Source organism: Triplophysa dalaica, chromosome 16, assembly GCF_015846415.1.
Source record: "Triplophysa dalaica isolate WHDGS20190420 chromosome 16, ASM1584641v1, whole genome shotgun sequence".
NCBI classification, from domain to species: Eukaryota; Metazoa; Chordata; class Actinopteri; order Cypriniformes; family Nemacheilidae; genus Triplophysa; species Triplophysa dalaica.
In genome coordinates this window covers 1,621,573-1,693,100 of record NC_079557.1, presented here as the reverse complement: position 1 = coordinate 1,693,100, position 71,528 = coordinate 1,621,573, and the positions used below count along the sequence as shown (strand labels likewise).

The 71,528-nt window shown below is 39.2% G+C and overlaps 6 protein-coding genes across 8 annotated transcripts in view; 3 read left to right on the top strand and 3 right to left on the bottom strand.

Annotated features, from left to right (window-relative positions):
* LOC130437999 (Kv channel-interacting protein 1-like) overlaps positions 1-2,776 on the bottom strand; it is a 13,044-nt gene extending 10,268 nt beyond the window's left edge. Inside the window, exon 1 of the mRNA XM_056769731.1 lies at positions 2,534-2,776. Within this exon, the coding sequence (XP_056625709.1) occupies positions 2,534-2,591 (58 nt within the window). The 5' untranslated portion in view covers positions 2,592-2,776. The remainder of the gene's footprint in view (positions 1-2,533) is intronic.
* A 23,503-nt stretch (positions 2,777-26,279) lies between these two features.
* pmt (phosphoethanolamine methyltransferase) lies at positions 26,280-33,418 on the top strand. 2 transcript variants are annotated; one of them, XM_056769404.1, is made up of 12 exons: positions 26,280-26,439; positions 27,295-27,472; positions 27,744-27,899; positions 28,241-28,377; positions 28,583-28,740; positions 28,847-29,041; positions 29,747-29,836; positions 29,965-30,054; positions 31,093-31,215; positions 31,725-31,856; positions 32,024-32,140; positions 32,935-33,418. In XM_056769404.1, exons 2-12 carry the CDS (start codon positions 27,312-27,314, stop codon positions 33,043-33,045), a joined length of 1,470 nt encoding a protein of 489 aa, XP_056625382.1. In that variant the 5' UTR covers positions 26,280-26,439; positions 27,295-27,311; the 3' UTR covers positions 33,046-33,418. The 2 variants fall into 2 exon arrangements, with proteins under 2 accessions (XP_056625382.1, XP_056625381.1); XM_056769403.1 differs by lacking the exon at positions 26,280-26,439 and adding an exon at positions 26,448-26,699.
* A 572-nt stretch (positions 33,419-33,990) lies between these two features.
* On the top strand, positions 33,991-48,298 carry zgc:152774 (uncharacterized protein LOC553526 homolog). The gene is made up of 17 exons (XM_056769401.1): positions 33,991-34,129; positions 34,223-34,295; positions 35,592-35,724; positions 36,182-36,403; positions 36,621-36,767; positions 37,245-37,404; positions 38,121-38,249; positions 38,334-38,453; positions 39,816-39,919; positions 40,823-41,020; positions 42,193-42,312; positions 43,422-43,493; positions 43,615-43,654; positions 44,045-44,199; positions 45,003-45,774; positions 46,808-47,037; positions 47,142-48,298. The coding sequence occupies exons 1-17, from the start codon at positions 34,088-34,090 to the stop codon at positions 47,293-47,295; spliced, it is 2,871 nt and encodes a 956-aa protein (XP_056625379.1). The 5' UTR covers positions 33,991-34,087; the 3' UTR covers positions 47,296-48,298.
* Positions 48,299-48,592: 294 nt separating this feature from the next.
* On the bottom strand, positions 48,593-63,698 carry LOC130437799 (TBC1 domain family member 9B). 2 transcript variants are annotated; one of them, XM_056769399.1, is made up of 23 exons: positions 63,458-63,698; positions 61,971-62,081; positions 61,155-61,273; positions 60,474-60,702; positions 60,083-60,341; positions 59,782-59,989; positions 59,533-59,712; positions 59,171-59,335; positions 58,605-58,755; positions 58,083-58,297; positions 57,482-57,599; positions 56,863-57,065; positions 56,694-56,776; positions 56,410-56,539; positions 56,231-56,329; positions 56,090-56,158; positions 55,480-55,720; positions 53,764-53,829; positions 53,439-53,510; positions 52,484-52,534; positions 51,694-51,750; positions 51,280-51,377; positions 48,593-50,915 (listed from the first exon to the last, which is right to left on the bottom strand). In XM_056769399.1, the coding sequence occupies exons 1-23, from the start codon at positions 63,573-63,575 to the stop codon at positions 50,304-50,306; spliced, it is 3,654 nt and encodes a 1,217-aa protein (XP_056625377.1). In that variant the 5' UTR covers positions 63,576-63,698; the 3' UTR covers positions 48,593-50,303. The 2 variants fall into 2 exon arrangements, with proteins under 2 accessions (XP_056625377.1, XP_056625378.1); XM_056769400.1 differs by lacking the exon at positions 52,484-52,534.
* A 621-nt stretch (positions 63,699-64,319) lies between these two features.
* Positions 64,320-67,379, bottom strand: bbs12 (Bardet-Biedl syndrome 12). Its single transcript, XM_056769402.1, has 2 exons — positions 67,321-67,379; positions 64,320-66,230 (listed from the first exon to the last, which is right to left on the bottom strand). Exon 2 carries the CDS (start codon positions 66,228-66,230, stop codon positions 64,512-64,514), a length of 1,719 nt encoding a protein of 572 aa, XP_056625380.1. The 5' UTR covers positions 67,321-67,379; the 3' UTR covers positions 64,320-64,511.
* A 130-nt stretch (positions 67,380-67,509) lies between these two features.
* On the top strand, positions 67,510-69,605 carry cetn4 (centrin 4). The gene is made up of 5 exons (XM_056769405.1): positions 67,510-67,657; positions 68,251-68,406; positions 68,767-68,895; positions 68,983-69,120; positions 69,339-69,605. The coding sequence occupies exons 1-5, from the start codon at positions 67,655-67,657 to the stop codon at positions 69,426-69,428; spliced, it is 516 nt and encodes a 171-aa protein (XP_056625383.1). The 5' UTR covers positions 67,510-67,654; the 3' UTR covers positions 69,429-69,605.
* The last annotated feature ends 1,923 nt before the right edge of the window (positions 69,606-71,528 follow it).

Here is a 71,528-nt window from a genome sequence, read left to right as displayed (position 1 = left end):
GTTGGATGTTAAATCGTAGTGGAATAATGCCAAAACATACTACACAATGAATCTTGTTATGGTTTTAATGGAGAAGCTAATGTTTCATAATGATATTTTGATGGAAACCGTTATAATTCCTGTAATGATTTCTGTTGGGTTTCTATTTCTAATCATATTGCTATAGTGCCAAAAACACACTACAAACTGAAATTTTGTGAAGTTTTATTAGACAAATCTAATTTAAAATGGTATTTTAATAGAAACTGTTATAATTTCTATAATAGTTTTTTTCAGCAGGGATGTTCACACATAATGCAAATGATTACATACTGAATTCTAGAAGAAAGTATTTGGAAACCTTCAAGATTTCAGCTAAGTAAACCTACACAAACACACACACGAAACTCCTTCACAAGACCAGCAGACGGGGGAGAGAGAGAGAGAGAGAGACTGGAGGATTAAGCAATAGCTGCAGTGTGTGTATATGAGCCAAGACATTTTAAATATTCACTACAAACCACATCAAACACACACAAACACACAGAAAGCAAATCTGCGAGATACACAACCTGTGCAAACACACATTGAATAATCTATGATGTTTCTCAGCATCAGCTTTAATGATCCAAACTCAACTCAAACTACATTTCACTGAAACACACCGATAAAAGCTCATTTCTGTTCATGCAGAATTCAGATACGCACACATTCAAGTCCTTAAGAAGAAAATCTGTGACGGTGTTAATCTGGAGAGCTACAGCGAGTACACAACAGCCCAGCAGCACAGCACCGAAGAGCTTTTCATTGTGAATCGCTCCGTAAACATCAGACCTGTGATGCCCTTTATATCACCTGCCTGCCAGACTGAAAGATAAAAAACACTAAAGATACAAATATTAATATGAGCGCTGTCACGATTATGACATTTGGCTGACGATTAATTGTCAAGTAAATCATTGCGATATGACGATTGATTGTCTGTTTTGGGGCTTTGATGATTATTTTTTCTGTTCTAGAGCTTTGACATTAAATTCTCATATATTTTTGATTCGGCTTTGAAACGAGGATATTGTTCTGATTATAGGACTATGTTTTTTCTTTTCTTGGAAATACATTCGAAAATATTGGTTCATCATATGTTTAAGGTTTATTTAAGGTTTAGGCGTTTACCTGTCAATAATACAACCGCCAAATACCTGTTAATTAAGTCAATTAAACAGGAGTGAAGCCACCATTAAAATACTATCAGTCATTGAAATGCTTCTAGTCTGTTTTTTTTCTCACTAACAAGACTACAATAAAATTTTACTTCAATTATTAATGACATTTTGATAGACTGGTATATTATTTAGTTTTTATTGTGTTGATGGTTGTACATTTTACAAGTATTACAATGCTTTAGTTACAGTACATACACTAAAATATGTAAGAGCCACTGCAGCTCCCCCTAGTGTCTTCTATAGAGATGTGCAACAATATGCGATGATCTGGAACCATCTCGATGAGACGACTGTTTAATAATCCTGACAGCCCTTATTATAATAAAAACATATCGAAGCTCATAAGACATAAGAGTGTCCTGTTTATCAACAATGTGATGCAGATTTTTTGAATCATTAGAGAAAATAAAAAAGGGGGTGAAATCCATAGAAATGACCTCAAGAGTTAGATGATTCGACTGCTTTTATGTCTAAACCAATCACAGCACACATCGATCAAGTTCATGACATGTGTAAATATTATCATATTAAAATAACCTCACCATTGATTTTTAAAAACACCCATTGATGAGGTTTCATCACAACACTAAAAACATACAGCAGTGCGTTTTTTCTCATCTCAAATCAATGACTTTTTGACTTCAAAAGTCAACCCTCTGACTCAAGAACGAAGGAAAAACGTTTTAATTTATTTCTGAACACACTGAAGGTTTCATGCATATTTAGAACCGAGAACAAGACGACAATCAACAGGTGCTGTAACTCTCTCTCTCTCTCTCTCTCTCATCCGTCTTCCAACCCTTGAGCGATGGGTCGGGACCCTTCAGACGTCCAAACACTCCGCACCGTCGTCCCCGTGTTACCATGACAACAGTGCTTCCAGGGTAACAGGCAGTTTGTGAGTGAAGTAATAAATGACGTGTGTGTGGCGACAACAACATGTGCAGTCAACACACATACACACATGTATATAAGATTTACTGTACGTAAAATAAATATTTACAAAAATCAGCACACGCACGTGACGCACGTACTGTTAGCCGTCACCTCACTCTGCCGACAAAAAAGCATGTGCGTGTGTGTTTGTCATCAGTCGGTGTGCACTTGTTGCTCAGTGCAGTGAGGATGTGTGTGACTCATCTAATTACAGAACACACGCACGCAAGTCAAGGCTGCGCACACAAACGCATCCACGCATGATCGAGGCTAGACACATGCGCAGATACAAACTCGCGTTTTACATGTACACACACACACTCACGCGCGCGCACGCAGGTCTGTCTGTTAAATGTGAAGTTCTCCGTGTGTGTGACGGACAGACAGAAACTAACCTCTTGATGGTCGACGCTGTCTCGACTGCATAGCCAATGTGCCAACAACCGCCCCCATGTTGTCACCGTGGAAACAAGCGTGTGAGTGTTTTCCCCGTCACGTGTGTTTAATTCACTCGCTGTCTCTCGTTCTCTGTGTAATCCTCATCGTCTCGTCTCCGACTATAACGCGTTTGCCTCCAACTGCTGCCTGGTGCTCATTTTACCCCTCCCTTCACTTCCATTCTCTCTCTCTCTCTCTCTCTCTCTCTCTCTCTCTCTCTCTTTCTCTCTTTCTCTCCCTCTACTCTCTCTCCCTCTACCCTCTCTCTCTCCCTCTACCCTCTCTCTCTCCCTCTACCCTCTCTCTCTCTCTCTCTCTCTCTCTCTACCCCCTCTACCCTCTCTCTCTCTCTACCCTCTCTCTCTCTACCCCCTCTCTCTCTCTCTACCCTCTCTCTCTCTCTACCCCCTCTACCCTCTCTCTCTCTCTACCCTCTCTCTCTCTCTCTCTCTCTCTCTCTCTCTCTCTACCCTCTCTCTCTCTCTACCTTCTCTCTCTCTCTCTCCCCCTCTCTCTCTACCTCTCTCTCTCCCTCTCTCACAAACTCACATGTTCATCTTAATTCCGTCTGTTCACTTGTTTTTTTTTCTTCTCCATCCTTCTGTCTGATGATAAATGGAAATGAACAAAGTGATGGAAACGACGGAAGTTCACATGACCTCCTCCAAACAACCAAGATGTTCTTCCAAAATTCACCTGCTGTGTCAGAGAATATCAAGTCATACCAATTTGGAACAACACGAGGGAGGTTGAAAGATTATACAACGATCATTTTAAGAATACAGCTATTCCTTGTGCGCTATTTTCTAAAGCTCATTTTGAGATGTAAGTGACAACATTATTTACGTTCTCATTAAGCCGTTTTCCTCACAAGGTCCATTGCGATTCTATGACATCGGCCACTGCAAGTTTCATGACCCTAGCGGGGACATTCGGTGCTTGACAGCCGAACCTGACATCTCTGACAACTCAATCTTCAAGCCAGCCGCACAAATCACTGGAACATTCAGCCGCACAAATTGTCTTCCTTCACCGTGAGGAAAGGTGAGACGGGAGCAGATCCAGATACAGACATCTGTCTGCTCAGCTAGCTGTCATTTGAGTTTTGACATTAATCATCTTGGTAAGAGAACGCCTGCTGAAAACATCAATTTAAATGTCACGAGAGACGTATCTACGGGACCTTCCTGTTGATTCATTACCATTCTAATGACACCGTAATGAATTTATTACTTGAATCTGCACGTCCAATGTCATTATTGAGATATGTAGTCTAATAAGTTTCAAGAAGGATAACTTAAATATTGAATAAAAAAATGGACATATCCGGAATTTAAAGCAACACTTTAAAACTTTTGCTCACGGCTCCCCATAAGTGCAATTGTCTGTTACCAGTGTGTCGTTAATAATGTCGCTGTATACGCTTCCCCGTGGGACGTGCAATACGCGTGAATTTATTTACTAAGCTGATGAAGGTGGAAAATCCAGAAACGCCATTTGGAAACCACGTCGCACTCTTGCGCAGGCAGGAGATAGGCGGGGCTGTGTGTACCGACCCGAACACAGAACGTACAGAGTGTGGTTGTAGCTGCTATAAGGCTGCTCAGATAGCAGCGGGTAGGGATGTAACGATTCACTCAGCTCGAGATGCGATCCGCGATGCTGATCTCACAGTACGATTCATTCACAATTTAGGAATGAACAACCGCCCTTTTATTATATCTTAAATGCTGCACGTTTCTTTGTGAAAGAAAAATGAATATGTAACGAGCAAGGCGGGACGGGAGGGAATGACGTGAGGCCGGTGACGCGAGTGATAATGAATGTTGCACCGGTCTCGCATCTCTCACGGAGGAGATCAGAAGCATAAAAGGACGAGCAACAGGAGTGTACGATGAGAGAGGACCAGGCCTAGATTTTATGTCATGTTTTATTATGTTTGTTAGGCCGAAAGTAAATAATGTTTACTAAGCGCTTTAAACAATGTTATACATAAAGGTCCACAAACTGCATAAGCAACATAATCAAAACCCATCAAAATCGAATCACGTTATACGTACCTGTCCAGAAGTTCATGGCATCATCTTTGAAAACCTTGACTCCCGGAGTTTTCCCATCGTGGAAAGCAACAACGATTATAATCATAACAGTCAACTCTACAAGATATTCCCATTTTTCACACCCATCTACTTTTGAGACCTCCAGGGATAAAATCACGAACAGAACGAGCGGGAAACCCCGGAAACCCCTGGGAACTGACCGCCAGAGACCGAATTCTGCTTTCACCTCTTTGCTTATTAGACGTTTTTAGCCGTGGCAGTTTTTAAGACGGCCATTATTTTTGTATATCCTTTTAAGTGCCACTTGCAAATTTGCACACATTTAACAAGGGGAAAGTTAGGTTCCAGCAGCAAGGCGAAGGCGAAAGAGCCCATCCAAGAGTCAACCGATGAGGAAGAACCGCTTATCATCAAGGTTATCTGCGCTGCGTCAAGATGGGCTGCATTAAATCTAAGTACATGAACGTTAATTCACAAATATAAATGGAGGCTGATATATTTTACACCCAATCCTAAACTCTTTCTCAGACTAGTTTGTTCACGTTTCCCTCATTTGCGGGTCAAGCACCACCCAGTGGATCCATGATGTGACGCTTGGAAATATATTCAGAGCGTCTTGTTTTATTAATTAACTAAAATATCGATATTTGGCGCAGTGTATCGATTCTCGTATCGCACGGAGAAGGACGATGATTCAACGCCATATCGATATAGTCACACCCCTCCTGACATGAACTGCACGTGGTGAGTGAAAGTCATACGACTGTGTTTTGTTGGCAATCGGCGTATTAGTGCATCATCTAAAAAAACAGGAAGGGAATAACACTATAACAGTGACATGAAGTACTATGGTAAAGAAGACATGATTGATTGGGTTAAATGTCGTGCGATGTCAAAACAACTTTTAAATGATTTCACAAGAACAAACCTGAATGAGTTTTTCTCACCAGAAAGGAACAGAAATCAGGCATTGCGTTAATCTGTCTGACATCCGGGACAGGAGAGTAAAGCTTGTGTCGAACACCAGATAGGCAACTATGTCTGTCTCTCTTCCTCTGACATTCACAAAACAAAAGAAATGCATTCTTCTCCAGACCGAGTCTGAACGTTTGATGTTTTACACCCAGCAGCAGTTTAATAAAGACTCCGAGATGAGCAAGAGAGTGTTTAACAGAAGAACAAGGATACAGAAATGCTAAAAATATTGTTTCAAAAATCTCTTGAACTTCTACACACCAACCAGAACGTTCAACTCAAATCCCAACAAATCTATTATTCTGACAGAATAATACATCACACAGACGTACTGTGGAAATGAACAGGACCTATGGCAGAAAAACAAGATGTTTGTCTCTTTCACACCCACACAAAGTTATACAGCATATCTGACAGCATTATGTTACGCAAGAGGCTCCAGTAATGACAGAAATACATCAAAACTTCATTTACAAAAGAAATGTACAATGCGTTTTATTAATGGCTGTGAGTGTCTTAAACTAATCACAAAGAAAGTCACCGGACAGAAGACGTCAGCGCTTTAAATTCAGGTTTTAAGTTATTTATGCTTCATCTATACATTTTAGCATCTCACTAGTCCCTCCCTAAGTATCGATAAAATAAAATAATAAAACAAAAATTCCCTTAAAATCTGATGATGAAGTAGAAAACATCACAATATTGATCCTCTAATGAAAAAGAAATGATTACGGTTATCTGTAAAATTCCTTTCACAACTGAGAGGTGTCTATTTTAGGTCCGCCCACCATTTCTAGGTCACCTTGTAGCTTTTAATACTTTTTTTGTGCAGTTGATTCTAAAAGCCCTACAGTGTGACAAAAGACTATTTAAAAGTGCAAATATCTCATGAGCTCTCCTGATTTGCTTCTCTTAGCTGGTTTAAGTCGGTCTTTCTCGTCTCCCAGGATCAAAACCCTTCTGAAACTTTCCACTGGTTTAGACTGGTAATGAAAGCATCATTTAACCACTCTTATGTTGTGCTAAAACAATTGAACTTTGTCTTCATTGGCACACAAACAAAAAGAGGATTTTTAAGCACAGCACAGGTCTCTGTCAACATGCATTTTTACAATGACAACATCAAAATCTCTCTTCTCTATCCTCTGCTTTCTCACTTCTAACAAAAGGGGTAAAAGGTCAAAAGTTTCATAAAGAAGAAAGATCTGGTTCAAAACAGTGAATTTCATAAATCACCAAGGGACAAGCTCAAAACGGAAGTGACCTAAAATTCAATTCATCGACTGGACACTAGAGACTGTCTCCAAAAGAGAGCAGAATCTCATTGAGCCCCATATTAAATCGGGCAACTTTACAGTAGAAAATAACATGTTGACAGCCTGGTACAAAAATTTATTTTGGTGTATAAAGCTAATTTTACCATTCATAACAACCGTGAAGAGGGTGATTTTTTTACAGCTCACCAGTTTAATTTATATTAAGCCTTAAAGTTCAGCAAATTAGGTGCCTCTGCTCCAACCACGACGCGCCTCATTGCCTATTTTCGATTATCCGTGACTGACGCGTATCTAAGATGATGCCGCCCGGCTCCGCCCACTTTAAGCATCAAAACTGCTCATCAGAAACCTACGGGTGACATCACAGACACTACATCCATATTTTATACAGTCTATGTAAATCACACATCTGTGAATCAGATCTGACTTAGAGCTGCACGATTCATCGTATTTTAATGGTGAAAGTAAGCACAAAACTCACAATAAGGTCACAATATCATCACAAAGCTTGTGTCGTTTAAGCTGCCACTTTGCAAGAAAAAAAAGCCCCCAAAAATTCACTCCCTTCGTACTATTTAAATACTTCTTTGCAAAACCCACAGACAAAAAGGAAGGGTGACCAATAGTGATGATTTATAAAAAAAAGAAATGACAAAAATAAAGTTGCAAGGCTTCATTCCGAAGGTAACAAAATGGTCATTTTTGCGATGGGGTGTTAAGAAGAAGTTTAATGGCAGCACATTATAACACATTCATTGGCTGTAAACACCTAAAAAACACGCTGAAGTGAAATTAAAAAAAAAGTTCTGAACTGACAAACAATCGTGTTTATTAATCGTGATTAAAAATTGCAGTGAGATAATCTTGATTATCATTCGTACAAGCCCTCTCATCTTTCCTATAGATACAGAGTCCAGACATACAAACAGATGACATTTAGTCAGCAGAAGTGATCTCTCACGGCTGAAATGAGAGCACTGGGTGCAGGCCACATCATTCTGATGCCAGCCGAGCTCAGCTTCTTTCATTCAGTTCATTACATCCAGCGGGAATAACACACAGCTCTATTCCTTAATACACTTTAAGAGCTCGAAAAGAGAACCAAGTGCCACGGAATGGTTTTTGCACACATACTGTAGTATTACCATGACATTCATGGCACCATGTAAATTCAAAATATACCACGGTATGCATGCTTAGTATTTCTGTTTTGAGCATGATCCCATTACAATGTTTTTGTTGTGGAAACGTATGACGATAGCATGTCTGGACACAGTGCATGGTTTTATTAAAGTAGTACCACGTCAATACCATGGTACATATAAGTACTGCACTATGGTACCACCGCAGTGTGTTTATCAGCGGTTTAGTTAATGAAGTTGATGTTTGTCAAACATCTCAATACGCTTCAATGTTCTTGCTGTATGAGGTGATATTTGTGCGAGACAGATATAAAAACAGTCTAGATGTGTATCTCTCTGTCCTTCATTCATTTCCTTTCGTGTTTTCTTTGTAACTTGACCTGATTTTCTCATCTCGGTCTCAGTCAGTGCTCGTCTTGTGCGTTGTGTTTTTATGTAATGAATGAATCACTGCTAATGTCTGCTGTTTCAAAGCCATTTAAACTCATATGGCTGAAGACATTCACATAAAACCACATTTTATCTGCCCACGACCTGTTTATTCATCAGCCCATAAAACATATTTGATTAAAATACCCTTTGTGTATCATGTTCACCTGTTCATTGATCCCCCTCTCTCTCTCTCTCTCTCTCTCTCTCCTCTCTCTCTCTCTCTCTCTCTCTCTCAAGCTGGGGAAAATTGTTGTTGATTTGAGACGGAATGACCGATCAATCAAACAGCAATTGGTTTGTTTTGATTCTGGCCATAATAACTACAAAAGTAACACAATAAAAGACAATAAAAAAACATGATTTTTGAAAAATTATCTAATTTTGGAACCAAACTCATCATATATTCTATTGAATACACAATAGACTGATTTCTATAGTACATAGAAATTAGGGTCTTACAAAAGACGTCAAGCACACATTTCACTCCAAATCAGGGAAAGATAAATGATGTATATATAGATACACGAACATGAAGCCAAGACCTTTAACATTTTTGAAATGATACTGCTTTCTTTGGACTTTGGGTGAAATATGATTCTGAAAGACATTATGAGCTGTTGAGCTCCAGTAATGATAATATTGACAAATTATTGACAAATAAAGGCAACATTCTTTTGCGTGTCTGTTAATGTCAATTAAAATTTTATGCAAGCGCACACACACGTACACACAGATTTATTTAATGGTTGACCGATATGTTTTTTTTTAATGGCTAATATAAACACACAGAGGCTATTGTGCACAGCATGAAGTCTCAGGTGCTTCAATTGTATAAATTAGACAGATCGAGATGCAAGAGATAACACTGCCCTGGACAAACACATTCACATCAACTAACATACAGTTTATTCAATGGCTACATTCACACAACGGCAGAACACCTTAGCAACACCCTGGCAACTACACAACTTACATAACCACCCCCAGAACACCTTAGCAACTACACAATTTACATAACCGCCCTCAGAACACCTTAGCAACACCCTGGCAACTACACTACTTACATAAGCGCTCTCAGAACACCTTAGCAAACACCCTGGCAACTACACAACTTACATAACCACCCTCAGAACACATTAGCAACACCCTGGCAACTGTTCAATGATAACAACCCTCAGAACACCTTAGCAAACACCCTGGAAACTACACAACTTGCATAAACACCCTCAGAACACCTTAGCAACACCCTGGCAACTACACTACTTACATAAGCGCTCTCAGAACACCTTAGCAACAGCCCGGCAACTACACAACTTACATATCCACCCCCAGAACACCTTAGCAACTATACAATGTACATAACCACCCTCAGAACACCTTAGCAACACCCTGGCAACTTACATAACCGCCCTCAGAACACCTTAGCAACACCCTGGCAACTGTTCAATGATAACCACCCTCAGAACACCTTAGCAAACACCCTGGAAACTACACAACTTACATAAGCACCCTCAGAACACCTTAGCAACACCCTGGGAACTATACAATGTATATTACCACCCTCAGACCACCTTAGTAAACACCCTGGCACCTATACAACTTACATAAGCAACCTCAGAACACCTTAGCAACACCCTGGCAACTACAACATTTACATAACCACCCTCAGAACACCTTAGCAACACCCTGGCAACTTACATAACCGCCCTCAGAACACCTTAGCAACACCCTGGCAACTGTTCAATGATAACCACCCTCAGAACACCTTAGCAAACACCCTGGAAACTACACAACTTACATAAGCACCCTCAGAACACCTTAGCAACACCCTGGGAACTATACAATGTATATTACCAACCTCAGAACACCTTAGCAACACCCTGGCAACTACAACATTTACATAACCACCCTCAGAACACCTTAGTAACCATGGAGAAATGACCTGGCGAACAAGCCCAAACTGATTCTCACATTTTGTACAATAAATATAAACATCTAGATACTACTGTTACCTGTCGCTATGGTTACTAAGACTGACTTCAGGTAACTGTCCTGTTCATTACATCTATGTCCTGTCCTACGGTAAAATGTAGACGATCAAATGCTAACGAAAGTTAATATAATCTTTGCACACCTATTTCTTAGTTTCAGTATTTATAAACAAACACACACACACACACACAGTACATTGGTCTGACGAGAGTTAAGGCCATTATCATTTACACACACGCTTATGCGCACGCAGACGCAAACGATATAATGCCAACAGTGAATACCATCACCTTTTATAGATCGGCAGTACATCTTGTATTTACATAACTCCTAGTCCAGGAACTATTCCTTTAAGAGACGGATGAGATTTACAATAAATAAATACCAATGACACACGCAGAAACAATGTTGTGTAATTTTCTCATTCTAAAAATACACACGCATTATCATTTTCTTTCTGTAGTCCTACACCGTGAATTTTACATCAATGACATTCAACAACGAAACATACACTCATTCTTAAACAACCCTTTACGGTTGTGCTTGAAAAAAGTAATTAATGCTTTAAGCTCAATGATGTGAACAACCGTCTAATACAGATTTTTCAATACTGTTTGTGTTGTGTAAACAAAAGATGCATTAATTCTGCAGCACACGAAGATTTAAAAGTGATTTTAATCCGAGACACAAAAAACAACGTTCTTGTAGCAACGCCATAGCAATCACATAGAAACACACTAAAAGCTCCTCGAATCAGTGAGTTTTGGATGGACATTCACATCTTGAGAACACGTGAAACACATCTTGCAGAGTTGAAAACACAAAGAGATGACAGAGACACTCTTACCTGCGCTATAATTCACCTGTTTGTTCTGCAAAGACAAAGTGCCCATAGCCAGACCCATATCTGCCGCCTGACACAAACACACACACTTGTAGAATGGGACAATGTGTGTGTGTGTGTTGTCTGTTATACTGTAGTTTTAGTCTACATCTCTCTATCTGAGACAAAGACACACTCTCTCGCTCTCATCTTATTTGTCTTTTCTTACTCTCCCCTATCAATGCATGTGAATATTACACTTTTACTGTCTGTCCAAATCTCTCTCTCCACCCACCCTGCAGACACCCTTGAAGAGGAAAGCAAGAGATTGAATGCCAGAAAGGAAAACAACCAGAAAATGAGAAAAACCTCACATGTCACTCAAACACAGGAAGAGACAGAGACATAAAGATTGAGGGACATAAAGTTAAGAGATGGATAAAGTTAAGAAAGAAAGGAAAAAAGAAAGAAAGAAAGTAGGGAGGGAGGGAGGGAGGGAGGGAAAGAAAGAAAGAAAGAAAGAAAAAGGAAGGAGGGAAGGAAAGAAAGAAGAAAAAGGAGGGAAGGAAAGAAGGAAGATAGAAGAAAGAAAGAAAGAAAGGAGGGAGGGAGGGAGGGAGGGAGGGAGGGAAAGAAAGAAAGAAAAAAAGAAAGGAGGGAGGGAGGGAGGGAGGGAAAGAAAGAAAAAGCAAGTAGGGAAGGAAAGAAAGAAGAAAGAAGAAAGAAAGAAAGAAAGAAAGAAAGGAGGGAGGGAGGGAGGGAGGGAGGGAAAGAAAGAAAGAAAAAAAGAAAGGAGGGAGGGAGGGAGGGAGGGAGGGAAAGAAAGAAAAAGCAAGTAGGGAAGGAAAGAAGAAAGAAAGAAAGAAAGGAGGGAGGGAAGGAGCGAGGGAGGGAGGGAGGGAGGGAGGGAGGGAAAGAAAGAAAGAAAGAAAGAAAGGAGGGAGGGAGGGAGGGAAAGAAAGAAAGAAAGAAAAAGAAAGGAAGGAAAGAAAGAAAGAAAGAAAGAAAGAAAGGAGGGAGGGAAGGAAGGAAGGAAGGAAGGAAGGAAAGAAAGAAAGAAAGAAAGGAGGGAGGGAGGGAGGGAGGGAGGGAGGGAGGGAAAGAAAGAATGAATGAAAAAGGAAGGAGGGAAGGAAGGAAGGAAGGAAGGAAGGAAAGAATAAAGAAAGAAAGGAGGGAGGGAGGGAGGGAAAGAAAGAAAGAATGAAAAATGAAGGAGGGAAGGAAGGAAAGAATAAAGAAAGAAAGAAAGAAAGAAAGAAAGGAGGGAGGGAGGGAAGGAGTTAGGGAGGGAGGGAGGGAGGGAGGGAGGGCGGGCGGGCGGGAGGGAGGGAGGGAGGGAGGGAGGGAAGGAAAGAAAGAAAGAAAGAAAGAAAAAGGAAGGAAAGAAAGAAAGAAAGAAAAAAAGAGAAAGAAAGAAAGAAAGAAAGAAAGGAGGGAGGGAGGGAGGGAGGGAGGGAGGGAAAGAAAGAAAGAAAGAAAGAAAGAAAGAAAGAAAGAAAGAAGAAGGAGGGAGGGAAAGAAAGAAAGAAAGAAAGAAAGAAAGAAAGAAAGAGGGAGAAGGAGGGAGTGAGGGAGGGAGGGATGGAGGGAGGGAAAGAAAGAAAGAGAGAAAGATTTTTTTATAACAACTTTGTTTGGACTTGCTTTGAAACCAGAAAATATAACTTTGTTTTTTAAGATAAAATATGTTCTTTATATTAAATGCAGCCATAAAACGAATTGTTTCTTAGAATTTTGTGATTGTACATTCTTGAAAAGATGTAATCATTGATTGTTATCATTGTGTACTGAATGCAGATGTGCAAGGAACATTCTCTCTGCTTCCATTGTTTCATACAGTGATGCAAACATGTTACTAAAGTTTATATTAAAGTCACAGTCACATTAAAAATGACAATTCTTGTTTTTTCATGAAATATTGCAGCGACTATAATAAATAGTTTATCAATGTGGGTAATTTTCTTTAATTTAATTCATGTAACCTCATAACCTTCAGTTAAAATCTGAAATGCACTTCTGCCCTGAAATTAATATCCATCTCAAATGACATAAATTAGAAGACTTGCTCTGAGCATCCGTCAACTCCTCCCCTTCAACTGTCGGTCTGTCGGTCAAAATCAATGCAACAGCTCTTTTCACACATCATATCAATTCGCAGTGAAAAACGCAAGCCACGCCCTCTAAATCCTCCTTTGAAATAGTAATGGGGGCATGTGCCCCAACTGAGCTTTAGGTCTAGTGATGCCCATGATCTGTTTCACTATGAACATCATGTGTACTGAAGCCAATCTTTTACTTTATAGCCCATAATTTATATTTATCACACAATGAAATATTTATGTCTTGGAACTGAATGTTTCAGAGGGATACAGTCCGTCCTCGGCGCAGTTGAGCTGTGTGTGTGTGTGTGTGTGTGTATAAGTGTGTAAAAAACACTTTCTCACATTCCCAAAATGTCTACAAAACACATCACAAAATGTATGAACAATACATAAACAGCATTATAGTTCAAGTAAACAATGGGGCAGTTATCATTTCGAAGCAAAGATCTTAGTAGAATAATAGAAAGGAGATATCTCTAATGTCCAAAAACATTAGATAAACGTGGGAAAATCTTGCTAATATGCAGGTTTACACAAACATGCACACGAACACACACAGGGCATCTCATTGTGAAGTGTTTTGATGGCATAGTTTCTCTATCCCTCGAGAGAAAATGCAACCCGTCTGACTGCAACTTTAATTAAACACACGATAACAAATTATCATTTCAATGTCAAACCTGAGCCCTCCTGCTGCCAGACACACAACCATGTACGACAAATCTCACTCACTGAATACAAAAAGCTTCCATTCCCATCAGAGGAACCGCCTTTAATGATGATAAAAATAAATGATGTCGATATTTAAGTGATCTCATCCGTGAAAAGCCATTGAAGGCTGTATGGCTTTCAGCATCTTACTTGAGGGGATTTTACAGGTGCTTTCTACAGGTAAGACAGGACAAAGTCGTTTTCACGATTTCCAGTTGTGATGACTTCCGTCCAGTTGCACTTACTCCTATTCTCATGAAGTGCTTTGAACAGTTAGACATACACAACATCCCTGGAGCCCTTCAAGTTTGCATATAGGTACCGATAATGCCATCGCCACTGCCCTCCACGCTGCACTCACTCATCTGGACAATAAAGACTGGTACCCCAGAATGCTGTTCATAGACTTCAGTTCAGCATTCAACACAATCATCCCTCAACAGCTCACTCACAAATTGGTCCTGCTGGGACTTAACACTTCGTTGTTTGATTTCCTGACCGGGAGACCTCAGGGAGTACGGTTCGGCAGTAACACATCCAGTACCACCGCACCGAACACGGGGGCCCCCCCAAGGATGTGTGCTTAGCCCCCTCCTCTTAACCTTGTGCAATAGTGAAAAAAGTGGCTAAATAAACTAAAGAAATGCGAAAAGCCATGTTCGGTGTTCGGCCTTCGGCCAAGTGTTTCATTTTATTCAGGCTTTGGCCAAGAATTTTCATTTCGGTGCATCTCTGCCGCAAAGCCCTGCAGCATGCAGATGATCCCAGTCACACAACATACAGCTTCTTCAGGCTGCTGCTATCAGGGATAGCTGCTGCTATCTCTCGGTCTCCAGGTCAGGACCAGCAGACTAAAGGAGAGTTTCATCCACCAGGCAGTCAGGAAGCTAAACTCCCTACCTCACCCTGCCCCCTGCTCCCACTAAACTCTGACCACATCCGCAGGTCCTTCCACTCCCAACCACACCGTTATCTATACACATGTCCTATACATGTCTTGTGACTATGTTACATATCATTAAAATATCACGTTTAACATTTAGATAAATCAAAAACAACGTTTAAAGGGAAGCAAAACATCTACATACAATTTTTCTGCTCTGTGTGCCTTGTAAGGAGCTTTGGCGCCCTCTAGTGTTTGTAGGGAACATTACAGAGCTTCACCTTTACATTTTATAAAAACGAGCAGAGTCAGCAACAAACCATTTTCAAGAGGTTTATTTTACTACACGTATATTATATGCATTTCATTATACTATGTAGACTTTATTACATCAGTTTTTCCTTATTTTTGTCAGTATTATGCAAAAAAAGCCACTTCCTCACAGACACTCACAACAGCATCTGTCTACTCACATAAAGTACATTACAAAGTAAGACAACAAACTAAACGTTATTATAAAATTCAAATTTGGAGCAATTTATACAACAATAGAAATGCTTGAATGGCACCGAATTCCAGACTATACTTTTCAGTCTCTACTTCCCAACAATGATTATAGCTCCTTACTTCTTAAGAAATAAACATGTTTAATATGTTTTAATCAGCAGTGTCTAACACTGTATCGTATTAAATATTAAAGAGTATTTCCATTAATCTCATCCACAGATGACAAGCGTACAAAACCACAGAAAACAAAAACAATACACAACATACACATAGCCATGTGTAAATACCAATAAAAACAGCTGTTTTAAAAACATAACAGCATATTTTACAACAGACACGTGAAACACATTTCTAGCACATGAGCTGCACTAACGTTAAACAAAAACAAAACCTCGCTGACAGTGCATTTAAAATCATGAAATAAAACATGAACTTAGAAACTAACTTAAAAGTTCCTTATGTGGGCGGGGCGTGGCGTCACGAAACGTTTCACTGATTGGTCAGACCCAATTGGTCTAAATAACTAAATACTTAATACTAAATAAATTTCTTCTAGCGTATTTTAATTCAGTTTCAAACGTTTCTGTGGTATCTGTAACTTTTAACTGATGCCAAAGATGGAGAAATCAAAAGGTGTAATAACATTAAATAAACGTAAATAAGTAAAATAAAATAAATAAGTTCTGTCAGTCAATTTACAAATGACAAGAATCGATTAATCTAAAATGGAAATTATTATTAAGTACTGCTGCAAATCAAAAAATCAAAAAAGCAGAAGTGAATCATTTATTTATTCATTCATTTATTTATACGTACAATTAAATAAGACTTCATCAGCAGAAGAGGGAGAAAATGCACATGGAAATGAATACATAAAACTTTAATTTAACATCAATTTTATGACTAAATCTAAGTAATGCGTGTGTAATAGCTATTTGTCTCCAATAGGTGTCAGTATAACTCGAGATTTTCTTTCAGCATCTCATTCGACTCCTGCTGGGTGTACAGGCCATACAGAGAGATGAAGTGGCTACAAGCTGGGAATGTAAATGTAAGAGGATGGAGTTAAAGTAATGTTTGATTATAGTCTTTATGAAAACTTGAACACACCTTTAGAGCCGAGCAAAGTCACTGAACCATCTCATGAAGCAGAGAACTTATTATTAGACATTAACTACTGTGGAAAATCAATTCCAAGAGATTAAAATTGAAAAGTGGAAAGATTTGAAGTGAGAGTTTCTCTGCGGTTTCCTGGCAAAGAAATGTTTCACCTTCAGCAGGTTTATGAAGTGTTTCTCCACGCCAGAGGGAAGAAACATGCTCTGTGAGAATCATTAAAACCATCAGGACAGAACGATACAAACAGCTTTTGTGTCTTTTGATCTTCACCGGAGCATGATTTAGAGATAAGATTCAGGTCAATAATTCAATATAATTTAGGATTTGGCGGGAATAAATAAGTTCTATAGTTATCATATATGAGCAGTTTTATACAAACGAAATATCACGGTTCAGTTGTGTTTATGTTTTTTTTAATACATGACACACACACAGAGTTGTCTGTCTAGTGTCGGCGGGGTCTGGATGATATCTGCTTGTGCCAGTATATCTCCTGAGGTTACTGCACTTAAAAGAACAAAGCAAATAATACTTAACACACTTTCAACACCAGGAAGCAAAATGACACGAGAGGCGTGATGTGCTTGTGTTCCCTGCGGGAATGGACTGAAAACACACACACACACACACATACACACACATACATACACACACACACTCACACACAGGACTGTGTCTGTGTTTCATCTGAAAGCTCCACAGGGAGTTCTGTGTAACATCTGAGTCTGACAAAATCACATTACTTGAGCGGAAGTGTGTGTATGTTTCAATGTTTATTTCAGAATTTACTGCATGGCTCTCAACCAAATACATTGAAATACACAATATAAAATGTGAAAGGCACACACTCTGAATTGCTTAGTGAATGTGTGTTTGTGTGTTTGTGTGCTGAGCAGTGTCGGGTATAACGAGTTACTAAGTAATTACTTGCTGTAATTTAATTAACTTTCCCTTGGAAAAGTAAAGTAAGGGATTACTTTTCTGTATTTAATAATATTTTAACTGCGGTAACTTCTGATGTAATTAAACTTAATACGGTGTGAAACATATGTGTTTGCTATAGTGGAATTGACATCAAAATTCAAAGTCTAATGTTAAAATCCATGCTTTAATGTAGAATTCTCACATTTGTAATACTCTGCTCAGTTAATAGAAGTTTTATATTATTTGTATTATTATTTATTAAAAGAGCCTTTTCTTGTCTATCCTTGAATCATAACCAAGGTTGATGCAGGATATAGATAATAGTAATTATCAAGAGAACATTTGAACAGTCATCTAATAACACTATTGAAGATGTAAATTACTTTTTCAGAGTAACTTGCTCAACGATGGCGGCGACATGAAAAGAAAATGACACACAGTATTTTTTACATTCTTAAATGCTGATCTTCTGAAGTGTATGCGAGAAGAGACATTTGCTGATTTTTTTCCTGAATGATGATGCTCACGTTTCCTCAAGACTTTTAAAAGTGATCTCAACCGTGTGTCATACCCAATGTGTTCACATCAGCCAAGAAATGACAGTAAAAGTCTGAAGTCAAGTTGTATTTCAGCAGTTGACTTGTGTCTATTTCTATTTTTGAGACATTTAAGAGGAAACTTGAGGTCTAATTTATGTGTGTGGTCCTGATAAGCCCTTTGCCGAGGGGAACAAATGTCCAAACATTTATGGGAAAAACAGGTCTTAAGTCATAACATATTATGTTTATTTGAACATGTAGAATGCAAAAAAAGTTAGGTTTGGGGGACAGAATTTACAGTTTGTAAAGTTATTACAGTATGTCGAATAGACATGTTTAATGAGCTTGAGAACACATTTTTCTTTAAACAACATTATTACCTCCAAACGACAATATGCAGCTTATAAATAATCTCGTAACACAATATATAATCACTGTATTTCGACCAAATAGCCAATTTTCTTTTCCAGAACATGAAAATTCAACCATCATTATTCACCCAGATTTCAATTATGATCCAAATCTTATCTAACAGCTTTATGTGAGAAACACATGAGATTAATTTGATAAACATTTTTCTGTCATCATAGCTTTGAAATCTCAGTTTATCTCAGTAATCATTACTTTTTGGGCTGTTTGTCGTTTTGGTACATAACTGGTTCACCTTCATTCACTTTCATATGAAGAAAAAACAACATTGTCATGTTTGTACATCTGGTGAGGAGTAGAGTTGAAGTGATATATGAAGTTAATACGTTTTCATACCTTTATTAAGGGTTCCAGTCACCAGTTTACTCACAGACAGAGCAAACTTCACTAACCCGTGTTTGCAGCGTCTGGCACAGCCCGACATCCTCAGAAGCAGCGGTCAGAGGTCACAACGAGGGTCAGATGTAGTGAAGTCCACAAAGAGTTGAGTCTTCGGCTCAGGAGCAGACAGAAGTTGAGCTGGAACTGTCCAACACGCGGACGCATTAATTCAGGTCCATCACAAAACAAAATGACTGAAATCCAGAATTTCAGAGATGACCAAAAGCTTGTTGAAAAAATGTGCAATCAGACAAACAAGAAAGACACTCTTTAATTTTCAAAGGACACAAACTCCTTTAAAGAAAAGTGAAAGGGTAGGGAAAAAAGTATGAATAAAAGAAGATGCAAAAGATCCTCTAATGAAGAGTACATAAAGAGTACAGCAGGAGAACTGACGCACGCAGCCTTTCATACGCCTTTCTTACGACTATTTGTCTCTCTCTGTGTCTCTCTCACTGTGTCTCTCTCTCTCTCTGTCTCTCTCTCTCTATCTATTTATCTCTCTCTATCTCTCTCTCTCTCTCTCTCTCTCTCTGTTTCTGTCTCTGTTTCTGTCTCTGTCTCTCTATCTCTCTCCTCCCCACTCCTCTCTCTCTCTCTCCCTCTCTCTGCTGCAGAGCATCGTTCTGCCTCCAGCACTGCTGTCTGTGGTCAGCTCCTTCTAAAGCAAGATGCTTCTGTATTTCTGCATGTACAGTAAATAAAAGCCAGTAAACAGTAACTGCAGTATGACACATGAAAAATGATTATAAACAGAACACACACACACACTTTATAAGGCAGTTCTACATGACTGATATAACATATACTGTAAGTCAAGTAAGACACTATGGATATCATGTAAGTTACTTAATTTTTTTGCATTTACATTTTTTAGTTGGTTGTGCAGTCTTTAGGACAGCAACACAACATCAAACAACACAGGATAGATTGTGTTGGTACTCGGATCAGCGCGCGTCCTAAGAGATGTTCTTCTTGTTCTAACCCAACGCTCTTCTCCTTTACACCTGCAGTGTGCTGCAAACCTGTGGCTCAGTGTTGCTTGAAGTCATAGATCATTTGCTCTCTAAACAACACCACATCACCACCCATTTCATTTCTGATGTTTAAGATAGGATTAAGGCGAGCTTCGACCCTATAATCATTCGCCTTAAAAGAGCAAAATAAATTGACATAAGGAAGGAATGAAAGTAAGGGAAAATGCTTTACACATCAGCTAACTTTTATATTGAAAAACTAAATTTACACTTTCACAAAATCACCTAAATGCATTTATTTTGCAGTATTTATTTCAAAGATTGGGTCAAACTACAAGCAATATTTCAACACAAAATGCATTTGAATCAGAATGACAGATCTTAAGCACCGTTGATTTTTGTTATTCTTTATTGATCAGTTAACACAATTCAGATGAACTATTTTCTAAAAGTATTTTTAATCTTCATACTTCGAACGCGTTTTGTATTACTGTAAGAGAGAAAAGCTTCCATTGAAACTCATCCTTTCTTTTCCTGGGTTTTCTCTGCGGCTTGGAGCATCATTAATGCATAATCAGAGAAAATGTTTAAAAGAAATCTTGAAAATGCATCTGCGGTGTGTTTTTCTCTCACCCACATATATTCTGGACTATTTACAGTATGAGCCCTCTAATAGAAAGATGAACGCTTCTGTTCCCACCAGCAAAGTGCCTCATCATAGCACAAGTATAGAGAGAAGAAGTTATTTAATGTAGATGAAAAGCAGAAAGAGAGAGAGAGAGAGAGAGAGAGAGAGAGAGAGAGAGAGAAGGACAGTGAGAGATTTAACAGAGTAAACTTGGTCATGTTTTTATGAAGAAAAGAAAGAAACAAACAAACAAACAAACAAACAAAGAAAGCATAGCAACACCCTTGCAACCACTCACACAAATAATGATGGATCCAATGATGGAACCCTAACTATAACCTGTTAATAACTATAGTTGCTAAGCCGTTTTTAACGGTTGCTAGGTAGTTTCTTACCGGCCCAAATCAATAGTATAAAGATATTCTGCTCTCTAGATATGACAGTAAAAACAAGTGAGGAAAAAACAAGTCAACAGAAAATCTGTTTTTACATAAACCTTCCTCTCTGAACCGAGCAGCGCTCACATCTGTGAAACGCAGTTTGGTCTGAAATGAGTTTGTTTATGCTGTAATGAATTACTGAAGCATACCAGCTTATCACAAACAAAGATAAAAGAAGAACACTGAAAAATAAGAGAGACTCAAAACAATATATACAGACAAGACTTTAGTCATTTAAAATGAGCTTAATGTGAAAGAGAGGAGAGGAGCACACGTGTGTGTGTGTGTGTGTGCGTGCGTGTGTGTGTGTGTGTGTGAGAGAGACTGAATCTAACTAGTCTCTACATTTACCATCAGTCCCTGAGATGAAGATAAGATAAAGTGCTTGTTGGGGGAGGAAGAGAGTGAACAAAAGAGAACAAAACCTCCTGTTTGGAAAAGAAAGAAAGATGACAGGATTGAATAGAGACAGGGAGAGTATAATAATTGAAGAAAAAACGTTTAGTTCACCGACTAACATAACTGGGCAAATCCCATGAAAAAAAACATGTCCTATTTAACCCCAGAATCACAAAAGAACAATTATATTTACATACAGAACTTCATAATTACACTTACTACACTAGTTTTCAGAGATAAGTTTACCAGATTCACCTCAACTAACATCACCACTCATGCTAACACTGTTGACAAGATGAAGAAATAAACTAATGAAATGATATGATGTAAGTCAGGCTATAAAAGCTGTTTCACACGCACACACAATCTGTCACACAGGGGTCTTGAAAACAGCTGCTACCCTTGGATGCGTCAGACCGTCTGGGACACAACATCCCAAACACACAAACACTTTTTACACAAACATACGCACACATACGCAACGCACGACACACGCACCACACACACATGTATGTTTTATTATCTCCGTGGGGACAGTCCATAGGCGTAACGAGGTGTTTACTGTAAAAAACTGTATATTTTATCCCCTAACCCACCCCTATAGCTAAAGATCATAGAAAACTGCATTGTGCATTCAGGTTTAGGTCCCCACTAACATATAACAAACAAGTCCGCATACACACACACACACAGAAATTACACACGCTCACAACCACGCACACAACCAGCAATGCACTCACATACGCACACATATATACGCACACAAACACGTACACACACTACAAACGCACACTCTCCTGAACACGTGGGCTGAGATCAGTACAGTAACAGACCTAATAAAGCAAAGATCGCAGACTTTAATTTAGTTATGTAGCATCATTAGTAAGTGTGTTCAAATATAAAATGTGTGCACATGTTCTCTGTACATTATTGTTGCATTTCATTATTTAGATGAATTTAAATTTCATTTTGGTTTACACAATATTTTACTCTAACATCTCTATCTCTCTCTTCCTCTCTCTCATATGTGTAAATGTCATTTCTAATCTGAGGCAGAGAGAGAGAGAGAAAGAAAGAGAGAGAGAGCGAGAGAGAGAGAGAGAGAGAAAGAGAGAGAGAGAGAGAGAGAGAGAGAGAGAGAAAGAGAGAGAGAGAGAGAGGAAGAGAGAGAGTGAGAGAGAGAGAGAGAGAGAGAAAGAGAGAGAGAGAGAGAGAGAGAGAAAGAGAGAGAGAGAGAAAGAGAGAGAGAGAGAGAGGAAGAGAGAGAGAGAGAGACTTTGCTCACTGATTTGTGATTCTCAAGGGGAAGGTAAGCAACATTTGGTTCGGTTTCTTAAAGCTGTCTATAATGACAATAAATAACACACACACACACACACACACACACACACATCAGTCCAGTGAGAGCAAGCAGCGTGCGACATGTACACACAACAGCTGATGAAAGATGGCATGAGAGCAGCTGTCAGAGTCCAGAAGTGAAGGAGATGATTCTTCAGAGAAACACACTGAAGTGAAACCACCTGCTTTTAATCACACAAAAGACACTCCGGCAGATTTCTCTTCCAGATGTGCTTTGTTGTTTAGTGCAAACTGAACAAGTTTAATTGAACACAATACACGTGTGACGAATCTAACAACAGAGGTGTATAAACTCAAATTGCGATTTCACATTTGTAAAGGATACTGAAAATACTTTAAAAAAACAAATAAAAAAATATCACTCTTTGATTCATCAAGTATATATTAACACAAACGCTTTGAGCATCAGAAGCTCAATTTCACGCATCATTGATTCAGCTCAGCATTTGTGATGTAATGCAATTAAATGATGCGTTTATTCTCAGCACTGCCGCTAGGGAGCGCTGTTGTGGGAGTTAACAAACTACCGTGTCTAACAAACCGTCAAGGCGGTGGAAGTTTCTGAAAATAGTTAAAAGTAATTGATATTATAATCCAATTTAATGTATAACCTCTTACTGTAGGCAAAACGAATTCATTAATTTAGATCCCATAAACCCAAGTAGCAACAAAAAGAACATTAAAAGGACTCAATTAAACTTACAGTTTAAAGCTTTAGGCTTTTTTGTTAGTCATAAAATGTATGGAGAAGGCCAATTTGTTGTGAAAGAGCGAGAGAATGGGAGGAGTTTTCCTCAAATCTGCACGTGTGTAAGGATGTTTTTAATGCTAAACAGGAGGTATTATGGGATGTCATGTCTCTCTTATTAAAATCTGTTCTGCAGGATTCTGAGATGCTATGTGATCTGAATCACAATGTAAAGACCCATGCATTGCTCACATAGACATACTGTTCTTTAAAACCAAATTAACCAAAAATATTGCGTTATTATCAAATTATGCACCTTGTTTAGGTGGTGTCGGCTGTTATAAAGCATATCTCTATATTTTTGTTAAAGCATTAAAGCTTTTGACCTGGGCCGCTAAATCTCCATCTAGAAACCACCCAGAAGAATCTCTTGCATAGCAACACCCTGGTTACAACTCACACCTTTCTATCATCACGGTGGTGATTTTGCTCATGCAAGCATCACACACACGTAAAATGTTTTATTTTCTCCCAATAATGCTCAGTCACGGGAAAATAAAACAAAGAGCTTCTGGTGTTAGCAATGGCACATATACTGCCGCAAGATCATTCATTTGTTTTGCAATAATGTTCACTCAACCGTTCTTTATCTCTCACAGACACAAACACACTTAAACACAAGCTCATTTCCTCTTGTGTGCACATTCTGCAGCGTGAGAACAAACTTGTCTCTCTGCTGCTGTGTTTTTGCTGAGGTATGTAGTTTAGACCACAATGTATAACGTCCCCCAAAACACCTATAAATGACAGTAATAAACCAGATTAGACCAGAGCCAATAGATTCTGTGTGTCCCTCTCTCTCTCTCTCTTACACACGCACACAGAGAGAGAGAGAGAGGGAAAGAGATAGAGGGAGAGAGAAAGAGAGAGTGGGGGAGAGAGGGAGAGGGGGAGAAGGGGAGAGAAAGAGAGAGAGACAGGGGGAGGGAGAGAGAGAGAGAGAGAGAGACAGGGGTGATAGCGAGAGAGAGAGAGAGAGAGAGAGAGAGAGAGAGAACCGAGTGGTAAACATTTCCAGCAGTGTCATTCAATTTATCATGAGAATAAAGAAAATGTATTTGAATATGAAGTGTGATACATTAACCTTTAATTATATGTCAGGAAAACACACATAGGGGGAATATAAATATAAAAAAATGCACAATTCAAATCTGATTAACTCCATTAAAGAAAGCTCAAGAGAAAATGTGGGATGTGCTGACATCTAGTGGTTCTTTAGTGACATTAAATATGTGATCCAAAATTTATGCAGGGTTATTTTTTCTGATTTATTTGCAATAAATAAGAAGTATTCAGAATGAAAACCCCTTACAAAAAATGTACTTGAATAATGATAGTATCATTGGTAGGCTATCTGTAATGTGAAATATATACCATTCTGCTGAATGATTACAATATTCACGTAGGGTACAATGATATTTTCCTACAATTTCAAAAGAATACAACTTTAATACCACGGCACATGTTTAAGTACAATATTTTAGATCATATCAACCAAAACATGGCATTACTACACAAGTTGTGATCATTAAATGTGTACGGTTTAGAGTCCAGTTCGCTGAATGAACTACATTTAATTCTGAATGTTGCATTGAAGCACATCAAACACGTTCACCTTTCAACTTTTATCTTTGTAAATCATTAGCTTACTCCTATGTGTAATTGGTCATAAGAGCACACAGACGTGGCAGTGGAATATTTGGTTCAAATCCCAGAACAAAAGCTCTGGAGACTCTGATCAGCATCACACCACAGTCCAGCACTGAATCCAGGTCAGGTTAACATGAACACTGAACTCTGATCTCATGTTAACACCCGTCAGGTGTGTGCTGGAAGAGTGACTCATGAGTCGAGTAACAGTGGGGCGATGGGTGTGTTATAAATCTCACACTTTAATCAAAAGAAATAAATATAGATATGCAGAAAATCTGACAGGATGAATACAAAGAGAAGAACAAAAAAATTTACAAAAATAAAATATCTCAGATATTTCTCCTGAGAAAAGAGTCAGAAATGTCACAGAAATGTCATGAGAGATGTAAACAGTGTGTCAAACTGAGCCGGCAATCAAAAGTCAATATTAGTGATGATCTCAATTTCAACTCAAACTTTTTTTGTTGCTTGCACTTTAGCATTTGGAAGGCCTTAGTTTGAATATATTTCAGGAAAAATTTGAGTTCCAGCTTTCAGGTGGGTTAAAGAACAGCATGTTTCTCTTGCATCATCTGTCCTTGAGCCCATGTGTTTTGTCTCAGCAAGATTTCAGTGTTCAGTTGTTGTGTGAAGCGTTTATAAATTATTTCCCTGCATTTCTCATCTTTTCAGACTGTGTTATTGCATGGATTAAGATTCTAAAAATGCCGGATTGTTTCAACCCATGGACAAACCAAACCATTGCTTTAAATATAGAAAATGTCAAAAAAAAATTCACCCAACCAGCATAATATTGTATACCTCATGTTTAAAAAACAGTTTGACATTTATATAATATGTTAACATTGATGATGGAGAACATGTCATTACATAACAAGTAAAGCGTTATGCGCTTGTCACAATGTATCCCAAATAATCGCATTCCACGCCAATAAGGGTGGAAACGTTTAATAACTATTCTGGCAGTCAAAGCAACACTGTAAGCACATAATTGAACTGATTATATGAATTATAACAACTAGTGATGGTTGGTTTGTTTGAACAGTATTACCGGGTTGGTCTGCAAAATGCATGAGGCAATATTGCGCAATGCACATTCCTCACTAGAGCGCGCGAGGAGACGCGTCAGCACAATTCCAACAGATGCCCGTGCACATGTAGCGCTCAATATACCACACAAGCGCGCTTTTCCTTGTTGTGTAATATTACATTCACCGTTCGTGAGCCCGAGGAGGAGCTTTTAATATGCCTTTCTTCTCCAATCAGAGAGCGCGTTTGGATATGGGCTCATGATCGGACGCATCCCATTACTGACGCCTCCCATCATTCACGCGTCCATGCAGAGTCCAGGACTGAGGTAAGAGAGGATGAAATCCCGTTCGAGTACAGATAAGAACACCTCCATAATACGCATTATTATTATTCATGTATAAAGCCGCGTGTCTCCACCCCTCACCCTCGTGGTCTTTCGGATTTATGAGCTGTGAGCCATATAGTCCCGTCATCACAGAGCGCATGAATATTTAAAGGCACACAGAGGCCGAACAGTAGTTGCTGTAAAGACTTGAATCTATGTCTGTACTGAATTTTATTTCTATTAACTGATCATGGAGAAAGGTAAGACACGTTTTTTTGGGAAACTAGATTTCTTTTTACTCATAGTGTTTTGTGTTGTATGCAAATATTGATTTGATTGAATGACACCTACTGCCTGATGTTGGTCTTAGTCTATCAATATTTGTGGAAGAAAAGAGACCTTGGAGAAGGATCTGCAACAATCCCAAGCTTTGCTCACTTTGGTCTTCCAGAGTAAAACTTGAAAGACATGTTTTGTCCCTGACATCTTTTTCGCAGCTTATTAAATAGAAAAGCTTAAAATTGCAATGTAAAAAAATGATGCAATACATCAATGTCATGGCCAGATTCTGGTAGTTACAGTAATTGCCTTCTCTGATTTTCACTGCCTGAATTTACATGATCATTAAAGGTACACAGTTCTTTTAAACGGTGAAGTTGCTTTGATCTGGATGTTTGATGAATTTAGGTCATTATAGCATTAAGTATTTGCAACATTGTGTAGCTAGACGTTCCGTTTGCACAAAGGGACGGCGTGTACTCACAGCACTTTTAAGGAATTATAGCTGCTGTAGAATAACTGTATGAAAGAATTGTACGGATTGTCATCACCTTGTGATGGATATTGTCTTTATAGAAACGGAGAGAAACACCATGACAGAGTTTTGGAAGGAACACTCCAAGTTGGCGACGGTAGAGGAGATGATGCTTGATTCTAACGCTCAACAGCTGACCCAACATGAACTTCCAGAGATCCTCTCAATGCTGCCATGTCTGGCCGGGACCGATGTGCTGGAACTCGGAGCTGGAATTGGGTCAGTGATCACGTTTTGTCCTTTACATTTAGACCTGTCTCTGTCAAATTGACATTTGGGTAAAAACGGTCACATCAAGGTGACATTAAATCCCAAACTGAAGTTTAGGAACCTAGGTTATGGTAATTAATTGTAATATTTATTAAGTATATATAGTGATGGGCTTACATAGTGAATTTACATTTCTGTAGTGATTGTTTTCTTCCTCCGTGTGTTTGTCCAAACCAAGTTGTTTTTGCTCTATTGTCATCATGACCTCTGACCTTTGCAGGCGTTACACGCGTCACCTCATTGGCAAGGCCCGTCACGTGACCGCAGTGGACTTCATGGAGAACTTTGTGGAAAAAAACAAGGAGGACAACAGTCACCTAGGCAACGCTGAGTTCCTCCAAGCTGATGTCACAAAGCTGGACTTCCCAAAACACAGGTGAGAGAATTCTCATTCACATCTACACACTAACTACATTTACTAGAATGTACATTATACACAAAACTTATCAAGGAAATGAGGATAAAAGGACTTTTTTGAGGCATTCTGAGCTTTAATACATTTTGATTCATGTCGGACACTTGGGCCACACATTTTAATGTCTCTATGTCAGCAACTAATAAAAATATTAGTTTAGAAAAATATGAAAAGTGTAAAAAAGCATTTGAGAGACAGATGACTTTTATTTTGTTATTTTTTGACCTGACATGAAGACATGAAGACATGAAATCTCTCTCTCTCTCTCTCTCTCTCTCTCTCCCTCTCTCCCTCTCTCTCAGTTTTGACTTGGTCTTCTCTAATTGGCTGTTGATGTATCTGAGCGATCATGAGTTGAGGTCCTTGGCTGAAAAGATGCTCGGTTGGCTCCGCCCAGGCGGGCACCTGTTCTTCAGAGAGTCCTGCTTTCACCAATCAGGTTCGAGAACACTGCTTTGCAATTTAGCAATTCGTTTTTATCACATTGATTAATAATTTTCTCCACTAGTTCTATTATCATTCGCATTTCGGTGACGTTTTTAGATCGATAGACAAAAAGACATGAAAGACATGAAAACCAAATACTTAGTTTTAAAGTTTAATCATTTTAAAGGTGTTAATGTTTGCCATTTTAAACCAAACAGGTGACAGCAAGCGAGATTTTAACCCCACCCACTACAGAACCCCCGCCCACTACAACCACCTTATCACATCAGTGGTGCTGGACGAATCAGAGAAGGCGGAAAAGAAATGCTGCGGTTTTGATATAGTCCTCAACAAACCCGTTCAGACCTACGTCAAGGTAAACAAAGTAAAGTTGAGCATTAGCAGCGCAAAGGCATAAAAGTAAAAGTGTCGGCCAAATGTGTAAATGTAAAGAATGTATAAGAAACCTTGTCATGTTTCAGATGAAAAAGAATCAGAATCAGCTGTGTTGGATCCTGCAGAAGGTTCGGCGTGATGTGGTCGAGCAGCATCAGGGCGGATTCTCCACCTTCCAGCAATTTCTGGATAACCAGCAGTACACCCGCAGAGGAATCCTGCTTTATGAGAAGATGTTTGGCTCTGGATATGTCAGCACAGGAGGACCCAGAACTACAAAGGTCAGAAGTTTGAGATAAGTCGAGGGGAGTTCATTTTACAAAATAGAAGAATAGTCTGTTTTAAGATACCAAAATGTGCTTAATATTGCATTAAAACATGTTGTTAAAGTGACCGTGAACCGGAAGTTGCGATCGCTTTTACTTCCGTATTCTGACACATTCCAGAGGGAATTAGAGGACGTGGCTTGCGTTTTTCACTGCGAATTGATTGGATGTGTAAAAACAGCTCATTGATTTTGAAGGGTTGAAAGGGAGGAGTTAACAGATGCTCCGCCCAAACCATTGCATTTTCAGATTTGAATTTAAGATTTTGAGGGCACATTTATTTAAAAAATAAAATGACCCACATTGAAAAGCTATTTACTATAGACGCTGCAATGCGTCATGAAAAAATAAGAATTGTCAGTTTTAATTTCACTGGGACTTTAATGAAAATGTTTAAAAAAAAAGTCAAAACGAGCCGTGCTTCATCGGTCTAGTTTCTGACAAGCGATTTTGCTGCAAATTGCTATGAAAGGTAACATTTTAAACTAAGATTACAAGAATATGTGCTTTTCCTTGCAATTTACATTGTTTTTCTTGCCATTTATTTTTGGGGTCATGACACACTTCTGTAGAAGCACAACTCTAGACAGGACGTTATCTTTTCATTGAAGTCAATCATTAATAATTTGTTTTCTGATTCGTGAATCTTTAACCCACCAGGAGTTTGTGGAGATGTTGAACTTGACCCCCGGACAGAAGGTGCTGGATGTCGGCTGTGGTATTGGAGGTGGAGATTTCCACATGGCCAAGGTGAGCGATCATCAGGCGTCTGATGGATTCATGTGCTGATTCAAGAGTGTACAACAAACACCATCCCATTAACAATATCTTAACAACACGTCAGACATGCTGAATTATTACCACTGTGTGCGATACAGACTTTTGGTGTCGAAGTTCTGGGGATGGACCTGTCGTCTAACATGGTGGAGATCGCTATGGAGAGAGCCGTCACAGAGAAACTTCCTCTAGTAAGTCACGTTTTTCAAGACACTGTCTATGAAAACCCCCATAAGAGGAAAAAAAGAGATCTCCTAGAAATTAAATGGAGAGCAAATGGAAACTTTTGTTAAGTCTCATCTGCGTTCAGAAGAGATGTGAACAACGTGAAAAACAGAACCCAGATTTGTCAAGTCTGCAATCAGAAGTCAATATTATTGAAGATGATCTCAAACATTTCTCATCGATTTACAAGGAAACACAACAAATCAGCAAAAATTCTCACTTGTCAGGTGGAATGGTAACCCTAGCAACCACTTACAGTAGTGATGCCCTAGCCTATAGAAATAAATAACTGCATCATTATTAGCATCTCTAGTATAGTCCGCCATATTGGAAAGGTTCGAGCCGATCTGTGTTGCCAAGTCTGTGGCTATCGCGTGGAATTTCCGTACGTTTGTAACTGTTGCTGCCGTTTGTTTCGCCACCGGTCATGTTTGGAAGGATTTAGTTATTTAGCTTCCAATCTTAAAATGTTTTATTCATGAATGTTGAGTTATGTTGTTTAGACTAGAGGCATTAGGCTTGTTTCGCAAATCTGGCAACCCTGCGCAAGCTGCTCTGACTCTCAAGAGCAAGCTGACTGTGTATGTTTATGATTTTTTTGTCTGAACTGAAACAGTATATTTGCTACACTAACGCATGACAACAACGAAAGGCTATCCATTTTCCTCGGATGGTTTCAACTTTTCACAGCCATGGCTGCGCAAACTGTGAATGAGGTCAGTGGACTGTTCCAAGATGGCCGACACGTCTATGTGCCCGGAGCGCTTGAATGAGGGTTCTAGTTATGTATATCTATGCAATAGCCCCCCAGAACACCTTAGCAACCGCTTAGCAACATGGGAATACCCTTATAATAACCTATCATTTTAAAGAAATTATCATTCTGAGTATGACGCCTGTGGCCATGCAGTAAACATACATTTACATGCAATGAGATGAGACTAATGAGTCCAATGGTTGTTGACATTAAATGTAAGTGATATGATGATGTCGTTCTTCTTCAGGTGCAGTTTGAGGTGTCGGATGCCACGAAGAGAAGTTTCCCTGACCGCACCTTTGACGTGGTGTACAGCAGAGACACCATCCTGCACATCAAGGACAAAGTTGACCTCTTCAGAAAGTTTTATGTGAGCGTGCCGACAGATACACGCATGTGTGATGTATGTCTAGGACATGTGTTAGTTTATGAGAATGTGTTGACACGCGTAAGTGTTTGTGGATTTAAAACTTCACACCTTTAGCCTTTAGACGTGTTTAACATATGTGAGGTGATGGATCCTTTTTTTTTTAAAACGTCACGTTTTTGGCCCACTAAAGCAGACGGGGTCAAACTCACAGACGCGCATTATGAGCAAATCGAATTGAGAATAATTATCTGAGGAAGTAAGCGGTCAAAGTTAAGTTACACATATTTGCTCTGCGTTCCACAAATAACGGCGAATGCTGGAAAGAAAGATGGTTTGTCAACTACACTAAAGCTAGGAAATCATTTGCCCTTTATACCCGTATGATTGACTATTCCATGAAGAACAAAGTTAATCTTCTGTTCAAGTTGTGTTCTTGTGTTCCAGCAAATAGTTTCGAAACAGGTCGATTGTTGGTTTAACTTCCGAATGTGTGTGTTTGTGTGTTTCAGTCATGGTTAAAGCCAGGCGGGAAGCTTCTGATCAGTGATTATTGTTGTGGAGAACAGCCGTGGTCTCCAGCGTTTCAGGAGTATGTGAGTCAGAGGGGATATATCCTCTACACACCTCAGAGATACGGACAGGTGAGACACACACACAACAACACCTAATCTGATGAAGTCATACTGAACTATTCATGTTTGTTTGTGATCAGAGTAATATTTGATCCTTCATATAACGTTGATATAAATCACAATGTGTCGCAATGCTTGTTAATGCCTGTGATGTGATGATATTGTGTGTGTTGTAGTTCCTGAAAGAGGTTGGATTCACGAATGTTCAAGCTTTGGACAGAACAGAACAGTTTATTCAAGTCATAAAGTCTGAATTACACAGAGCAGAGGAGATCAAAGAAGCTTTTATACAGGTGACCACACACACACACACACTTGTTTACAGATACATAGACACTCATTCAAACAGACACACAAACACTAAACACACACACATTTGTTTACACATACATAGACACTCTTTCAAACAGACACAAAAACACACATATACACATTTGTTTACACATAAATAGTCACTCATTCAAACTAACACAAAAACACACAAATTTGTTCACACATACATAAACACTGATTCAAACTAACACAAAAACACACACACACACACATTTGTTTACACATACATAGACACTCTTTCAAACAGACACAAAAACACACATATACACATTTGTTTACACATAAATAGTCACTCATTCAAACTAACACAAAAACACACACACACAAATTTGTTCACACATACATAAACACTCATTCAAACTAACACAAAAACACACACACACATACACATTTGTTTACACATACATAGACACTCTTTCAAACAGACACAAAAACACACACATACACATTTGTTTACACATAAATAGTCACTCATTCAAACTAACACAAAAACACACACAAATTTGTTCACACATACATAAACACTCATTCAAACTAACACAAAAACACACACACACATACACATTTGTTTACACATACATAGACACTAACAGACACAAGAACACACACACATACACATTTGTTTAATCATACATAGACACTCATTCAATCATACACACACACACATTTGTTCACACATAAATAGACACTTGTTCAAACAGACACAATCCAAACAAACATGCATACACACAATAAACCTCCATTTCTTCTGCAGGAGTTCTCCAGCGAAGATTATGATATTATCCTAAAGGGATGGACAGAGAAACTACAGCGCTGTGAGACTGGAGACCAACGCTGGGGACTTTTCTACGCTACCAAAGACTGAGGGAGAGAGAGAGGCCGAGAGAGAGAGAGAGAGAGAGAGAGAGAGAGACACACAGAGAGAGAGAGAGAGAGAGACCGAGAGAGAGACTGAGAGAGGGAGAGAGAGAGACAGAGGGAGAGAGACACACAGAGAGAGAGAGAGAGAGAGAGAGAGAGAGAGAGATCCAAAAAATGATCAAAGCAAAAATCTGCTGTATTTAAATGCACTATTCTGTTAAATTCTGTGAATTGCAAGACAGTGTTGTAATTTGATTTCCTCTTAGATCAATATATTAAAAATATCCAATTTTATTTACTACATTTGTTTGTTTGACTTAATTCTCTTGTGATGTTACAATATTTTATAAAAAACAATAAAATAAACTTCACAAACATTGTTGTGCTTCACTGAAACCAGAGATGTATTCTGTGTCTGCGGTCATCATGGTGGGACTACAATATTGTTCTCTTTGGAGCTGCACCTCGGCAAAATGTTATTGTCTTGAAATTCTTGAAATTCCCACATGAAATGGAATTCTATGCTTTTATTTACTGAATAATAATAAAAAAATATTTTAGATTTTAATATTTATTGTGACCTTTAGTATCCCAGAACATTTCTGTTTTGTAAAAAAGGGGGTTCTTAAGCAGAAGGTATGAATGAAATGGTTCTTATAAGAACATTTACCTAAAAGTTTTTTTGGGGAACAAAAAATGGTTCAACTATGACATTTCTGCGAAGATCTTTTAGATTTTAAGAGTTTTTCATATTCCCATAAATCCCATCTTTTCCTCTTATTGGTTAATTCATTTTTAAATCATGAATTTAAAAACATTTTTGAACATTCTTATTCTTTTAAGATTTTTAAACTCACGAGAAACATTTCAGTAAAGTGACCCTTAACGTACATAGTTGATATGTATAAGCACGCATGCACTGTGTACATACAGACAGTTGACATCTGTGGGTGGGAGTGTCACACAGACCCAGAAATGAAAGAGGAAGCGCTGCTGAGCTAATCTTCACGCATTAGTCTCTCTCTCTCCACCCGAAGCGCGTCTTCATGATGGCGAGACTCAGTGAACACGGCATCCGTCTGAGCTCTGTAAGTTTTCTTTATAACTACATTCACTTTTATGCATTTTCATCTGCTTTCATGTAATCTGCGTTATTTTAAGTCATCTACATTATGCTATAGATGAGCCCGACGTATCTGGAGAGCAACTCCACCAGTCACACATGGCCATTCAGCGCTGTCGCCGAGCTCATAGGTAAACATCCCAAATGCCTTTTGAAATTTTGATCGAAAGTTTGTGCAGGAAGTAATGCGAGTTTCGTTTTAAACTTCCGCAGAGACTTACAGACTGTAAGTGCGTATTTGGATGACGTGCGCTTTTGCGCACCTGCGGCTGCGCTTTTAGGGGGGTCTCCATGTGGACACCGGTCACGAAACATAGCACTGTATTTATAAATAACCCTCGTTTTAAAATGTAATTACTAAAAAGTTATATCGATATCAACTGTATTTAAACAAGTCACTTTCTAAATAGTAATGAAATTACTTCATGAAGACCACATGGACAATAGGCTCCAACTGAGACTCTCAACATTAGGCTTCCTGTAATAAGTTGTAGACATTTTTGTGAAAGTGTTATTGTTGAAAGAACAAAGTGTACATAATAGGTAGCTATGAAATTAAAGAAATGAAGAAAATATGTTTGTTAGCTTAGAAAAACAATACAGTTGATAAGTGTCTCTCCTGATTTTGCCAAGTGGTTGTTGTCCTTAGGGCAACATCATGTGGACCCTGGGACAACATTCAAATCAAACAATCAGATTTCAGAAATACATTTACAGTTTATTTAAATTTAAGTTTAATCTTAAACCAAAGATTTAATGCTTCTAGGCCATCGTTTTTCACTTTTCACTCCCCCCTGATTTTAGAAGTAAGTTATGGTTTGGAGTGGGTTAAGCTTTTATTTATAAGAATGTTGTCCTAGGTAGTGTCAACAAAATATGTTGCCCTGAGGATACCAAGCACTTTGCAAAATCAGGCTGAGCTTGAAAAGTATAGTGACACTTGTTAGTTGCAACTGAAGCACATTCATTGTGAAAGGGTTTGATCAACACCTGTGGTCAGGACACCTGTGTGAACATGCGTCGAAATGACTTCATACATCCACTACATGTGCAAACACTTACATCTGCAAACACTATACAGAATTAACAGTTAAAGTTTGTTGAAGTGTTCAGGAGCAGATCCGCTGGAGACAGGAAACTGACAGATGAACCATTTCTAAATGTGTTCATCTTTGATCATTTAATAATCAAGATACGGAGCGTACAAACTAAATTAAGCTTAATGCTTCAACAGGATGCATAACCCAAGAACACCAGCACATGCGTTTGTGTTGCTGCTTTTAGGTTGTGGGTTTGTCACTTAAGTTAAAAGGTAAAAAAAGTGTGAATAACGTACATTATGATTGCACAAAGCATACATTAAACGGATATAAAGCACGTGTTGTTAATAAACTACCGCCTGAACTGATACAGATGATCTGTCACAGATAATGCATCTGACCCCGGCGTCACTGCCAAAAACATCTGGATTGATGTTCTGACAGTCGGAGAACAGCTGTGTCTCAGTTTTATGGACAACGGGAGCGGAATGACACCTAACAGACTTCACAAAATGCTCAGGTGCTGAATACACAGTTATATTCAAATGCTATCTTTACATGCATTCGATTGCAGATCATCATCTCAAGAGATCATCATATCACAGACGTTTGACCTTTGATTCTGTCGGCAACCATCTGCCTCAAAGAGATTGTTTTACAGAATAAATCTGTCATCCAAACCTGTACAGTATACGACTCTTCAGTGGTACGCAAAAGAAGATATTCTGAGAAACATCTCCGTGGTTTTGTGTTCATACAGTGGAAGTCAATGGGGTTCAGTGTTGTTGGTTATCAACGTTCTTCAAAATATCTTCTTTTGTGTTCTGATGAAGAAAGAAAGTCACACAGGTCAGAAATGACATAACGTGTGTTAACTAGTCCAGAACATTTTAGCAACTGCGTAGCAACACCCTGGCAACTACCCGGGACAGCCTGGCAGGTTTTGCATGACCAATAAAATCTATTTTGCTTTCTAGTTTTGGATTCACGGAGAAGGGTTCTGCCAAAGGGAGTCACAAGCCCATTGGGGTTTACGGTAACGGGTTTAAGTCGGGTTCCATGCGTTTGGGACGGGACGCTCTGATCTTCACCAAGAACGGAGGCTGTCAGAGCGTCGGAATGCTTTCGCAAAGCTTCCTGCAGGCCATCAACGCTCAAGCTGTCATCGTACCCATCGCACCCTTCAACCAACAGACCAATATCCTTCTGTCCGCCACAGATCACATACTCCGAAACTTAACTTGGATAAAAGCGTTTGCCAAAGGCAGAAATGTAAATGCACAATGAAAAATAACTATTTAATGCTTCGCCGTTCTACAGTCAAATGTGTGACCGTGTGAGCTCTGTCCTTGGACACAGGGTTCGATTTTCTTGTTTTCACGAGATGTTTGGTGCCCTTAACAGCCCCGTCTTACAGACGCTGGTGGTGACAGAGGATTCAGAGGCCAGTCTCAGAGCCATCCTGAAATATTCTCTCTTCCCCACCGTGTCCGAGTTGGAGGAACAGATGGACTCCATACAGGGCAAGAAAGGCACTAAGATCATCATCTGGAACATTCGCAGGTCTGTAGCGCAGAGAAACCAAACCAAACGCATTGATTGTATTTCCAAAGCGCCGTTTTAGTAAATAAACATTTCTTGAGACACGCAGACATTACAACATTTACACTAGAGTTTAATGTTTTGTGCAGACGGATGTGCGGATCATGCTGGAAGAGCACTTGGCTGATTTGAATTCGTTTTGAATATTACCCTGAAACTGTTTAGTTTAACAAATGTCCAAACAAACAATGAGTTCTTGGAACTTTTGCAAATAACATATTTAAAAAAGGCACTTAACGAACTGCACACGACCAAGCAAAGATGAACACAACCTTTATCTTTATTTTATTTACGCTTCTTTACAGCCATTTACATTTTGGGGGCTTTCCACGCGTGCATACAAACGTTTGGCTTTGTGGCACATCACTGCATTTTTCCTCTTTATATTTCAGAATTTAAGACCTTTAATCTGTTAGCCTTTTCCCTCCTACGTGACAGAAATAAAGATGAAAAGCCGGAGTTTGACTTCGACACGGATGCAGAGGACATACGTCTGCCGGAAATCTATTCAGAGGAGGCGAAGGAGAAATTGAGGAGAGATTATTACAGACACCGCAGAGAGAGTCACAGCACACCGGAGATGGAGTTTTCTCTCCGAGTGAGTGACAGAGAGATCTAACCAGAACACACAAAGCCACACAAAATTCAGAGATGTAGGGGGTGTGGCTATCTTTTACAGTGGAGATGCAAATGTGTTTCTATGCGAGAGAGAGAGACTTGAATATAAGAAAATTTGTCCATGTGGATTTTCATGTGGAGACACTGACCTCGAGATATGAAAATGTTAACCCATTTACACAAACAACTCAGATTTGTAAAGTCAAAATGACGGAAATCTCATTATGAACATTGAGAGCAAATTGTTTTTTTGCATAAATCTCATTTGTGTCTCCCGAGAAAAAGAGTCAGAAATGTGTCGGTTTTTAGAGTTTCAGGAGAGATGTCCGAGCTCAGATTTGTCTGAGAAGTCTTCAAACAAAAGTCGATATCATTGAAGATCTCAATACAAGCTCAAACATTGCTCATCCAATTCACCCAAATCCAGACTATTTCAATCGTCTCATTTGTTTCTGTTTTCGTTTCTATGCTCATGAAGTTGTTCATACGTGAAAAAGTTGACATTGTACATGCTGTTGATTGTCTTTGTCTAACCAAATGTATGGAAATGAACGTGTGCCGGATGCTCACTTTACATAGAAATACACGCGACTCCTCGATTGTGTTGGAAATGAAGACGTACAGCAGCCGTGTAACAAGAACGGCAAGAAGTGAGGACAGAAATAAAACACATGCTTCTCTCTCTCTTCTTTTCAGGCATATCTCAGTATTCTTTACCTGAAGCCCAGGATTCAGATCATCTTGCGACAGAAGAAAGTTCAAACTAAGCTGGTGGCCAAGAGTCTGTCTATGATCGAGAACGACGTATATAAACCTCATTTCATTGTATCCTTTTCACTGAAGAGAATGAACAAATGTCTACGCATCTGGACAACACACAAAATGTTTTCCTTAAAAGCCACCGCTCAGAACGAGAGAGTGAAAATAACGTTTGGATTCAACGGGAAAAATAAGGAGCACTACGGCATTATGATGTACCATCAAAACAGACTCATAAAAGCCTATGAGAAAGTCGGTTGCCAGATCAAGGTATTCGACACATAAACACAGCTCATATATGTGATATACAACCTGGGCCCATAGGAAAAATCTGTAGGTCTATGTACCTCTGGACAATTTTTGCAGTGTCACAAAATACCTACCATCATACAGGGGCGGAATGACCAGTACGACATTCTGCCAAAGTCCAGAACGGCGGTGAATTTAATCAGACATCGTATTTTGTGTACGTTTAATATTTACGAACAATTAAGACGTATTTGAGCATGTTACCCGACCCCACCCCTAAATACATTCAGCACGAGCATCATGATAGATGGCTAGCAATATTGGTTGTACATACATGTAGGCTACTCGTTATTATGATGCATCATGGGATTGACTCAATAATGTCCACTAGGAATTCGGACACCAATAAAAATGGATGTCCCCTCAAACAGTGCACTTTATAAGGATACAGGGGTTATTTCGGACACGGCCAGTGACAGTACAAAAAATTACCGCCGATGTGTGAACCGTTACGTCAGCGACGACTGGGTGTTGCGTCATTACATTGCTGGAGCGCGAACGTCTGCGGTTCAAACCTGCTGTGCTTAAGCAGCGGTCACACTTGACTTTTCCTTCCATCGACTTTATACGCATGCGAATACGACAGACCGGAAACGCAAGCCCGTCCAACGATATTTAGTTTGCAATCCTTTAATACAGTTTTGGTTTGTGTTTGAATAAAATACCCATCTCTGACTTCTATTTTCTTGTTGCATGTATATGTGGTCGGGAAGTGGTTAGTTTTGGTTAAGGTTGGGGTAAGGTGCTCTACATATCTATTGAAGTACAAATAATGAGCATTTATAAAATCTTGCAGAGGCAAACCGTAACACTCGTCGATGCAGATCTTCACTTTAGCGCCCCCTGTGGACTTTTGCGTCTCAAAACTATAGCAATATGTACCTGATGGTACGTATTTTGTGGCGCTGAGAAAAAGTTTATAGTGCCCATCATGAAATACTCTCGTCATAATATTAAGGGAATTTATGACTGTTTTACAATGAGGCTAATTCGTATGAATTCATACAACGCGAGTCAAACAAAATGTACGATTCTTAAGAAAAATTAATAATGATAAACCTGACATCAATGCATGAAAAGGATTGCACAAATTCGTAATATGAATTAATATTTTACAAGCCACCTTGTAAAACAGTTAGGAACTGCAATGAGATTTAATTGTCTCCGCTTCCTTTATCAAATGTTCAACTCTTTTTTTGTAGGGAAAAATAGTAGATTGCATTACGTTCTAAGTTCAAACAATAAATGCTTTTGGTGTCCAGCTATAGTAGTGCATTTGGTGACCCCTTCAGAGTGCTTCTCATCCTCTTGTGTGTTGTTCAGTCATCAGGTCAAAGGTCAGGGGGCGGTGTCATCGGAGTGATCGAGTGTAACTTCCTCAAGCCAGCTCATAACAAGCAGGATTTCGAGTACACTAAAGAATACAGGTGCATACCTGGAGCTCACCACAAACATACACATGCAACGCTACACCAAAGCCATCCAACTCATACAACAACTCATTTAAATCCCGGCCTGACTCTCTTGCCATATTCAAAACTAAAGCCACAGAGAAAACGTCCTTCAGTGACAGTGAATGCTTTGGTGTACAGAGGATCACAACCCTGCAGAACTAACAATACACAAGAAAGGGATTATTTATAAACATTAAAGCTGCTATTTGTAACATTTGATTTTCTATCGCCATCTTTGAAACAAAAGTGCGGCTTACTTCATGTACTTATTTTTTAAGTTTGCAGATTTAAACTATACTGTTAATATTTTTTAATAAACTTCTTGGTTGTGAATCGTGGTTGGGTTTATGTTATGCTAAATAACAGTTTTTTGTTTATTGTTAGCGAAAAATATAAACTGCAGCTTCAGTAAGAATCAAAAGAGGACTGTCAAACGATTAATCGCATCCAGAATAAAAGTTTGAGTTACATCATATATCTGTCTGTCTACTGTGCATAACGTGCATGCATATATTTAAGAAAAATATAAAATATCAAAATTAATAAACATTTATGTATTACTTAAATAATTGGTCAATATACTGTAAATATGTCAATGTTTCCTACGTACATGTGTGTATATGTGTTTATAAATACAAAATGAATATGCACAGTGCACAGACATATATTATGTAAACACAAACGTTTATTCTGAATGCGATTAATTGCGATTAGTCGCGATTAATTGCCCAACGGCCCTAAATTAATCGAGACAAATTGTATAATACAATTAATAAAAACAACATTCTAAATGTAAATAATTAACTTGAAAATGACATTTTATTTTATGATTATTATCTGTTTATCTATCACATTTTGGCTTTTGTATACTCCTAGACTTACTCTGGCAGCTCTCGGGCTCAAACTGAACGACTACTGGCGTGAAAAGAAGGAAAAGAAAGCAAAAGAGAGAGAGTTTCTGGCCCTGGAGAAGAAAAATGAAGACGAGGATGCAGAGGAATCTGAGGAAGATGGAGAGGACGATGGGAGAGGAGATGAGGAAGGAGATGAGGAAGGAGATGAGGAAGAGGAAGTGTACGCTTGTTTCCCTTAGCTTTTCATTCAGATGCACAACAGTTGCTTTAATGAAACAGGTTTCCTGGTTCCTGCGTCTCTATCGGCTCGAGTTCATCTGTCTGTCAGACAGGTGGCTGAGCGGCATCGGCCACACTGAGCTGTGGGTTTGTGGGCAAAAAAAGAGAGATAGAGCAACTTAGCTCGCAAAAAACTGACTGTCTATTTTCTGTTAGACCACAGAGCTCACACATTCACACAGAGAGATGCGTCAGATAACAAAAGCAGACGTGCTGTAATATTGTAGAAAAACATGATGACGTGAATTTATAGCTGAAGTACATCCATCAACAACACATACCACACCCTTAAAATAACAATATACACAGTCATAAAAAACACCAACATGTTAACTTTGAGAAGATGATTTTAAAGATATGATTTTAAATATATCAGAGTAAAAGTGTGTAAAAAATGAGTAAAAGTATTACCTGGATAAAGCCAGTTGGTGGCGGACGCTGGTATCTTAGTCGTTTCTTTCAGCCAATCACCCGAGCCGCAAATGTCACATGACATCTCAATCTAGAGCCACAGAAATAAGATATGCTGACAAAAACTGTACAGATTCAAACTTATTTTATTTATACAGAATCAAACCGTAGCTCATGGCTGAAAACACAATAAACACTTAAGTAAACAAATAAAAAAACTGATTTAATAATGTCAACAATGGAACAAAAAGGTTGTTTGAACAGAGAGAAGTGAGAGAAGTTTATTAACCATGGAACAACATTTCTGCAAAAGTCATGGATCTATTCTCTTCTGTTCAAGGGATTGTTCACATGAGACAAAAAAATCTGTATCGTTTATTCACACAGTGGAACACAAAAGAAGATATTTCAAAATATGTCTCAGTGGTTTTGTCTTCATATTTTGGAATTCAATGCGGTTCAATGCTGTTTGGTTACCAACATTCTACAAAGTATCTTCTTTTGTGTTCTGCAAAAGAAAAAAACTTCTACTGTTTTGTTATGAGGTGGGGATGAATAAACAATTAATTCATTTTTAAAGGGATACCTTTTCTACCAATAGTTTAACTGTATTCCTAAAAATCTGATACCCAAGAGCATCTCTGTGAAATGAATAAGAGCCAATGAATAAGAACTGGTGGATGTGTCTCACTTTTCTTCCAGTGATGTGACGTGGATTCAGTGTGAGGAGTGTTTGAAATGGAGAGGAGTTGCCACTCATCTGTTCTCTGGAAATATTCCTGATCCCTTCAGCTGCATCATGCATCCAATATCACGTCTGAGGTGAATGAGAACTCTATAAAAAAACTCAAAAGTACTGTACTTTAAAGGGATACTCCTACCAAAAAAATGATTAATTCTGTCATAGGTTTGGAACAACTTGAGGGTGAGTAAATTGTTTTAATTTCTTTGTTCAGATGAACACAAGGAAAGATATTTGTAAGAATGTTAGCAACTGACATTTCTGTGACATCACTGACTACCACAGTAGATATAAACATTTTATCGTTTTCTTTCTGTTGAACACAACGAGACATTTTGAAGAATTAAGGAAACAGTTCTGGGTGAAACTTTGACTAACATTTGAATGTTTTCCTACTTTGTTAGTCAATGAGTGCGTTTACATGCACAAAATAAAGAGTCCGTCTAGCTACAAAAGAAGCTCTATTTTTATTTCTCCTCTTATGTCCGCAGTAATGCATATGCAACAATAGCTTTTCATTTAGCCGTTTCTACATAAACTGCGTGATTCTAGACTTTTGTTATTTTACTGTTACTTCCGTTTGAGACTTTTACTATTGTGCTGTCAGACAAACGCACATAAACCAAACTGAGAGAAAACCGGTAAAGGTGTTTATATGCATTGCTTGATCAGAGTAATGGGCAAAAAACATCCTCTGCCGAGCAGGTTTAGCTTGCACCGTTAATGAGCTTTCACGATAATAGAAAACCGTTTTCTGCGTTTACATGACCCTACTTGTTATCAGTTTATTAAACGCAATCGGAGCACGACTGTGCATGTAAACTCACACATTGATGTCCCAGGAATGTCAGTTGCCGACATTCTTTCAAATATATTCCTTTGTATTCAGCACAACAAAGACATTTATACAGATTTGAAGCATATAACCATTTACATTTTTGTGCGGAGTTTCCCTTTAACATTGACTATGTCGAGGTTCAAAAGCACTTTAGGATCTGTGAATTTTCCTGCTGTTTACCATAGTAAATAATTAAGTATACTACAGTCGTTTTCATGTTGGCTATGACTCATAACAAACACGTAAAGATACCTTAAATGCACTGTACTGTACGTTGTTATGGATAAAAGCAAAAATCTTAAATGTTTCAGCATAAACCGATTTAGGAATGACTTCTTTCGTTGTTAACAGGAGTTGTTTGTTGCCAGAAGACACAGAGGAGAACGTCACAACGCCAAGCTACCAAAAAACCTTCAAGAAACAGTTAAGATATAAAAAACATCTCTGTGTGCGTGTGTGCGAGACCACATCCTGAAGTCTGAATTCACTCATGGTTATTGTGCACGCGTGTCTTTAATGCGACTGTTTGTTTGTGTGTGTGCAGGGAACAGGCATCTTCGAGGAGGAGAGGAAGATCTTTGGAGGTACACATCTCATGTCATCTTTGTGTCAGAAGGATGTGATCACACACTCGCTGTGTTGACTCTGTTGTGTGTATAAATGCTTTGTGGAGGAATGTTTGCGGCCGTCTCCTTTTACCTGCGGCCAGACGGGACATATAACAAATGTATAAAAACGAAAACTTTGCATATGCAAACTTGAACTATTGTGAAGTGTGTGCGTCGGCAATGGGTGTGTGCATTACAATGCAAAACAAACCAGCAATGCAACGTTTTTCTGCACTCCTTCTCTTTTTGCGGTCATCGAAGTATTTAAAAAAAAGAATGACGTTCATGTGAAACAGCCTCACTTCCTTTTTTAGGGTTGTGTTGTGCTGTTCACACCCCTGACTATAATAAGTGTGTGTGTTGTAGTTGAAGAAAAGCTCAGCGCGTCCTCTTTGTCGAGTGCTATCTGAACCTACATCAGAGACCAAACAGGATGAGGTCACGGTTTCCATGGAGACGCAGGTTACAGATGATGATGGAGTCGCTGCCCCGGAAGAGGAGGAATCGTCGCCATCACCAAGGTCTGAAAAATACAACATTTTTCCAATTTACATTTACTTTTGTAACAGCTCAGATGTGGAAAAGAAACAAGGTGTGGTTAATGTACAGTAATGTTTCATTTACCTCACAGCATGGAATATATCCTTTCAGTTCATGCTAAAAGCCACAAAACTTGCATTTTGATTTCACGTGGACTCAAAGGGCTTGTTCACTCATCAATAAAATTCTGTCATCGTTAACTTACCCTCAGGTTGTTTCAAACCTGTTTACATTTCTTTAGTCTATTAAACACAAAGAAAGAGATTTGTAAAATGTTAGCAATTTTCAGTCTGTGACATCATCCACTCCCATAGTAGGAACATTTTTGTTGCATATTTTGTTGTTCTGTTGAACACAAAGTGAGATCTTTTGAAGAATTTAGGAACACAAACTGTTCTCGGGCACCTTAACTACAATTTTTATTCCTACTATGGCAGTCAATGATAGAATCAATAATTGCTTTCTCTGTGTTCATAAGAACAAATTCATTTATGTACTGTTTGAAATAAAAAAACAGTGTGAAATGAAATGACATGAGGGTGAGCAAATACATAATTACGATACACAAATAAAAACTACATACATTTTCAAAGACTTTCCTGTGGCTACGTGGTTAGAGCATTGTGCTTGCAACACCAAGGTCATGGGTTCGGTTTCAGAGGATTGCACATAGTTAGAAACAAATCTATAGTACAATGTAATGCAAGTCGCTTTGGATAAAAGCATCTGCTAAATACGTAAATGTATTGGTTATTTTCTACTTGCTATTTTTTATTTCTTTTAGAAAACGAAGGAAAGAAGCATCTTCACACGATGAATTGTGGAAATTATCTTCATACCTGGACGAAATCGCTGACATGCCTACTCGGCATTATCTATTTACCGCAACAACAGAAAAAGCACATCAAATTCACAAAGCACCAGAAACAACATATGAAATTCAGAAAGCAACAGAACAGGAATCAACAGATAAAGTTTATGAAACATCAAAAGCAGAAACAACAGATGCAATTCAGAAACCATCAGAAACGGAAACCACTGATAATATGAATGAAGACTCGGACAAAGAAACAACAGATAAATCTCACAATGAGTCCGAAACAAACACCCCACCAGCACCCGGCGTGAAGCCAGTGTCCCATGAGGAACTCTTGCATCCGGAATCAGCTGCGCTCGAGAGTCCCGCAGAGATGCAGACATCTCACGGGCCCCCGCAGCCCAGAAACCTCCATCACCCTCTGTCCCCTCACGCCTCCGTGGCTCAGACGGTTGTGGTCACGCCTCTGAGCCGCTCTGGGTTTCAGCCCGTTTCACCGTTGCCGGTGGACGGATCGGACCGCGCCGCCCTCAGTCATAGACTCGCTCAGCTGGAGCGCGAGGCCAAGCGGCTTAAACGAATCCTGGGTATCAGGGAGACGGTGATGGAGGTGGCCATGGTAACCGATGGGGAATCATCAGACCTCACCATGGCCGAGGAGCGGGCCACATGTGCAGAGTCAGGGTCACATGAACAGAGTGTGGAAAGACTGACGTCTGGCTCAAACCTGGACTGTCAGGTAAGATGACGTGTGATGTGACACAGTCTGGGATTCAAGTTGTGATGCAACAATACATTAATCGATGCAAAGCTGTGAGGGACAGATGTACGGTGTACACTGATTTGTTGATTTAGCAGACGCTTGGATGACGAAGTGATTTACAGATGAGAGAGCATTTAACACTTTTTTTTCTAAGGAGCCAACAACAAGTGTAGCCTACAACACAACAGGTTGGATTAGAGTTAAAATGAGAAAGAACGACATGAATGTTTCTTATTTTACACAAAGAAAGCCGAAAGTTGAGGGTTAGTCGAGTGAATGCATGACAAGAATGAATGCAGTTCGTAGCCCTCGACTTGATGTCATTGGTTTAGCCGATAAAACGCAGAAAATACATTTCGTCACATATTTCAAGTGGACACAAATGTGAATGTGGCTAAACTTGCCTCCTCAATATTTTGAATGAAGACTGCGATACCAAACTCAACCGCTAGATGTCCATGCGGTTTCTTTAAATGAACTTACAACAAAATTCAACAAATTGTTTATTTAATACAATTATTATACAGTAAAACAATAATATAAATTAATATGAACATAAATTTAATCAAATATGAATAGTTAACTGGGGGGCAGGCGCGCGCGCGCGTCCAATAAAACGGTCTATAGTTAGTACTACTAAATAGTTTAATCAGTAGTTTAGTATTTTTTTATTTATTTATCGCAAATACTATAGCATACTACAGTATTTACTACAATTTTTCCATTTACTATAGTTTATTTGAAAAAAAACATTAAAAGCGTAAATAATATAAATAGATTTTTTGTGGGTTGTAAACGCAGATGTCATCCTGACAGTATTATTTATGAAACACGAGCAGATTTCTGTGTAAATTGTTTGTAAAACTGACATCATGTTATTATTCAACAAATTGAAGAACATCTTTGATGAAAGATTCATACTCTTACTCTGTACAGTCTTCAATGAAGACATTCACAAAACTAATCAATTATATGATATAAACCAACTTGAAATCCTTCTCTTCTTCAGAGGCCGGATGAACAGCTGAACGGTCTGGAGAATGGGCCGGAAAACATCTCTAAAGATGAGCTTTACTGGAGTAAAACATGTGCTAAACTCCAGACTGAGAATCAGACTTTATTTACCGATCTGGACAAGATGAGAACCGAAAGAGACCAACTGCTCAACCAAATGAGACAAACAGAGATAAACGAGAGGAGAGACCAGAGCACAAACACACCCAACCACACATACAACAGGTCTGTGTCCAACAATGATGTCGAAAACACTATTCATATTCAAATAAATATACAAATTCTTGTGCTTTACCTTGAACATCTCTGTCTGTCTGTCTCCCCAACAGCACCGTCACGGTGGACAGACTGCGATCCATCCGTCATAATGTGGTGGCATTGCTGTCCTCCATTCTGCCAAACCTAGATATGCAGGGCATAAGCTTCGACACAGTTGATGTAGACAATATCCTACAGCAGATCATTCAGGCCAACAACCTCTGATCCTGGACCAGCGATAACAGAAGTGACCTCAACAACAGGGGCTGGCGATTACCAAAACTGATGGTCTCATGCGCCTTCGGTTAGAAAAAAGAAAATTATTTCATCGTTTATTCACCCTGATGTCATGTTTCTTTCTTCGGAAGAACACAAAAGAAGATATTTTGAAGAATGTCGATAACCAAACAACTCTGAACTGCACTGACTTTCATTGCGTCAACACAAAACCAGCGAGACATTTCTCAAAATATCTTCGTTTGAGTTTTAGGATGAAAGAATCATAAACAGGTTTCGAATGATGTGAGGGGGAACAAATTATGACAGATTTTTTTGTTTCGGCCGAACTGTCGTTTTAAGACACAGGTTTCAAGAAAACAAATGCACAACGCAGTCACTGCTCCCAAACACACAGCATTAATGTCAAACAATAAATTTCATCTTATTAGAAAGATTCAAACTACTTTTCACACACAAACACAGCTGATCTTTCTTTAAACGAACGAAACCGTCAAAGCAACAAATATTTGCATGTGCGAGTCTGAAGCACCTGTGACCTTCAGGAGAATATCACATGCTTTCACCCTTAACCATGTTTTCTTTATTTTGTCCGGTAGGTTACCATTTGTATTACCATAGTTTTACTATAAATGCCATGGTTAGAGTATGGCTATTGTGGTGAAAACATCGTAAATCTTTGCTTTTTATGGTTTTACCACAAATAGAACAACAAACATGGTTCATTTCATAAGGAAATCTACATTTTTTTGAATCAAAGCAATGACAAACACACACAGCCTTTCTCTCTCATGCTTGAGGACAAACAACATTCAATTCATGTCACAACTGGTCGAGAACACGGACGCGCGCTCGCACACTTTTTTGCAAATTCCTATGCTGCTTTACTTCATAGATATATTTAAACCTGCTTTTCTATAAACCGTTCTGAGCTTACAATTTAAGCATCATTTTTCTTGTATTACTGTATTTTAATAAATGTTTTTACTTATTTTGTAACACGTTTCTTGTTTTTATCACATAATAAAGATCATTAGGGCTGATTTTTTACGTTTTTTTGTGTGTGGTTTAAAACTGTGTCGGGTATCTACATCTGAGAGAAGGCTTGTATCCTTTTATTTTAAGACCTTATTTTAAGACCCTCATAAGCATTGAAAGTATTAAGGGCGCTGGGGTATTTTAACGTCAACAATTCTGCTTTACTACAAATACACACGTTTGAAGAACTGCTTGAGGAAGTCAGAAACTGGCGTGAAACATCAATGCAAAAAGATATTAAGCAATAATACACTTGTTTTTCCATAACTTGTCTTTTATTACACAATACTGGTTCATAACGATACGTTTTAAAACGGGTGGACATCAGATTATAACATCAGACACAAGCTCTCCACAGTGAGAAAATACAGATTCATTTCTTTTGTGAGATGCAGGAAAGGAGAAACAGTGTTAGTCTGTAAACGAGCAGACACAGTGAATTCAAGCAGTCGTTTCACAGTCAGACAGAGGTCACGAGGCAGAGGTGCAGCGCTCCTTCACAATCAGATGCATGGTACGACAAAATAAAAGCACGGTGGATTATATTCGCTCAATACCAAACAAAATCAAAAACGTTTTCATAATTTAGCCAGTGTTTACGTGAGCGGCTTTTTAAAATTAAGGGATTCGTTATTATAATTCTGCATCAATTATTTAAAATTTTCCCTCATTTACACGCTTTCATTGACTGCATTTTGGCAATGTCTTAATCTTTAAACATCTGAAAATTAATACTGCGGCTTTACAGAATCTCTTCAGAAGACACGTAAATCAAAGCTTATACAAGTACAAAAAAAACAAGAACAATTAAAAACGACAAATTCAGAATAGAAAAGATTATGTGATGGGATAAAGGAAGCGAAGCAAAACAGGACTCAAAGTGAACCGAAAAGATCATTGCATAAGATTTGACCTGAAAGCCTCATCTAATATCATTTATAATGCGTTGCGTAACTATTTACACACTGAGAAGATGTGGAGGTGTGTTTCAGTCATGTGATGAAGATATGCTTCTAGATTCATCCCAACGTTGTTTGGACGAGTCTTTAAGGTTTTATTTTGCAACTTTGCAAAATACACTGACAATCCTTCCTAAAACAAGCGAAACCAATTTCAGTGTGAACATTTGGTAAAATCATCATTGCATAAATTGTTGCGTTAAATAAAAAAACGATGCTGTTCAATGACACGTATATCAACGATTCGGTGACTGATTTCTTCAAATCAACAATTGACACCGAAATTAAATACTTTTTTTATTTAAAGCAACAATTCACGCAGGAATAGTTTCATGAGGTTTGATGAGATAAAATAGCTTCATGTTGGACGGCACATCAGTGCTGTCTGTTCACGACACAAATTATGTGCAACGCTTTCAGAATGAGCGTCTTATAGTTTAAGGCAATGAACTATTTCAAAACAATAAAGCGTTTTTAGTTTTTAAGCGACACACAAATAGGTTATTACGTTATATGGGCTTTGAGGTGTGCAGAATGACCATCAGAGGAACGAGTTTTAAAAGTGAACGTTCATATTCACATCAAGGACACTTTCTTTCTGCCAAGTTCACTAACTATACGTCGCACGTGCAAGAAAGCATTAGTGACTTCAGAGTGAGATAATCTCTCCAGACGAGTGTGCAAATCCAAGCATTAGTGTGACCATTCTTCATCCATCTTTACGGTACGACTAAAAGCGGTTCTTTCTGTAGATCATCTAGATTCCGTATACCGTGCACCATGAATGTACCAAACGAGACGCTTCATAGCCTAAAGCCACATCCCATAATCCTTGCTTCCAGGCCTTCAAATCTGAAAGACACCTCAGAGGTACAGAAAGCACATTAATTGAGACTATGAGACACTAGAAGTATCAAACTCCCGATGCGTCGGTCACGACATACATACACATACACCGATGTTTGTTTTGTTCATACGTGTTTGATGCGCGTGTGCGTGTCAATGCGCAGACAGAGAGAAATCGAGATCGCTCGACGAGCTAGTCTGTCTCTCCACCGCTCTCAGCGACTTGCACGCCATCATTTTGCTCTGAATGTCGTGCTTTTCCTCGAAGTAGTCAACCAGCGACGTCTCGGTCAGGAATGATGCTAAAACCTGCTCGAACGTGATCGACCAATCGCCATCCGGCGCGCTGGTCTTCCTCCGATCCGCCCCCTCCCCTCCCACGCAGCCAATCAGGACGGTGTCTTCTGCGATATCCTCGCACTGCAGCGAACCGGCGCTCACCACGGAATAAGACGACACGGACGTGTCGTCTTTGGTGTCTTCGTCTGAGCCGTTCGCCGTGGGAGGGGGCGTCTCCAGCTGAGCCTCCGCCAGGGCTTTGCAAACCTCACTGGACGAGTCTTCTTTCTCCGGCTGCGAGGCGTCCGTCACGCAGGGCGGCTGGGATTCGGCTTTCTTGCCGCCGTTGTTGGTGAATTTCTTTCCCACTTCTCCGATCTGCAGCAGGAGACTGGCCACGGTGGCGATGCCGTGATAAAGCTCCTGCTCCGACGGATCCTCACTGAACATGTTGTACAGAGTTTTACACATCTCAATAAACTGCTCCTGTTAAAAAGAACGGACGGAAATGTTTTTTAACCGGACCAAAGTAAAAGCAAGACATTAGTGTGCATGGTTTTTATACACTAAAAGCCAACTTTGAATTATAGTTTTCAATCATTTCCGTATTTCCATTCTGTTTTGAACTTATATTGTCATTTATACAATTATTCACACTAAAAGAACTAAATTACATAGTCGGACTGTTGACTTCAAATAAAAAACTTGGATTACCCGTACGAAAGTAACCCAGATCTGAATTTATCTTTAAATAACTGTTTTGTGTCTCACAATCACAATTTTCACAATCAGATTTGAGCCAAACTATAACTTTTCATTCTCCACAAAAGATCAAACGCATCATTTATACCTGATTCATGCGTGGCAGATCTTTGATATTCTCTTTCTTTGGCTCATTTTCCTTGGCCCACATTCTCAGATAGTATTTATAATCCTTTGGCTTCTCTTCTGAAACCCACATAAATCAGACGTGAGAATTCAAAGATATGGCAGAAATAATAAGTCACTTTAAAACTGTATGACTTTCTTTCATCTGCACAACACTAAAGAAGATATTTTGAAGACTGTCGATAATAAAAAAAAAACAAGGAACCTTAAATCCACTGGATGAACACAAAACCACTTGAGACATTTCTCGAAATATCTTCTTTTGTGTTTCACAGAAGGGAGAGGCAAGGTTTTTAACCACATGAGGGTGAATAAATGACGACAGAATTTTTGGGTGAACAGCCCCTTTAAGGTCCAACCGTTTGTGTATTTCTACCTTTCTTTTCATCGCTGTCGCCGGCCGCTCCATCTCCTCCCTCTTTAAACTCATCGCCTGTTAAGAGTGTGTTAATCCAGATTAATAAATGCAAACATGATTTTAATATGTGCAGCATCACAACATGACTGTAAATAACTGTATCGTTTATACATTGAAGATGACTATAGATCTGCAGCTCATTGTGTTCCAAAACCTAGTGAGCTGCCTACGTAGACATCATTCTAAGCATCACCACGCTCTGTTTAAGTCAGTGTTTAGAAAGCAACATAATCATGCCTTACTTTAAAGACCCCTTTTTGGGCCATCACATGCTCTTTACTAAAAGACAATCCCAGAATGCACCGCGACATGCTCAGCAACATTTTTTTTATGAAATGAGAGAAATGTTAATTATCCACTTGATAATGTTAGTTATTGTTTTTTTCCCAAGAATATTACAGAAAAATGATATATCAATCGGATGAAATATTTGTAATGCACAGTGTAGTTGACTTAGAAGTTAGCTGACTATGCAGGGAGCAGACATCAAGTCAGCTAGGTTTCAGACCATAACAAACTGCACTAAAGACATTGTAATAAAGTTAAAACACACATTGTTGTGTGCTCGTAAACATCCCAACACACATCAGATCACACCATCTGACAGAGAGAACGAGTCTGACACAGACTGAATACACCAAACCAACAGTGAGAGGACAGAGACCCTCAATACAGATGTTCTAAAGCCCAATGAACATGCTCTACTAGCCAAGAAGGACTGGTTACTATGACATCACAGAACACAAACCTGACATCACTTCCTGTGCCAGGAAGTCCAGATGAGACAGGAAGGGAGGATCTAGAGTGATCGAGAAAGAGAGACAGAATAATAAAGAGAAGGAAATAAAGAAATGTGGATAATAAAGTAAAGAGAGATGAAAGCAGGAGAAAGGACGAGCCATGACAAGAGGAAGATGAGAAATAATGGTTAATATTCAGCAGGGCTGTGCAATATTAAAGAATATATTGCGGTGTGCACAAACATGCTGAGCCACGGTGCTCGGTACCACATCTTTTCTTCTATCTGCATCAACCTAAAATGTATAGACAATAGAGCACTTTTCAAAAATGAAAACACTGGTCCAGAAGCACTTCTGTTTTTTATTTCAATCTCACATACATATTTTAAACTAAGATACTCGTTTAATATTTTGATTGGGTTAAAAATGTTCCGTCAGTTGCCTTTTGTTCAACCATTTTGTAGTTTTAAAAAACTGAAACAGGAAGTTCTTTTTGATCAGCGTTGATCATCATCCAAAGAGTAACTTTTGGAATTTTTTATTGAATTCAGTCATTGTAAATTATTGCGATCTGCAAATCTGCGATATTTTGATATATTGCGCAGCCCTAATATTCAGTTATTTTTTAGTAAACCTGCGCTGTACCATCCACAGACACATGCAGGGCAGAACACAGGCCTTAAAAATAAACCAACTACCAGTATTCAGCATTACGAGTTCAACTCCGAAAAGAAAATGAAGGAAAGAGTTTGATATGATTGTAATAGATTGAGTTCATGCTCATGAAGAACCGATCTATCTGTGCATATAATGAGATAAGATCTGACACAAGCACCCAAAACAGCTAGTCTGTGTTTATTATGAGGGAAATGTTGAGAAACAGAATTATGGGGCAGAAATATGTGATAAGACTGGCTAAAATTATGTTTAAAAAAATAAAGATGTGTGTGTGTCTGTTTGTACCTAGCGGTGTGTCATCATCTGTAAAGAACTGAGTTGCCTCCAGTGCTGACTCTGCCTCCTCTGGACACAACGCTGCAGAGGAAAGAAGAGAGAGAGACCCTTTTTAGTAGCACATACCACACACACACACTTGATGCAGCACACTCTTTACACTCAGCTCAAAAGTAACACATCTCATCTTCAAATCTTCACACATACAAACATAGAACCGTCTTTAAACATCTCCTCACACCTCTGTATTTCACACGGCTCAAAAACATTCGAATGATTTTCACACTTTGACCCTCTTACTGTTAAACTTAAACATTAGTGTCTGTACACTTACCAGGCGGCAAGTGCAGTTTGTAGAGTAGTTTGAGTTTCTCAGTCATATCTCCATGATACATCCCACCTGAGAAACACAAACGAAAAGATACAAACATTGTGTTATTACACGTGCTGCATTCTTTTACAATATTTATTATACAACAGTTCTTTCCGGTTCTCGAATCTGATATTGTGATATTACACCAGTATCACCACAGGAACCACTTCTCTGTTCACTACACCAAGTCGGACTTATGAACGTAAAACACGCACATTTGTCAGGTTCTCGAGACGTGCTTTACTGTAAACAAGCACACGTTTGCATTAAGAAACAATAGAAAGTGCTGCAGTGCAATGTGAACAATGCATCCTTTCACGGTCTCTCTCTTTCATTCACGCCCAAGTCCCATCTCATTATTTCTCACTCATATCTACACCCAAGCAGCACTGTGCTAATTTAAAAGACGTGCCGGTTTGGAATTAGTAACGGAGGTTTGTTTAAAAGTGCAGTTTGTAGAAATCACCGCTAGAGGGCGCACAATCAAACAGCAACTATGGCGTAGCTTGATGATGCTGTGTAGAACCGTGGAATGATGGGATATGGTGTCTTCAACTCCACCGCTGATGGTACCGCGGATACATCAATCAGACAGGAACGAGAAATCATCTTAGCGGAAGAAGTAAAGTAATAAAGTTTTATGAATGTTGCGTTTGATGAAATCATTATATTTCATTATAATGGCTGGGTGATATATATCGCGGTTCAAACTAATAATACATGTCTGAATCGATTCTGAAACCGATTCAATATTTATGCACAGATCATCCATGAACTACGGCTCTTTGATCAGTAGGAGGTACAGCTCGATCTAAAATCACTATGAGATTGAGTCGTTTATAACGTACATTTGAAAAAACAAAACTCGTCTATCATCATAACTAAAAATATACTTTATTTCCTGAAAATACCTGAAAAGGTTTGAAGAACAGCGATAAAATATGACAACAGGCATTTCATGCAATGAATTGTTCTTCCTGTGTTTCCCATATTATGAATTTCTGCGCAAGAGCGCCCTCTGGCTTTTGGACGTGGCGGCATTTAACCGTAAGTCATTGCGAAACTGAGAGCAAAAGAAGCGCACAATATATTGCCCAGGCCTAATAAGACCTGAGTAATGTAAGGTTTGAAATTAAATTATTAATCATAGATATTACAGTAATTGTCCAATTCGATGCTGTGATAACACTGCGCAGTTTTACGTGCATAAATCAATCATAGTAAAAGTTATTTTGACATACTCATAATAATGCTAGACGGACCAACGGTACAAACTACTTCCGCTTCGGTCTACGATAGTGTCATGCGGTTGTTACGTCAGTAAAGGCGGTAACAAAGGGTAACGCGGATATGACGCCATTGACAGGCGACTAAACGGCCCCGGTCAACTGTTTAGATGCCGATTTTCTCAGGATTTAAAAGAAGTTGTGAACGTATGAGATATTGTAAAAATATATTTTACTGCAAAATTCTTACAAACTGTACCTTTAACTTTATGCTGCTTAGCTGGAATTCGTAAAGGAAGAAAGTAGTTCCCAATTTTCCTAAGAAATCACAGCCATGCTGATATAGAGCACTATCACACTCCTACTGGAGTGACATTGCATTCAGATCACTCAAATGATAGAGTGTTTCAAGAGTTTCGGTTCTCTCGGCGTGAGGTGAGCGTCTACTCACTGAGACCGGTGACGAACTCTGTGAAGTTGATGAGGGAGTCTTTGTTTTGGTCCAGCAGGCGGAAGAGTCTGCCGGCAAGCGTGATGGAGTGAGGACCGCAGCTCCAGGTCGCGAGAGCGGAGAAGAGCTGAGCGAACTGACCGCAGTCAATGCGATACTGCTCAAGATACGGCAGGCTGGGGTCGTGACGCTCTGCCGCCGTGCTGCTCGCTCCCCAATAACAGCTCATGATGTGTTTGGCCTGTGACGGACACACAAAAGTACGTTTAAGAGTCCAGAACCAATGAGAGCATGAGATATGTCTTCTCCAAGATTGAAATGAAGAGGGAATGCGGCTATTTGTCTTTTCAACATATGTGAATCAAATGTATTTCTAGATTGGTTTTTACTTATTTTGCATTATTTTGAAAAGCGGCTGAACAGAAAAGAAAATGAGGAAAAAGAAGAACTGGAATCACTTCTCATTGGTTAATAAACATCGATGTCTGAATGAATTGCATTAATCTGCTCTAATCTGCGAGTGAGTTGTTCTGATGCTTTCAAACACTTGTGTTTGAAAGCAAAATAAGACAAACACACACTTTCAGAGTTCAGAAGGACCTCATCTCACCTTAAACAGAACATAAAGCTCCTCCAGCTCCTCAATGGTGAAGGCAGATTCTGTCATGATGGCTCGCACCTGAACATCAGACACACACGTCATCAAATGTCCGAAAATACACTCGCTCACCCACACAAAAAAGACACTTACCACGCTTCTCTTGGCTGTATCTTCTAATGAATGGATGACCTTTAACCTTTGTTTGAATCTCATCTGCTCGATGACATCAGCACGCAGACTGCCAAACTTCTGCAATAAGAAAATGTGTTTAAGTACAAAACCCTGTCTAAAATTGGTCAGACCAAAAACAGTTAGCCCTGCCCTCTCACCTCATAGGACGCTTTAATGAGCTCAAACACGTCAATCTCAGGTGGAGGGGTGTTGCCACTGGTCAACAGGGCGTGAAGGTGGGGAATGGGCGGGGAAACGGTCTGCTTATTCACAACATTATCCAGATATCTGGAGGACAGAGAGACGCAGAGAATTCTTTCAAATTACATAAAAGTGAATCAAACATTTCAAAGTAAAACTGCATCTACAATAAAAATCAGGCCACGCCCACAGCGAAAGCAAACCCTTAATTGACACGCCCCTTCATTCTAGCCACACCCACCTGCCCAGAATAGTCATGGCTTCTCCCTCATCCGAGCAAGCCATTAGCTGATCCATGTTAGCGTGTAGCACAGCTAGAGACACCTGAACGTGAGACACATCTACTGTCAGACAGACACACTCAGATTAATCATGAGAGAATAAAACAACACTGTTGGCTTCTTTTGGACCTGGAAAATGACTTTAATGCCCTCGTAAAAGAAACAGTCGACCAGCAACACGGCGCTGTCGAACGGCATGACGGAGAGGAAGAGAGTGAGAAACCAGGACAGGGAGATGGTGGAGATGACGCCCAAATCCTGCATGTGCTCGTACAACAACGGCAACACCTCACGGGTGAGCTCCTCGAACACGCCCTGATCAACCAACGCCCCTGAGAGAGAGAGAGGAAGATTTCAATATCTGTTATTCGTTGCTCTTCTTGTATTTCTGTATATTTTGTTTAATTGTGTTTTTGCTGATATTGTTTTTGATTTTTTTCTGTTGTTGCATTTTTTTCAGGTATTATATTCTTTTCCCTTTTATTGTATTTTAATATTTTTTCTGTTATTGTATTTTTTCTGTTATTCTTTTGTGTATGTTTTCTGTTATTGTATTTGTTCATATTATTGTATTTTTTCCAGTTATTATATTTCTCCTGTTTCCGTTATTGAATTTTTACAATATAGCAATTATACACAATCATGGCAGTAAAATACCTAAATTGATCCGAAAGAAACAGAAAAGAGAGAGATCTGACAGACTATGATACTCAGCATGTGTTTATATATTTGTGTACTTGTGACTAACCTACGACTCTAGTGTTGTAATAATCGGGCAGCATTCGTTCACACAGAGCAACAAGCAGCCAAAACGCCTCCTCTTCATTACAATACAACAACAACACAGACGTGACAATATTCATCGCCTGCAGAGAGAACACAGAGTCACATCAACAACTATTCACACAAACACATGTTCACTGTGAGATGATGTCGAAAAAGATCATCAACACTTTCACATGTAGGCCAAAAACATGCTCTATGAAAACAAACAATATTTCAGCAGAACCGATGTTTGTGTTCAACAATCTTTCAGTGTGGCCCATTTCATCTTTTATGACAGTCTCTTAAAGAGATAGTTCACCCAAAGATGAAAATCCTTACATTTAGCAACCCTCGTGTCAATTCAAACCTTTATGACTTTCTTCTGCAGAACACAATTTTTGAACCTCATTGACTTCCATTGCATGAACACAAAACCAATGAGACGTTTCTCAAAATATCTTATTTTGTGTTTCACCAAAGATTTAAAATCAGATGACATTCATTTTAGGGTGAGCTATTCCTTTAAGAACACAGGTCTCATTAAAATGCAGTAACATCTGAACATCTTTTTTGCGTTTGTGTACCTGGCAGTACCCGATGCCCGGGTTCCTGTACGCATAAGCGGTCAAAACTCGTCTGAGGGCAGCGATGCCCATCTCGTTCTGGAACGCGTGATGCTCGGGCATTGATCGATGAAGATCTCTCTCGATCTCCTCTGTTGCTAGTGTACATTTGCCCATGGCCTGCTCAACCAAACCGCCATAGTAACCTGGGTGTGCGGCCATCTCGTTTTGTGCACCTGTAGAAAGCCAAAAACACACTTATTGAATCTCCACAGATGCCAACAGATCTGTTCCTCTTAGACAGCATGAGACATGTCACACGTGTGTGTTAACATAACCTCGGGTGTTCACACACACACCCTCACGGCTGTGACAAATATATCAACATTTATCAAACACGCAGCAGGCAACACAAGCACGCAGTGCAAAATCCCACAATGCAATGTGCTCGACATGATTTTTCTTTTTCAGTGTAATGGAGAAGTCTTTTCGTTTTTGACGTGTTTGTAAACAGCGCCTCCTGGTGTCTGATGAAGTCATTACCTGAGAAGAGCAGCCAGAGTTCTCCTCTCAAAGCCTCTGGTATCCCGTTCAGAACCAGCTCTCGGGTTTTAGACGTCCGGTACATGCAAACTCCACGTCCAAACTCAAAGAAGTGGATGTTCCATGATTCTTCTTTCATTTTCTCTCTCGTCTGAATCAGGAAAATGAAAATAGATCAAAACACAACTGACAACAGGCAATCCATCCAAAGTAAACCAATGAGTATAAGCATTTTAGCCTTTGCAGTCCTAGTCCAGCCAACGTACATTTTTTAAACCCTTATCATATATAAACTCATATTTTGTTTTAATGACTGCTAAACGTCATGCTATGCATTGATTTATGTGGTATCTAGGTGTGTAATAACAGAGATAACGTATAGCCAGCCGGTCAAGACCTCTCAGCCCTGTCAGGATTTATTTATATAAAACTGGCTGACTGTACATTATCCGTATTTTTTCCATTTCTCTCTCCAGTAAGACTTGGCATTAATTGTCTGGCAACATCTCAATGCGTTTTACGTCTGCTCTATTTCAGGGTTGATGAAAATGAGGGGCGTGTCTCACAGCTTTTGGTCCCAGCTCCTCTGGGACGTCCTGTTGGTAGATCTTCAGGAGACCATGTTTGGCGGTGAGCAGATCGGGGCTGAAGTGTTTGCTTTGAGGCATCTCTCCTGCTCCCAGTGATGGAGACGACGGCCAAGAGGGAGGCGTACTCGGGCTGGGGTTCTCCTGGAGACAGATCAGGTATAAACCCTTTTATTATCACTCTCATTATTACAAGACGTTTGAGAGTTACACAAAATAAAAACACTTTTATGATCCAACGGGAAAAAATTAACATGCATCTTTTTCTACAAAGCGATTCTCTCAATGTTTCTTTGTGAAAAGATGTCACTTCACACCACCATCAGGAATATTTGACTCACGGATTGAGCGCTTAAACCACAGGGTCTGTCCGGCGTCCGCTGAAGGAAGTCTGAGATTCGCTGCACCAGAAAATCTCGATCCTTCAGATTGGCGAACAGGAAGGTCATCTTGTTTTTAGTGCTGATGGAGAGAGGACTCGGCAACACGCTGCTGCTGTCGGCTTTCTCCACTATAGTCACCTACAGAGAAAGAGCGTGTGAGCGCTTGTGTAGTGTTGTTTGGTTATGAGTGTGTGTGTGTGTGTTTACCTCTCTCAGCGGGATGATGAGTTGACACAAGTCCTCCTCACGGCTGGCGAAGCAGATGTAATTGTTGGAAACAAACATTTGTCCCACGACGTGCATCTTGGCAAATGGAGTCCAGAGCGTGCAGTCGGTGTGTCCGTCCAAACGCTCGTCCGGCGTGAGTCTGAACAATCCTCTGTAGCGCTCGTTCTTCGCCCGGGCATCCAGATCTCTGAAACATACGACACCCGAAACTTAAACATCAAAAGGGTCTGAACATTGAAATCTTCCTTCACATGCGTATCGTCAAGTCGTCTCCTCTGACCTCTTGAGAGCGGAGACGTTCTTCAGAGTCTTGCAGGGTTTGGGGAGCGAGCGGTCGGCGGAGAAGCTCTCGTTGTCTAACAGTTGTCTCATGGCGATGTTGGCCAGCTGCTCCATCAGTTTGAAGGTCTCGTTGATGTTGAGGAACATGGAGAAAAAATGCTCTGTGTCCCGCGTGCTGACGCGGATGCTCTCTGGGAAAACCAGCGTGGCGTTCTTGTCTAACTGCGTGATGTCTGTCCACTGGACCACCAGCGAAACTACAGCGAGAAGGCGAGTGTGAGACATGGCACTCCAGACACGGTGTCCGGAAGAACACTTCAACATCACACGAACACGCTTCATGCCATTTGTGTGTCACTGTGTCAATCGAACAAAAGGTAAAAGCTCACCCTCCTTTCCCAGCAGGAATGAGTAGAAGCACAGGTGATTGACGGACAGGTAGATCCAGCCCTGTCGCGGGACTCTCCCCTTCCAGTAACTGCAGGGGTAATAATTCACCAGCTTCTCTTCCTCCGGCATTCCGAACAGCTTCCGCATCTTCAGCTCGGCTTCACGAAATTTCCCAGGATCCTCGTCATCCTGAGGTCTGATGCCTCTGTTCTCCTCAGCGATGATGCCCTGCAGAGAAGACGTTAAACTAATCCAAACTCTCTGCTGATGAACAATCCTAGAAAGCTGTCAAACATGTTAGCGTCCCGCTTGGGATAGAAAGAAGCACGTTTGACTGGTTGTTTTATTACTGTGTGAATGCATGTATTCTGCAAGGCCTACGCTTATTCTTACAATTCACTGATATGCAAATGAGTGAATGATATATTTTGTGAAAACTAAGAAACCAGATGTATGTGTGTAATTTTTGCAGTGATATACTTTAAATTGGTAAAAAATAACGGAACCGGGAGTGTTGTTGGCATGAATTGAGAAGCGATATGAAGCTACAATCTCATTTAATCTGAGAAAAAAAATGAATGAATTAAATGAGGAAGCAGATGCCATCTGGGCAAATCACTGTATTCAGATGAATCAACATGTGTTTGTGTGGGTTTAGAAGACGTATGTCGAAATCCCACCTGTATTTTACCCTTGACAAATGTGGTGATGTCATCATCATTGTCAAAGATGGAGAGAGTTTGAAGCAGATTTGCCTCTAGCCACTCCCAGTGTTTAGTGATCTCCTTACGAGACGAACCTGACACACACAAACGCACCCACAAAACACACAAATACAGAAGCAGGGTAAAAATGTAATAAGTTAAGTCACAATTTATAATCTTGGATAACATCAGAGACCTGGACTAAACACATCTTGAAAAATCAATTTGTCTCTAGACCAAAGGTTCCTATATTCCACACAGCCCTGTTTATCATACACCATGACGTAATATAACAATCTGTTCCTTTTCCTGTTTGATTAAGTGATTATTATTTTATAAAAATCAGTTTTGAATCAATATTTCTTATTTTTTTAAGGAATTTACATTTACATTTAGTCATTCAGCAGACGCTTTTATCCAAAGCTACTTACAAATGAGGTGAACCATAGAAGCAATTGGAACAACATAAGGACAAAGAAAGCAGAAGTGCAGTAAAACTGGTCTCACATAGCCTAGCACAGTATACAAAGCTTGTTGTTTTTTAAAGGATAAAAAAACGTGTTAAAAAAGAGGTAGAAGAGATGTGTTTTCAGCCGATTCTTATAGATTCCTCAGAATCTGCTGATCTTGTAGCAGTGGGCGGATCATGCCACAAAAGTGGAACAGATCCAGAGAAGGTACGTGAGAGTTTTCGTCCCTTTTTGGGATCATGGCACTACAATTAACACCACTCCTGTATTTCATCTATTCAAGAAGACTTTCAGGTGGTCCCTGTGAGAAGAAAACACAAACCACAGGCGATGTTCCAGAAGATCTGAGACTCTCCTGTCTGATGCAGAATTCTGTACGGGGCGACACGAGCGCTGGAGTCCAACACAACATCCATCGTACCCACCAACAAACCTGACAAACACACGGAGATCCAGGAGAGTTAAACAGACATAAAAACATCTTTCAACCAAAAATTCAACCCCTTTGCGTGCAATTTTGACCATTAAATACTTGAAAATGTCTTCACCACTACAGTGAAAGCTAAAAGCAAATTTCCAATATTAGGAATGTTTTGTGTGCCAAAAGTCTCTCTCACCGGCCTGACTTGTTTTTTTACTTTAAATCTAATAAAATCAACAGGTTGTGTGTGTGAGTGTTGGCTTATAAGTTAATGGACAGAAAATATCATTAGCCTGGTATGAATACAATGCAAGTCTACGAGTTCCAGAGAGAGAGAGACTCGAGTACTCGGGAGCACACATACATAGAGAGATGAGGAATTGAAGTAGAAAACAGACTGTCATAACATATCTGTCACACGCTGAAGTCTTTACTTCCTCCATCACATGATCTGTTCATGTGTGAGATAAACACAAACCGTTTCCGTCAAACCAAGTGACAAAAACAAGAGTGTGTGACATCACGCATCAAATAAGAGCTTCACTGAAGCAACATGACACACAGGAAGAGGAAACACAGACCAAAACACCCCCACATCACTGCAATGATGACCTCATTAAATGTATAATGTCGCTGAGGTCAGAGGTCAATGCAGTCAACGTCCTCGTCATGTGAGCGACTTGACTTTAAAACTCATGTTTTTTTGTTTTGTGTCACGAGGGAGACAAACAAGAACGACAATGAGAGACTAAGATGAAGTTTATATGAAGTCTAAAACCAAATATAAAATGTAATTTTTGTTGACTCTCAGTATGCTTTTCATTACTATTTAACTTTATAATGGAGGTACCACAGTTATAACAGTACTCTGTGGAAAACCATGTGCAGGTTTTACTGTGAATTTCTTGAATAAAACGAATCTGAAAGATGACAAGCAAATATTAAACATCGGTATTGACCCAGCATCCATAAACAAAGACAGAATGACGTAATCAGCATGAATCCACATAAACAATATAATGACACACGTTACATATAACACGCATGTAACAACCTACAGAACATAAAATCTACATATAAATAATAACAGATAATGCACAGTCACCATCAAGCACCCAAAACGTATTAAACATACCATAATAAACTTATAACAAGCTATATTCAATGATGCACGAGTTATATTTTATGCATATTCCACATATAGTCCACATGTAAATAATAAACACATGACGCATCATTCCCAATGAGATGCGACCAAAACATTTTACACTTCCCACAATTAAAGCATCATACACAGGACTCGTAATAAGGTATATTTAAGGTTCCATAAGTTATATTTCGCGCATGTTCCAATGATTATGCAATGTGGGATAATTTAGCGCTCGTACCCGTGATTCCTCCTCCCCGGCCGTGTCCCTTGCGTCTCTGCAGAATGAAATAAGGGTTCGCGCGCTCGCTCACCCACAGCGCGTTCGCCAGTAACACTTCCTCTGGAGTAATCCACATGGCGAAACTCGTCACTAAAACTTTATTTAGACATGAAAGGTGTGCGTTTATATCATGCCAGAGCGCACAGAACTCAGCCGATGTTTGTCCGCACGGACCGCCCAGCTGATCCGACTGCGGGAGAAACCAGCCACAGTGGAGCCAAGATGGTGTCTGGAGCAGGATGCTTTCAAAATAAAAGTCTTTCAACTAGAACTTGGTGATTTGTTATGTATGCACGAAAAACAGTGCATACATAATTATATATGTATAGTTTAAATGTAAGTATTTATCTAGCAATACATATGTAAATGAACAAATGTCTTTAAAAGAAGAGATTCGATACACGCGTACACATAATAAAAGTCATACGACTTTTGTTTGTCAGACATGCTTATAATTATGTTCAAATGAACAAATGCCTTAAATAAACAAAAGTGATTTGAGATTTGAGTTCGGACAAAAACACACAATGAACACTCCCGTGGAAGTAATAACATTAGCTCAATTGTAAAATCTTGTTTTGTGGTACACATTTATGTCCACCTGGTGGCAGTATTTAATAATATACGTTTATTTTTTATTTTTATCCTAGGTATTTCAGCGCAGTAAACATAGAAAAAAATGTTTCACAAAAGCCCTTTTTTTAAGAATGATCCTAATAATTGCATTAATTGTGAATTCGTTTATTCAAATCAACATAATAAAAACAGAGAATTAATTTATTCAATTCAACATGATAAAGACAGAGAATTAATAAAACATTTGTATCCTTTTTTATAGAAAATAATGATTATCTGAAATCACATATTTCTACTACACTGTTCAACAGCCGCTATTTAGAAAATATGACATTTTAACACCAATACAGATGCTGCAATAGGTTGTACATAACAAAGTGCACATTCTGCAGATCAAATCAAACATGCCATGTATCCTGACTTAAGTCCGTCAGTCTTAAAGAAACACAAACTCCTTATAAACATTTTCTCCTTCACTGACACCTGTAATGATCTCAGTGTCAGACTGAAGAACAAGAAGCACCAGATCTAATGCTCTCCTCCAAGCTTCAAACTTCACAGTCACATTATCATACACAGAAGTCACAGAATCTGTCTCCGCCTCCGTCGGGGCCCATAATGCTTTAACACACACGGGTCCTCCGTCCTCACAGTGTCTCAGTAGGCGTGTGACGGATGTCCGAGCCTCTGCTTTACATGAGACCTTCCCACAGTTCAGCATCAGCGTGGATATATAGTCCATCCAGCCATCGGCCATCATCTGCATCACAACCTTCTCATACGGGTTTTCCATCCCACTCCGTGTGGATTTATAAAGCTGCTGGATGCAGACAAGCTCTGTGGCCGCCGCTCCCCGCAGAAGCTTCCCGTCTGTAAACGCCTGGTGCAGACGGTGAGCGCAGCTCCAAAACCGATCCTCCAGGCTTTGTAACTCGGCACGTATGGAGCTGGTAATGACCGCGGTGACCAGAGACGTGCCTGCAGCTGTAATGCTGATGGCGGTTGATTCATTTCTCCCGCCGTTTCTGCTGAACTCCCTCCATCGACGGATCTTCACCCCTCGGCCCACGCATCGTTCTGTGAGCTGTGTGATGTAAGACATGAGCATGGCACCCGTGGATGTGCTGAAGTCCTTCAAAATGTCAGTCCTCACACCTTCAACGACCAGAATGTTGTAGGGAATGCAACGATCTTTCAGCTTTACAGACACCACACCACTCACAAGCAGAACATCTACACTCAGATTCCGCAGTGTTTTGAATGCCGTCTCGGTCCAGTGCTCTTCACGGCTCACACACGTCACGTCAGGACAATCTGTGACGTGTGTGATGTGTGCGGGCATGTTATAGCCCACGTGGCGATATTTCTCGCTCAAGTCTCCGGTCACCAGAGCCATTTTTAACGTCTGCTCCTGAAGGTGTTGTACCACCAAAGACTGTTCTTCCGACACAAGCACGACGTATCCGTGGAGCACACGCGAGTGTTTCTCAGAAGGCCCGGACACTGGACACGTGACCAGCTTTTGGATATCTAGCGCGCTCGTGTTACATCCAGACTGCAGCTTGTAAGCTTCCAAAACTAAATTCATGGAGTCCTGACATCCGTGGCTGATGCCGTGTGCTACATGAGACACATCAGCGCTTTTCACAGTTTGATGATCATTTGAAGTGAAGTGTCTGCTGTGCTTCAGTGTCAACCTGATATTTTGAGGGATCTTTTCCTCCGAGTCTTTCTTGCTGGACACTTCTTCCAAACATACAGCTGAGGATCTGCACGCCTCCAAACACACCTCTAGTCCTTTAGTCGTGGCATTTTTTATGTGTGACACACTGAATCCTCTATGCAGACAATCCAGTGCGACTCTACTCCAGATCCCGGTCAGAAACACCAGCGTGTTTGTCCCAGACCGGAGGATCTTTTGATGAGCCTGTACGGTCTCATTGAGCAGCTGGGCGACAGAACTGTCCATCTCTACGTTCTCCAGCAGACGTGCAGAGGAGCTGACCAACGCCACGTTACCTCCATCCTCATCCTGAATGAACTTCTGACGTTTATGTGGACCCAGAAATGAATGAGTTGTGGTTGCAATGGCTTCCAGCTGCTGGAGAGCGATGTGGCGACGCTGACCGATGGAGGCCACTGAAGCTCTGGACATCTGTTAATAAAAAAGATTTATTAAATTAAAATAGCTATTATTGGACCAGATTGTCGAATCATAATGAATAGATTACTTGTGAAGTAAATTTGTGTGTGAAAGCCGCAGAAAAAAACAATGGACCACTCCAAAATTATATTAAGTCTTCTGAATTTACTCTCTGTGCTTTAGTAAAATTATAATTTTGATTTCATTCTGGATAGTAGGGACAACATTTTCCCCAAATTCCAAATAAAAATATTGCTTGTTTGTTGCTTTTTGCATTTATTTGCAACGAGCCAAACTGCTTAAAATAACAAACAAAAAAGGCAATGAAAGCATGACTTCATGACTTCAATGAAGTCATGTTCTTTCACATTGCTGTTGGGTGACGTTATGTCATGAGGTTTCTTTTTGTCACAATTCAACACACACTGGACTGAAGTTCACATGATACATGTAGAAATGATTAAAAGCAAAACTGGAGTGATAATATTTCGAAATTTCTATTCTAGATGGTATTTTGAGCCTTAAATAATACATACATATCATTTATATTAACGGTTTATTAATTCACTAGTTACTACATCAGAAAACTGTAAACTATTAAAATACACTACAGAATAGGCTACTACACTAGATTACACCATTGTTTACGTGTGCACACTTAATACAAATGCAGGCCATCTGGATTAACTCGAGGTTTTATGTGGTCTCGTGTGGTTTAAACCTACAACATTTTAGTTGCCCTGCAGATTATAAACCACTATGCGAGGACTTCTAATGCTTTAAATGAAAATCTAGTTTATAAACAATGTATTGACGAACATGTACGAATAAACACTCGCATGCTTTAGCTGACGAGGACAGAAAATGTGTTTATATAAAATAAGTCCACAGGAGTGCTGATAAAGCTACACAACACATTTCAGTGCGTCATGCGAATGGCAAACGTAAATCTGACGTTAGTCACGTCAGACAACAACGTGTTAGCGAGATCACTTACATTTAATTTAATTCCATTAAAACGTATCTGTTTATCACTTTGTGTTACACTATAAAGATAGCAGGACTATCACAACACTGGTATTCATGCTGCAGAAAGACTTACCTTCTTTCGCCAAGTTATGTAGCGCGCATGCGCAGTCCAATACCCACCGCGCACGTCAACTGCTGCACGTTGCTAAGAGACAGACGCCAAACGAACGCAACTGTGAGTTAAATCAAGAGTACCCGACTACTCGCCGATGATTGGTCGACAGGATTACCATACAGCGAAACGACATCACCTATTGGCCCAGGCTTTTGTCACTCAGTCAGCAGTCTCCACCACACAAACGCCCTCAAGAGGGAAACAACGACACTTGTCAGCATTTCCTACTGTTATTTACTAACATTTGACGCTGTTTGCGAAGCTTTAGTGTGTTTTTATTGATATTTCCGACATGGTAGGTGCACTCTATATTTACTTTTCAAACTTGTTGAATTAATTTACGTCAGGAGAAGAGAAATGAGAAATGAATGTGTTGGTTAGCTAAGCTGTTAGCTTGTATTGTTATGGAAACCAACCTAAAAGGCAGTAAAATAAACATGTTTTTATTGATTTGATCTGACTTCCACTGCTTGTGCTACACAACTGTTGCTTTTTGTTGTGCTTTATTAATGTTTGTTGAGATCATCAAACTAATAGTACCGTAAACCCACGTGCATGCGATTTTACAATTAATCTTAATCGCAATTTTACTCAAAATGCCGCGTCACATTATGGGTTCTACAGCTTTTGAATTACATGCAAAAAATAGGAAGAATAACACATCTTTTAAATGACCTGTGCAGTTGTCACTCATATTTGTGATTGCTTCTTTATACCAGTATAAGTATTTTAATGTATAGTTTTAATCTCATTTGCTTTGATTATTGATTCAATGCAAATCTTACCATACACGTTTAATACACTCATAGAAAACCAAATGTCACACAACGCCCCCTAGTGAATGTTTGGTTACATCTCTTTTTGTGTCTTTCTTTTGTTTTATTGAAGGCTTCTAGCTTCAGAAAACCCAGTGGCACCAGTAACCAGAGGAAAAGAGCGGGTCCCAAACCAGAGCTGACAGAGGAACAGAGGCAAGAAATTAAAGAAGCATTCGATCTGTTTGACACAGAGGGGTCGGGGACTATAGATGTGAAAGAACTGAAGGTAAAATTAAAGTCATAGCTGTGCAGTCCTATACTCATGTATTATAGCATCGAAGTCTAATTGATTTACATAAAGGATTTACTGAGTAAATCTCAGCAGAAAATCCACTCTGAGTGATTAATTCCCTCTTCTTACTCTTCATCCTCAGATGCTTTTAAATAGTATTGAAGATCCAACTGTATGTTCATTCGTTGGCTGATTTTCTTTCCTTATTTTGAGAACCACATAAGAAGATAATCTGATGACATTTTATCATCAAATTATTTGTCTGTGTTCAGCCGGTGCAGATTTCTTGAAAAAACATTTATAAAATGTGTGTCCTTACGTTTCAATAATAATGTGATTGGATTATTGCCGTAGGTTGCTATGCGAGCTCTGGGCTTTGAGCCAAAGAAAGAGGAAATAAAGAAGATGATCGCTGATATTGATAAAGAAGGAACGGGCACAATCGACTTCAGTGATTTCCTGTCTATGATGACACAGAAGATGGTATGTCTGATTGTTAATAATAACAAAACTAATGCATGGTGTTTAAATAGCAAGTAAATTAATCTGTGTCTTTGTATATTTCACAAGAGCGAGAAGGACTCCAAAGAAGAGATCCTGAAAGCATTTAGACTTTTCGACGATGACTGCACAGGCAAAATCTCCTTCAAAAACCTCAAGAGAGTGGCCAAAGAGCTCGGGGAGAATCTCACAGATGAAGAGCTACAGGTGGGTCTGGATACACCAGCCGTGAATGCGGGGAAATCCATAGAAACATGGAGAGAATCTGTGTTTCTCCTCAGAAACTGACTACTTAGTCAGTGGGTAGTTAAGTGGCTTTAGATCTGATAAGATGTTACGGAGGAACGGCTGACATCTGTTGGAAAATAACATGTTTTTGTAGACTGTTGTTTTAACATGTTTGCATTTCCTCTTTTTTGACGCAGGAAATGATAGACGAGGCAGACCGAGATGGAGACGGTGAAATTAATGAACAGGAGTTTTTAAGAATCATGAAAAAGACAAGTCTGTACTGAATCGATACCCCGTGTCCTTTTACTGTCACCGAAGCTGTATCTGAAGACTCTTAAAAGTGTTGATTTGTGTTGCTTTCTTTTCTATGAGGTTGTAAAAAGTATTTTAATGTATAATTATTTTGTGTACAATATTAAATACACAATAAAAATGTATTTGTTTTGTCTGTCTACATGTAAGGATGATATACAGCTAAAGAAGAATCTGAGCAACACTTCATATGAATGTCACTGAATTACTAGATAAAATAGGAAACAAGTAAGTTTAGTCATATTTAAATGGTTAAACAATAGATACACATTCATTCAATTTGAAACCATAGGATGGTGTCTGGTTTTCAAAACAGTTTGTGGACCTTAGACGCTGAATCAATTATTTCACAATTTGATTTGTATCCTTCAATGTTAAATATTGGGTATCAGATATATTTGCCAAACTGATATACAATTTATATAAAATAGAAATAACTACAACTACCACAGTGCTATTACATTACTGTCTCAAGTCAAGCATGAGGATAGTTCTGAGAAGCTCCATTACCCTTCATTGTTTGTTTTGTTTTTGCATACGATTATGCCATGAAATACAGACATTTCTAAGTGTGCATATATTTTAGGTATGAAGTACATTATTTGATCCCACAGAGGGCAGTCTCAGAAACGCCAGGCTTAAAACGTAAAACTTAAAAAACAAAACTTGTGAAATTGCTTGTTATTAGTAGCGTAAGACTCATACTTGTTTATTTGAAGAGTTGAAGAGTAATCCAACCACAGACATCAGATAAATGTGACAGACTTTTACTGAGAAAGGGTGAAAACATGAGTCAATAAACATTTATTGTTGAAAAACTGAAGCTTTGAAAGGAAATTAAACATGTCACCTCACTCAAATCAATTCAAATGCCTTGTCTGAGTGTAGTTAGAAGAAACTGAATTGTAGCTCCTTAAAGAAATCAACAAACAAGAGCTGACAGTGATGCTGTAGAGGGGCAAATCGAAGGTCAAATCAAGTGTGTCCTCCATCTCATTCGGACAAAATCTGACCTTTGGGTCATTTTGGAAAGTGTAGCTAAAGTGTTTTCTCAAGATGCAAAGTCTCAAGTGGGTCAAATAATGTCTTCACTGAAATCTACTAATGGACAATTCCGTGAAAATGTCAACCTTACCACGAAAAAAATAATTTGAATAAATATGTGGTTGAAATATCCATGTGAGATCTCTCTTCAAATTTGTAAAGCATTTGTTTTATTTTTAGTGCATTATTTTTCATAGTCAGGTAAGAGCCATTTTCAGGATTCATAACGCTACATATTTCTCATAAATGGACACATGAAAATTAATATAAAGTAACTATTATATGTTTTATTAAGAGGCATCCCTTCTCCATGCATTGGGTATTATTGCAACAGGATTGTGTAATGTATTTCACAGTAATCCTACAAAGTTTGGCGTCTCCCAAAAACCACATCCTTTTTTTGTCACCTTCATAACGCATGTTTATTTCCATTTTTTAAATATACATTTTTTACATAGACTGACATTTTTGGATGTTTTGACTCTATCAACAAGTGTTCAGTAAAATATAAACAGATGGTTCAATATATTCGTAACAAATTCATTCTCTGAGCATTTTTATGTCACGTCCATAACGCAAAATGTCACGTCCATAATCCTGGAATTGCCAAAATGTGAATGAGTTTAACAACTGATAGAGAAATGATGTGTTCAGGCCCGTAAGAGTGCATGGGATACTTCAGTAATAAAATTACAAATCTTGTCATCATTTATTAACCCTCATTGTTCGAAACTTGCAAGACTTCTCTCGAAAACAAAAGAAGATATTTTAAAAACGTCTCAGTGTTTGGGTGTTCATACATGGAAGTCAATGGTATTCACTGTTACCAACATTCTTCAAACTATCTCCTTTTATGTCCTGAAAGTCAAACAGATTAGGAATAACGATGTAAAAGATGAAAGAATTTTAATCCTTGCTGAAATATCCCTTTTCTAAAGCATTTTAAAATAAAACAATATGGTTAATAACATTTACATTTGCTGGTGAAATACAAGTTTACATCAATTGCTGTGTCCGTGTTGGATCTT

What these genes read in the sequence shown, in the direction of transcription:
- pmt (XM_056769403.1), top strand. An exon ending in GAACTCGGAGCTGGAATTGG is followed by an intron (nt 27,473 to 27,743) that starts GTCAGTGATCAC and finishes TGACCTTTGCAG; the next exon opens with GCGTTACACGCGTCACCTCA. An exon ending in ACCTCTTCAGAAAGTTTTAT is followed by an intron (nt 31,216 to 31,724) that starts GTGAGCGTGCCG and finishes TGTGTGTTTCAG; the next exon opens with TCATGGTTAAAGCCAGGCGG.
- zgc:152774 (XM_056769401.1), top strand. Translation starts at nt 34,088, where the DNA reads ATGATGGCGAGACTCAGTGAACACGGCATCCGTCTGAGCTCT. An exon ending in GAGTACACTAAAGAATACAG is followed by an intron (nt 39,920 to 40,822) that starts GTGCATACCTGG and finishes GTATACTCCTAG; the next exon opens with ACTTACTCTGGCAGCTCTCG. An exon ending in CCCAACCACACATACAACAG is followed by an intron (nt 47,038 to 47,141) that starts GTCTGTGTCCAA and finishes TCTCCCCAACAG; the next exon opens with CACCGTCACGGTGGACAGAC.
- LOC130437799 (XM_056769399.1), bottom strand. Translation starts at nt 63,575, where the DNA reads ATGTGGATTACTCCAGAGGAAGTGTTACTGGCGAACGCGCTGTGGGTG. An exon ending in AGCTTTATGTTCTGTTTAAG is followed by an intron (nt 55,721 to 56,089) that starts GTGAGATGAGGT and finishes TGTCCGTCACAG; the next exon opens with GCCAAACACATCATGAGCTG. An exon ending in GGCACAGGAAGTGATGTCAG is followed by an intron (nt 51,751 to 52,483) that starts GTTTGTGTTCTG and finishes CACTCTTAACAG; the next exon opens with GCGATGAGTTTAAAGAGGGA.
- bbs12 (XM_056769402.1), bottom strand. Translation starts at nt 66,230, where the DNA reads ATGTCCAGAGCTTCAGTGGCCTCCATCGGTCAGCGTCGCCACATCGCT.
- cetn4 (XM_056769405.1), top strand. An exon ending in TAGATGTGAAAGAACTGAAG is followed by an intron (nt 68,407 to 68,766) that starts GTAAAATTAAAG and finishes TTATTGCCGTAG; the next exon opens with GTTGCTATGCGAGCTCTGGG. An exon ending in TCACAGATGAAGAGCTACAG is followed by an intron (nt 69,121 to 69,338) that starts GTGGGTCTGGAT and finishes TTTTTGACGCAG; the next exon opens with GAAATGATAGACGAGGCAGA.